The 70,645-nt window shown below is 34.1% G+C and overlaps 7 protein-coding genes and 1 long non-coding RNA gene across 23 annotated transcripts; 4 read left to right on the top strand and 4 right to left on the bottom strand.

The window, feature by feature from the left end:
• Nucleotides 1–10,809: 10,809 nt before the first annotated feature.
• Nucleotides 10,810–13,003, top strand: LOC112277925 (ran-binding protein 1 homolog c). The gene is made up of 4 exons (XM_024510783.3): nt 10,810–11,099; nt 11,753–11,904; nt 12,090–12,215; nt 12,486–13,003. Exons 1-4 carry the CDS (start codon nt 10,906–10,908, stop codon nt 12,662–12,664), a joined length of 651 nt encoding a protein of 216 aa, XP_024366551.1. The 5' UTR covers nt 10,810–10,905; the 3' UTR covers nt 12,665–13,003.
• Nucleotides 13,004–13,248: 245 nt separating this feature from the next.
• Nucleotides 13,249–20,819, bottom strand: LOC112277923 (filament-like plant protein 4). Of its 11 annotated transcripts, XM_024510776.3 has the most exons (13): nt 20,739–20,819; nt 20,153–20,398; nt 19,393–19,709; nt 17,919–18,085; nt 17,554–17,770; nt 17,105–17,421; nt 16,931–17,002; nt 16,574–16,790; nt 16,110–16,445; nt 15,509–15,969; nt 14,520–15,343; nt 14,295–14,391; nt 13,249–14,067 (listed from the first exon to the last, which is right to left on the bottom strand). In XM_024510776.3, exons 4-13 carry the CDS (start codon nt 18,039–18,041, stop codon nt 13,651–13,653), a joined length of 3,081 nt encoding a protein of 1,026 aa, XP_024366544.1. In that variant the 5' UTR covers nt 18,042–18,085; nt 19,393–19,709; nt 20,153–20,398; nt 20,739–20,819; the 3' UTR covers nt 13,249–13,650. The 11 variants fall into 11 exon arrangements, with proteins under 11 accessions (XP_024366544.1, XP_024366543.1, XP_073387708.1 ...); XM_024510775.3 differs by lacking the exons at nt 20,153–20,398; nt 20,739–20,819 and adding an exon at nt 19,801–20,146; XM_073531607.2 differs by lacking the exons at nt 20,153–20,398; nt 20,739–20,819 and having other exon boundaries at nt 14,316–14,391; nt 19,393–20,146.
• A 1,724-nt stretch (nt 20,820–22,543) lies between these two features.
• Nucleotides 22,544–23,789, bottom strand: LOC141045008 (uncharacterized). Its single transcript, XR_012216867.2, has 2 exons — nt 23,450–23,789; nt 22,544–22,989 (listed from the first exon to the last, which is right to left on the bottom strand). It is a non-coding gene; the product is annotated as an uncharacterized LOC141045008 (long non-coding RNA).
• An 820-nt stretch (nt 23,790–24,609) lies between these two features.
• On the top strand, nt 24,610–29,828 carry LOC112277825 (uncharacterized). 5 transcript variants are annotated; one of them, XM_024510587.3, is made up of 12 exons: nt 24,610–24,885; nt 25,370–25,486; nt 26,158–26,262; nt 26,590–26,706; nt 26,878–27,044; nt 27,456–27,617; nt 27,834–27,922; nt 28,188–28,306; nt 28,516–28,612; nt 28,717–28,847; nt 28,980–29,153; nt 29,397–29,828. In XM_024510587.3, exons 3-12 carry the CDS (start codon nt 26,260–26,262, stop codon nt 29,484–29,486), a joined length of 1,149 nt encoding a protein of 382 aa, XP_024366355.1. In that variant the 5' UTR covers nt 24,610–24,885; nt 25,370–25,486; nt 26,158–26,259; the 3' UTR covers nt 29,487–29,828. The 5 variants fall into 5 exon arrangements, with proteins under 5 accessions (XP_024366355.1, XP_024366354.1, XP_073387667.1 ...); XM_024510586.3 differs by having other exon boundaries at nt 24,610–24,962; XM_073531566.2 differs by having other exon boundaries at nt 24,610–25,281.
• A 1,744-nt stretch (nt 29,829–31,572) lies between these two features.
• Nucleotides 31,573–33,128, top strand: LOC112278069 (ATP-dependent Clp protease proteolytic subunit-related protein 4, chloroplastic). Its single transcript, XM_024511099.3, has 2 exons — nt 31,573–31,645; nt 31,845–33,128. The coding sequence occupies exon 2, from the start codon at nt 31,947–31,949 to the stop codon at nt 32,901–32,903; it is 957 nt and encodes a 318-aa protein (XP_024366867.1). The 5' UTR covers nt 31,573–31,645; nt 31,845–31,946; the 3' UTR covers nt 32,904–33,128.
• A 995-nt stretch (nt 33,129–34,123) lies between these two features.
• On the bottom strand, nt 34,124–39,057 carry LOC112278066 (cell division control protein 48 homolog A). Its single transcript, XM_024511095.3, has 8 exons — nt 38,847–39,057; nt 37,718–37,880; nt 37,321–37,549; nt 37,007–37,166; nt 35,884–36,784; nt 35,319–35,600; nt 34,805–35,164; nt 34,124–34,554 (listed from the first exon to the last, which is right to left on the bottom strand). Exons 1-8 carry the CDS (start codon nt 38,888–38,890, stop codon nt 34,252–34,254), a joined length of 2,442 nt encoding a protein of 813 aa, XP_024366863.1. The 5' UTR covers nt 38,891–39,057; the 3' UTR covers nt 34,124–34,251.
• Nucleotides 39,058–39,662: 605 nt separating this feature from the next.
• Nucleotides 39,663–42,799, bottom strand: LOC112278067 (U-box domain-containing protein 1). The gene is made up of 2 exons (XM_024511097.3): nt 41,177–42,799; nt 39,663–40,959 (listed from the first exon to the last, which is right to left on the bottom strand). Exons 1-2 carry the CDS (start codon nt 41,660–41,662, stop codon nt 40,474–40,476), a joined length of 972 nt encoding a protein of 323 aa, XP_024366865.1. The 5' UTR covers nt 41,663–42,799; the 3' UTR covers nt 39,663–40,473.
• A 5,854-nt stretch (nt 42,800–48,653) lies between these two features.
• On the top strand, nt 48,654–50,621 carry LOC112277720 (DNA polymerase II subunit B4). Of its 2 annotated transcripts, none has more exons than XM_024510369.3 (4): nt 48,654–48,799; nt 49,021–49,260; nt 49,676–49,794; nt 50,029–50,621. In XM_024510369.3, the coding sequence occupies exons 2-4, from the start codon at nt 49,067–49,069 to the stop codon at nt 50,199–50,201; spliced, it is 486 nt and encodes a 161-aa protein (XP_024366137.1). In that variant the 5' UTR covers nt 48,654–48,799; nt 49,021–49,066; the 3' UTR covers nt 50,202–50,621. The 2 variants fall into 2 exon arrangements, with proteins under 2 accessions (XP_024366137.1, XP_024366136.1); XM_024510368.3 differs by having other exon boundaries at nt 48,948–49,260.
• The last annotated feature ends 20,024 nt before the right edge of the window (nt 50,622–70,645 follow it).

The raw sequence follows: 70,645 nt of genomic DNA, 5'->3' as shown, positions 1-70,645 counted from the left end.
ATACTTTCTTGATTTTGTAAACTTCTATTGGATCTTCATCAAGAATTACTCTCAAGTTGTTGCTCCTCTCACTCGGTTGACATGCAAGGATAAGCTGGAATGGGGACCTCTAGCGGAGAAGGCATTTCAAGCCTTGAAGACCACATTTACTATGGCTCCAAATTTGGTACATCTAGACTTTACAAAGGCCTTTTATTTAGAAACTAATGCTTTGGATTTCGCTTTGGGAGGTGTACTTTCACAAATGGGAGAAGACTAGAAGCTCCATCTGGTTGCATTCTATTCTCGAAAGTTCTCTGCTGTTGAAATCAATTATGAAATCCACGATAAGAAACTTCTTGCTATAGTGGATTCTTTCCAAGAATGGCGTCACTTTCTTGAAGGAGCTGCACATCCGGTGACCATATACACTAATCACAAGAATTTGGAATATTTCATATCGGCTCGAGTTTTAAATCGATGTCAAGCTTGGTGGAGTATGTTGCTATCTAGATTCGATTTGGTTATTACTTATGGACTTGAAAAGCAACAACGACTATCCGATACCTTATCGAGGAGATCGTATCTTGTACCAAAGGTTGGAGAAGCAGCGTTTGATCAACAATGTACGACGTTATTGAAGCCAGAGTAATTTCAGCTTAACGCTACTATTGTGCCAATTGATGTTGACTTCCTCAATCAGGTACATGCCGTAACCATTGAAGATCCAATAGCCATTGATATCAAGTAGCGTACCAATGACGACAAGTTCAAGGTGGAGGGAGATCTTTTACACTTTGAGAAGCAGTTGTATTTTCCAAAAGGACTAGCACGACTCCGAGTTCTTCAATCTTGCCACGATTTTCCAACTGCGGGATACTTTGGATTCAACAAGACCTTGGAGCTTATTTCTCGAGATTTTTGGTGGTCCCAAATGTGGAAGGATGTGAAAGATTTTTTCCTCTCCTGTGACATTTGTTCAAGATCCAAGAATCCTCGGCATCGCCTTTATGGACTCCTACACCCATTACCGATTTCACGTCGACCATGGTTTTCAGTTTTTATAGACTTCATCACGGACCTGCCATCATCGAACTCATTTGATAGCATCTTTGTCATGGTAGATCGACTTATAAAGATGGCATATTTTGTCCCTTGCAAAAAGATATCATCTAGTGAAGTCAACGCAAGGCTCTTTCTCAATAATGTGTATCGATATCATGGACTACCAGATGATATCGTATCATATCAAGGAACCCAGTTCGTATCAAAGTTTTGGAGATCTCTCTTTGAGATACTGAAGGTGGATATCAAGCTTTCTTCGGCTTTTCATCCTCAAACTGACGGCCAAACGAAACGGGTGAATTAAGTCTTGGAACAATACTTACAATGCAACATCAACTATCAGCAAGACGATTGGACCGCATATCTGCCGCTAGCCGAGTTTGCATATAATAACACCCTCTATGTGTCGACTCAATACACACCATTCTTTTTCAACTATGGGTATCATCCGAAGCTTGATTTATTGAGTCCGTCAACAAATAATAATCCAGCAGCTAAAAGATTTGCAAAACAACTATCAGAGCTTCAAAATACGTTGAAGCTTCAATTACAATCTGCTCAAGAATCCTACAAGGCGTCTGCTGATAGATTTCGGAATCAAGTACCTACTTTCAAAATTGGAGATAAAGCATGGCTTCTTTGATGGAATATCAAGACCAAGCGATCATGTGATAAGTTGGACTATCGAAGATTGGGACCATTTATCATCTAGAAGCAAATCAATCCAGTGGCGTACTGTCTAGAATTATCGACTTCTATGAAGCTACATCCAGTCTTTCAAGTTTCTCTGTTGGAGCCTTATCGAGAGTCGTCTTTTTCTGGAAGAGTGCAATGTCTGCCACCTAGTATTGAGATCAAGAACCACGAGGAATACGAGGTTGAAAAGGTGCTAGATTCATGATGCAGATGGGATAAGTTGGAGTATCTTGTTCATTGGTGCGGCTATGATATTAATGAGCGAACGTGGTAACCAGCTGAAAATCTTGCCAATGCGCCACAAAAGGTACAAGAGTTTCATCAACAATATCCTCATAAATCTAAGCTAGTTCGACAATAGCTTCTTTCTCAAGCTTGCTCATCCAAGAATTTAAGAAAGGAGGAGAGCACTACCAAAACTCGTAGTTGATAAAGTAGCATTTTCTGAATAGCCTTCTGATATGGATAGCCTAGAGATAGATACTATGCCAGTCAGATTATCTCAACCGACTAGCTCACAAAATCGACCTTGAGATGAAGAATCGCCTATACCACGACGACCACGGAGGATACCAAGTAACCGATCACTGGTGATTATATTTGAATTCGAGCCTGCTTACGATAGTCAGCCAGAAGGCATGTTTGCAAGACAATTTCACAATGAAGATATGAAAGTTCATGCTTGGTCAGAAGTCGAAGGCATGGGCCTCTACCGTTGGCTTCAAGGACCAATGAACCACTTGCCTCATGAACAACAATTGAAGTTCATAGTAGACGTTATGCGACAGATCTTCATTTTCTTGCATTGGTACTGATTAACAATAATATTGTTTCTCAATGACCTCAAAGTTAAAGGAGGGGGTGATGTTAGGGACATAGTCCTTAGAACCTTCTAGAGACAAGTTTCTAGAACCTTCTAGAAGCAAATCTCTGGAACCTTCTAAAAGCTTCCTAGTTGGTAGAAGTTGCTTGAGAAGTTTCCTAAATAGGAGTATATATTGGAATCGAGTTTGAAGAGTTCTTCAGTCTCGACAACACATCTCTTGGAGCTCTAGTTCACCTCTTTGGTGTTGTTTTTGTATTCATCTGATTAATCTAGTTCTTGCCAGTTCTTCTTGAACTTCTTGTTAGATCTCGGGCCTATATTTCTGTGTCCGTGAGAGTTTATCGAGACTACACTCACCTCAGTTATCAGAGCTAGTTTCTTCTTATTTAGAGTGTAGATTACTCCTCTGCTTGAAGGTGTACTAGCGTTTTAGAGGTTGCGGATTACCCTCCTCTAAACTAATACTTCTTTTATTACAATATTGGAGTCTTATTCTTCTTGGAGAGAGTGGATTATCCCTTTTCTTGAAACTCTTAAGGCATTTTAAAGGTTGCGGAGTACCCTCCTCTAAACCAATATTGTCTTCTTGTAGAGTCATTTCTATCCTTCTCTTAGAATGGTTGGAGGCCAAGACATTAGTATGACGGAAAGTTCGAAGTCCAAGTTGGATGCTATCATGAATGCCCTCGCTACATTATCACAAAGAACTATAGAGATTGAAGAAGTCATGGCAAGGCTTCATAATGATGGAGCATCTAGGATGGCATAATCTAGGTTGCACCAGCCTCAAACTTTTGCACTTAGAGAAGCAACTTTGCCTCAAGTTCGACAAGCACCGCTAGTTCTACAACATAAGGAGCCTCGAGTTAGCCTTCGAGACAAGTTCTACAACATAAGGAGCCTCGAGTTAGTCTTCCAGACAAGTTCGATGGTACGCGTTTCAAGTTTCAAGGATTCGTCAACCAAATCAAGTTGATAACAGTTTTACAATCCGAACGCTATCCAACGGAGGAGTCACGTGTTAAGCTTGTTGGAACCTTACTTACAGGACAAGCTCTATCATGGTTTGCTCCTTTGTTTGAGAAACGATCGTCCATACTAAACAACTTTGAAATCTTTTTGGAGGCGTTTGTGGAAGCATTTGGTAAACACGAGAAGGTTCGATGGGCTACAACAAAGATCCGGTCACTACGATGTCGTGTTGTAGTTCGGCTACTATATGAAAATAATGTAATTATGTACTTAATATATAATTTTTTAAGTAACATGGTGAGAGCCATGTTAGTAGATTTTAGTTGGTTGTAGAATATAATTTGATTATTACTTTGAAAAGAGGTTGTTTAAAAAGATTACTATAGAATTTGTATAACTTTAATTTCCTTTTGATAGTGGTTTTTAAGATTGGTTTTGGTTGATAGTAACTTTTAAATATTTAGATTCACCTTTGTTAGACATTGGTGACATTTAAAAATTTATTTTGGTTCTTTTATTTGGTGTTTAGAGCATACATTATGTAAATCTTATAAGAAAAAGGATTGAAGAAGGATTTTGGTAGCAAAAGGAAGAATTAGGGCATCAATATAGATGAATGGAGATGAAAAATAAAAACCTCCATTCCTATTGGTCAAAAATCATGACCAATGGGCTTTGAGGAGGTTTCCCGAGGCCATATTAGGGATTAGGGTTAGGCCATTCGAACTTTGAAGGCTAGGGTCAGAAGGTTTAGGGTTTCGATTAAGGTTTTGGTGCAAGTTTTGTGTCATTTGGGATTTTTATGAAGAAGTTATAGGCGCTCAAAGTTAAGGTGTTAGTTTTGGACCTACTATCACTCTTTTGGGCATAACGCACGCATACGCATGGCAATTGAGGATCGGCGATTGCGACTGAAGAGAACACTTTTGCGGCTATACTTTTCATACACTGCTTACTAGATTCCAAGTTGGAATGAAGGAGTTATTGGATTTTGAAGTCAGCACATGCAATCTAAGGGTAGTAGGTAAACCGATTTACTAGTATTTGTCTCTTGAGCTATATCTTGAGCAATTTTGTGAGGTTTTGGCTCAAAATTTCAAGGAATGTGTAATTACATGTTAATAAACTTTGTGCATAAGTTTTATGACATTTGGAGTTCTGGTTTTTGAGATATAAGGAAAATAGTTTTCGAGTGCTTGTAAATTAGGGTTTGGAGTATCTGCTAGGGTTTCTTAGATGCCAGAAGATCGGGAGTGAATTTGCAGTTGGTTTTTTTCGTAGTACAAGTTAAGGGTAAATTCTACTTATTTTGTAAATTTGAAATAAACTGAATGGTTCGATCAATAGATATGATTTTCTAAAGTTCAGGGCGAGAAAATCCTCCACGAGAAAAATATGTTTTGAAGGGATTTTGTTATATTTGGAGTTTTATACAAAAATAAAGGAGTTTTGGAAGCCAAGAAAAGAATTATATAAAGGTTTAAGGTACACTCTCTACAGCTAGATATCCAGTGTATTCCCAGATAGCAAATCACGCCATACGACAACGACAAGGGATGCACTCTACATCAGTCTATGCATCAGATTTCAGGTAATTAGCATGCGACATCAATTGGGATGAAGAAGCGTTGATGAGTCAATTCTATTGGGATTTAAAGGACGATGTGAAGGATTTATTGTTAACTCTTCCTGATCCACAAACGCTCAATGAAGTTATTAGCCAAGCTGTGAAGTACGATAACCGCCTATTCCAACGTCGCCAAGACCAACGTTCAAGACAACATACGGTTTGCTACGCCCCAATTATGTCGGCAAGCAGTACGAATCCACATTCAAAGGTAGAAGACATGCAAATTGATGCGGTACGTGTCAAATCCCTTACGTATGGAAGAAGATCTATGCTTGTATTACGGTGAAGAAGGCCACAAAATTGGAAACTGTCCCAAGAAGCAAAATTGACGTATTATCAAGACTAGGGGTGCATTTATTCAGGAAAATGAGGATGCCCAGCCACAATAGGAACAGTGCGACTGGACAGTGAAATATCGCAACAAAAACCAGGTTCTTTTCTTTCCGCTCAACCTGTCCTTTGCTTTACAATCACTTTGTTTATTGGCCCTCAGAAATTGAGAACCTTAGCATTATTAGATTCAAGAGTATTGTCACGGACACAGGAATACAGGCTCGAGATCTAACAAGAAGTTCAAGAAGAACTGGCAAGAACTAGATTAATCAGATGAATACAAGAATAACACCAAAGAGGTGAGCTAGAGCTCCAAGAGATGTGTTGTCAAGACTGAAGAACTCTTCAGCCTCGATTCCAATATATACGCCTATTCAGGAAGCTTCTCAAGCAACTTCTACCAATTAAGAAGCTTCTTAAGCGACTTCCACCAACTAGGAAGCTTCTCAAGCAACTTCTACCAATTAAGAAGCTTCTCAAGCAACTTCTATCAACTAGGAAGCTTCTCAAGCGACTTCCACCAACTAAGAAGCTTCTCAAGCAACTTCCACCAACTAAGAAGCTTCTCAAGCAACTTCTATCAACTAGAAAGCTTCTCAAGTAACTTCCACCAACTAAGAAGCTTCTAAAGCAACTTCCACTAATTAGGAAGCTTCTAGAAGGTTCCAAAGACTTGCTTCTAGAAGGTTCTAGAAACTTGTCTCTAGAAGGTTCTAAGGACTATGTCCCTAACATCTTCTACTAACTAGAAAGCTTCTAGAAGATTCCAGAGACTTGTTTCTAAAAGGTTCTAAAAACTTGTCTGTAGAAGGTTTTAAGGACTATGTCCCTAACATGGGTGCGGTTTTTTCACAAATGGGAACAAATGACAAACTTCATCTAGTAGCCTTTCATTCAAAAAAATTCTCAGCAACAGAAATCAATTATGAGATCCACGACAAAGAACTTCTTGTAATTATGGATTCTTTTTAAAACTGGCATCATTATCTAAAAGGCGCTTCCAATCCTATCACCGTGTATATGAATCACAAGAACCTCGAGTATTTCATGTTAGCTCGCGTATTAAATCATTGTCAAGCTCGTTGGAGCATGTCTTTATTAAGATTTGAGTTCATCATCACTTATCAGTCAGTTAAACAACAAGGTTTGTCCAATGCCTTGTCTAAACGTTCTTATCTTACACCAAAAGAAGGAGATGCAGCTTTTGAGCAACAAAGAACGGTTTTCTTGAAGCCGGAGTAATTTCATCTTCGAATAATAAAATCAACATTGATTGTTGATTTAACTTTTTTCAAGCAAGTCCAGTTAAGTATGTCTTCAGACCCTCTTATTCATGATATCAAGAATAATTCTTCTAAATCTCATGATCCCTCTAAATTCGAGTTCAAGAACAACCTACTCTATTTCGTAGGATGCTTATATGTTCTAGAAGGAGAAGCAAGTTTACGTGTTCTTCAAGCTCATCACGACTTACCAACAGCAGGACATTTTGGATACAATAAGACTTTGGAACTGATATCCAGGGATTTTGGGTGGCCTGAAATGTGGAAGGCAGTCAAAGATTTTGTACAATTATGTGATGTTTACTCAAGATAAAAAACTCCTTGTCATTGACTTTTTGGACTTCTTCAACCATTATCCATTCTAAAACAACCATGGTCTTTTGTTTCTATGGACTTCATCACAGCTCTTCCAAGCTCAGGTTCTTATGACTCTATATTTGTGATAGTAGATTACTTCAACAAGATGGCATATTTTGTGCCATGTACAAAATCTATTACGGATGAAGAAACAACTAAGCTTGTTATTGACAATATCTATCTCTATCATGGATTATCAAAGGACATTATATCGGATAGGAGAACTCAGTTTGTGTCAAGATTTTGGAGAATCCTTTTTAAGATTTTAAAAGTAGATATAAAACTATCTTCAGCTTTTCTTCCTCAAACTGACAGACAGATAGAGCGCATAAACCAAGTCTTGGAATAATACTTAAGATGTACCATCAACTATCAATAAGATGATTGGACAATTCTTTTGCCATTGGCAGAATTTGCTTATAATAATATGGTGCATTCTTCTATGCAACAAACACATTTCTTTATCAATTATGGTTATCATCCACAACTTGACACATTTGATTTCTCAAAAGTTGATAATCTTGCGGTAGAAGATATGACAAATCGGTTATTAAAGTTACATGCAACAATGAAGGCACAATTAAAAGAAGCTCAAGAACGACAAAAGATAAATGGGGATGTATATAGGAAGGAACAACCACAATTCAACATGGGTGACAAGGTATGGTTACTCCATCGCAATATCAAGACTACTCATCCTTGTGATAAGTTGGACTATCGTAGGCTTAGATCTTTTCCTATTTCTGAACAAATCAATCTAGTTGCATGTCGATTACACCTATCCAAGTCAATGAAGGTCCATCTTGTATTCCACATGTCTCTTCTTGAATCATATAAGACAGTGGATATATGAAGAAGAAGACAAATTCCACCTCCTCCTATAGAAGTGGACAATAATGAAGAGTTTGAAGTAGAAGAAGTCTTAGATTCAAGGCGGCGCCAAAATAAATTGGAGTATTTTATCCATTGGCGTGGATGTGATATTAGAGAACGCACATAGGAGCCAGTAAAGAATCTTGTAAATGCAGCAAAGGCGGTGGAGGCTTTTCATCGATGACATCCATCAAAATCAAGATGAAAACATTTTTTATAAAAGAAACAAAATCTAGGCAAGATACCATTCTACTTTCAATCCTTGTTTGTAGCTTCTTTGTAGTTGTGACGCTCAAGAGATGAAAAACCAACAACCAGCGGATTTGACTCAAGAACCTTTGTTTGCTGACCTGCCTAACAAGATATTATGATTGTCACAACCTTCAAGATGACGCAATCGAGATAAAGATCTTCAAGAACGACATGTTCTTCCTCAAATGGATGGTGAGATAAAACGCGTTTGGTATCACAACCCTGGAAGGGACTCCCGATGTTTGGTGATTTTACTAGAAGTAGGAACAACTCCTGATGGTGTTCCAAATATTTTATTCGAAAGAAGTTTTGAAGGCCTCAACAATGATCAAATAACTAGGTGGTCTTCCTGCCCAAGTATGGGACATTACCAATGGTTGAGAGGCCCTATTAATCATCTTCGAAGAAAACAAAGGTCAAAGTATGTGACAAATATAGTTCGATGCATTATAGATTTCCTCAACATATGATGACCGCTCCTCGTAGAACTCATCCCTAGAAGGAGGGGTAATGTCACGGACATACTCATGTAAGCCAATAATTACATATATAAATAGGTAGAAGTAAATAAAAGTTAATAAAAATAAGTTAATTCTATAGTATTTGATATGGAAGCTTCCTAGAAGCTTAATAGATGCTACTTTGACTTTATAAGTGTCTTTAATTGAATTTTTGGATTAAAAACGTGGTCAATAAGTTCGCCATGTGCCACACATGTTGTTAGCTTGAAGACCAAGCTAACTATATGGCCCACACGTAGAAAAACTTGCCTTGTACGTCAAGGCATGTGTCCTACAAAGTCAACACATATTGGAGGTCGTATAGAACATCGCTATATAGTCCCTAGTTAGATAACATATATAGAGACAAGAGTGAAGCCTTCTTCAGTCTTGTCAACTCCTTTCTTACTTTCAATCTAGTTTCAAGGGTCTCTAGTTTTCTTGACTTTTGGCAATAGCCATTCCAATTTCTCTTTCAATATACATACTTGTTTATTTATATTTTGTTACCTTTGTTTGAGTGAAGGCTCACTTGACTGAATTACTTTTTCATCAAGTTCTTGTCCTTGACACCTCCAATACAAGTCCAACTTGTAGGACACATGTCTAATTTGCAAAGCAAGTTTCCTAAGCGTGTGCCATATGTCCAACTTGTACTACAAGTCGTCAATATGTCAACACGTGGCCTCCTTGTTGGCCAAGTTTTCAACCTATCAATCACCTATAGACATGTATAAAAGCAAAGCAGCATCTATAAAGCTTCTAGAATGCTTTCTACAAGATATTATCATATTTATCTACTTTGACTTACTTCTACCTATTCTTATTATTTAGATAATTATCATTGTAAATATGTATGTTTGTGACAAAAATCTACTCTATATTTTATGCTAAAAAAATGTGTTTTATATTTAACAAGAGACATTGCACAAGGATTTTATATGAAAAAAGTTTATTTTGTGTTATATGTGAAACAAAATATATTATACAATTTTTACAAAAAATAAAGAATAATAGAGTTATTAATAAAATTCTCTTATAAAATAAAAATATGAGATGAAATCGTCTTATTTACAAAATATTATTATTTTAATATATAAGAAAAAATATATTATTTATTTATTTAGTTAGTTAATTAATTAGGAAAATATTAAATAGACCCACGTTTCACTAAATCAACCCATCCATCATAACCATCATAAAAATAAAAATAAGAGTCCCTAAATTCATTTCTTCACTATTAGATCTGCAACCAATAAAAAATCAACCACATTCATCATAATTACCATATTCTTCATTAAGTGTAGGTCTAATAAACATTCTCTTAAATTTATTTACTTATTTATATAATATAAGTAGAAATCAAAACCACAAATTAAAGAATATTTATGCATGCAAATGAATATTCTTTTCTTTGTGTTTTGTAACTAAAACTGAATTATTTTATGGATTCACAAACGAAAATTCAAATACTTATATTAATAATATTCATATTTATAAAAGATAAATTTATTTAATAAAATTTTAATGAGAGAATATAAAGCTAATTCAACCAATATTTTATTAAGTTCAAATTAATATATAATAATAAGAACAAGATCATTGGGGAGTTCTTTTCTTTTTTTGTCTATTTTTACCATTTTATTATTAATTTTCTTATATATAATTTTTTTAAATTTAGAAAACACAACCACGTGTTCCGCCTCGACCTCCATAGATTCGCACTACAATCATCAAGTGATTAATTAGCACAAATTTTGGAGGAAAAGGACAAATTCTGCGGACGAACGAAACCAGCATTCGACGAACGAATTTCACAGTGACGGGTCCGTCGTTGTTCCCCAGTGCTACTGGGTGTTATCGTTCTCATGTTCCCGAACCTATCGAACCCGCTAAATCGCATTACATGTGGGAGCTTGGAGTAAATCCACATCGACCGAGAGTCCTCACAACCGACCATTGGTCGGGAATATTAGGTCAAACTCGAGGCAAGAGCTATGGCGGCTATTGACGTTACTTGTTTTTGTGATCGTTTCCTCGCCACCTCTCCTATTAAATTCTTCAACAAATTGCTTCTGTAGCTCCCGATTCACCTGCCTTGCATAGATCGTCGTCCACCCTCAACCAGATTGGTGCACAATGGCCGCAGACGACGAGAAGCAAGCACGGGAGGTGGAGGAGACAACCGGATCGGAAGCTCCTGCGGAAGGAGCTGATGAGCCTACCAAGGCTGGCGAGGAGGAGGACACAGGTGCTCAAATCGCGCCTATCGTAACATTACAGGAAGTTGCTGTTAGCACTGGCGAAGAGGATGAAGACGTGCTGATTGATATGTGAGTGTAGCTTTGTTTTCCGTTGTATTTTTTTCTATGAGGGACTGGAAGATGGGAAGCTAAGTTTTTGTGGTCTTTGCATGGGTTTGGTTTCCTTCAATGTGAATTGGGCAGGAGCGTGGCTGATCCTGTTCCTTCTGAATCTGTAGAATATCCTTTTAGGTTACCCGTCGATTAGTGGAGTCTTGGAGACTATCTCAGCAGTCCACCGAAATACTTGCTAGCCTCGGATCCTGTAACGCGTATATCTTGGACTGCTGAGATCCTATTCACCTCATTTAGTTCGCGGCTTTACTTTTCTAAATCTGACAGGACAATGTTTGCTTAGAGATACGATGAGCTCGTCGGCTCTAGTTTTTGGTGCTCTACAAGTCTTTGTAGTTACGTGCGTGTGCAGTGGAAGAGTTCTACGATGCCTCTTTCAACACACTGTGAATGCGTTTCAACCCCTAATATCGTTGCACGATCCAGTTGATCCGAATCCAAAACGTATCATTCCTTGGATAGAACACTCGTTCACTATTGATTTTTCAGATCGATTGCTGAGATTGAAATGTTACAATTCAGGGACTGTCCCCGATGAGTTTGACGCAGGGACTGCTCTCTGTAGTTCTTTGATCCTGATTGCACTGTCGTGTTTTTCTGCTCAATAGGAAAGCTAAGCTTTACCGATTTGACAAGGAAGGAACCCAGTGGAAAGAGCGGGGCGTTGGCCAAGTTAAGATATTAGAGCATAAGACTACCAGAAAGGTCCGATTGCTCATGCGACAAAATCGGACCCTGAAGATCTGTGCTAATCACATGGGTAAGTCTATAGACTATGAGTTATGAAGAATGGGGGAACCTTTCGCTCGGAATTCAAAGTAAGATGTGTCTAAGGACTTGGTGATTTTCATAGAGGTCTAAAATTGTCCGATTTCAGTCCACCTGAATCGTAATCTAATTCAGCGATCACATTGCTCGATCTGAAGTAAGAATCACAATGTGCAGTTACGGCAGCTACTCAACTGCAAGAGCACGCTGGTAGTGATAAGTCATGGATATGGCATGCGCGAGACTATTCAGACGGCGAGTTAAAGGAGGAGCTTTTCTGCATGCGATTTGGCAGTGTTGAAAGTAAGATTAAATCTTCGCCATGTGCTCCGATCCTTGCATTGCGCATAGCGAATTGCATCCTTTTTACAGTTTCCATTGCATCTGAGTACAACAATAGAACATTCTGTGATGATGAAAGACTGGTTCAATAAGTTTGTCCCGAAAGTTCTAATTCCAGTCAGATTTACTGGTGTACTTGACATCTAACATATCCTGAAAATTCATTCAAGTTGTCCGTTTGAGGTGATCCTTTCTCGGTTCGTTCTTCTGATTTCACGGTTCTGTCAACAGGCGCCCAAAAGTTTAAAGATGTTTATGAGGCTGCCCAGGAGAAGGTGTCTAGCAAGACAGAGGAGAAGGACGAGGAGGCTGATGCGACTGCAGACCTTTTACAAAATTTGAAAGTGGAACCAAAAACTGATAAGGTCGATGTTCCTGAGGAAACGAATACTGGAACCAAAGCAGCGTAGATTGGACAGTATGGGTGTGATCAACATGTGCTTGGGTCGTTGGAAGGTAGTTATACGTGGCACTAAACTGGTTTCGAGTGTTGATGTTTTTAAACCCTCGTCCAGGGTCGGAATTTGGAATGCTTCTCCTGAAGTGAAAAAAGTTAATCGTGTAAACCTTTATTAGTGTTAATAAGTACGCCAGTTGCTTTTGAAAACCTGTTCTACTTTTAGCAGCATGCATCGCCCTTCTTGTGTAAGTAGGGGAAATATGTTTCACAATTCCTGGAACGTGATTCGCCTGCATTGATGTATCATCTTTTATTGATACAGTTTGCAACAATTAGTCCGTTGAGTTCAGTTGTGTGTACCTTTTCGCATGAATGTAATGCTGTACATTAATTACAAGCAAGTGATCTTAATAATCTAAATGCTTTTATGTGCACCTGCGATAGTGTGATTGGCCATATTGAAAAGCTTTTTTTTAATTTGTAGTACGTCAGCCCACTTTTCTGAAGGAAACGTGCATGCGTTCTCGAGTTTCGCCTCGAGCCTCACTGCCCTTGATTGTAGCAACTTGTACAGCCTACTCAGCCTCTACCACGTCATTGAATATGTAAATAAATTTGGTGTGCGAAGGTTTTGTTACTACAATATTATCGACGTTTATCCATGGAAGGAACTGTCTACTAGTTAGGCCGATGCTGACATTTTCTCTTTCTCTACTGGTACTGAGATGTGCAGTGACAGATTGTCGTATTCTGGCATTTCAGCTCCACTTTGATGTGTACAAATCCTAGATATTCTACAATCACGTCAGCGTAAATAGAGTGCGCTACATGTGAATAGAATTCTATCTGCCACTTGTACATCACTGCGTGAAATTTGTTTTCACCCCACCCGTCCAAAGAACACAAAAGTCTGGTTGAGAATGATTGGCCCAGTTATGACCTCGGAGTTCACATACTCTGCCTTTGTGGTCCACAATGAGATGCCTGTAAATAGTTCTATGATGGTTCATCGGCACGACGAGTTGCTATTGGGTTTGATACAACCTTGCCATTACTGGCGAATACTTCAGGTAACTGGAGAGGACGAAAAGTACGAACACTTCGCTGCACGATTACTGGTAAATCAGGGGACGATGGTCCCACTAAACCCAATCGTCCTGGAGATGCAGGGACAGATGTGGGGCCATTACACACAACAGAGTTTGATTTTTGCGATGACTCTTGGTTACTAGATTGTGTTAGCCATTGCTGTAGCTCCAGTGATTCCGTCGTTCCCTTCTCAAAATCTGGGTAATGTCTGGAATTAGTTGTCAGTTTGAGTGATTCTGAGAACCCTAGTATCTTTAGATGCTTGCCCAAGGCAAGTATCGTGCGCTGACATTCAGCTGATGCACCTGCCGCCATCTCCCGTTCCTGTACAATATGCATTGTGGGATAAGTAGCGATGCATGAAAACCACTGACAGGCATGGAATTTTTCCTACTAGAATGTGAAAAAGCAGTGCACCTAAAAGAGTGTCCTTCACAATAGCAATCACTAACTATAGTTGATGAGGACGTTGCCCTTGGCAGAGACAACCTTGATCTAAGCTTTATGGAAGTAACAATTCACATTCAACCACATTGTACTCTCCAAGGTACCTGTCCAGCGCCTTTGCTTACATCATCCTCTTCCATCAGAGACTCTGTAGATCCCTCCCAAAGTGAACCTCCTGAATCTGCATTTCGTCCAACGCCTCTGCTCATGCATGGTAGGATATCAGTGCATCATACAAAAGGCTTTCTGAAAGATTTTGGAACAGAACACAGAAGAAGCTGTAACATTTATAGAAGAAAAGTTGAGATTAGGTTTCTCATATGAAGCACCTATGAATTTGTTGCAAATCCCGGAGCTTTGCAACGACGTCGTGGTGCCGGCGCCGCTCGTCATGCAACTCAACCTCCAGCTCTGCTAGTTTGACATGAAGTTCATTCATTTCAATATCTGCAGCACGGATGGTCTTTGCAAGGCCTGGATGAGAGAGAAAAATCTCCAGTAACTTTTCCTCGATCAGCTCATCTTCCTGCTTCTGCTGTTCCTGTTGCAGCCGTAATTCACAGATACGGACCTCAGCTGCTTTCAGCTCTTCCCTCAACGCGTCCACAATATCATTAGCTTCACGAAGGTGAGGCTTCACGTCTGATACGCGATGAATTGCTCTTGTTATTTCTCTAGACAGGAGCTCTACATCTTTCTCCCACTCAGGAGCCCGGTCCAGTTGCTCTTGCATTTGGATATCTTTAGTAGCTCGTTCCTGTATAATATTTGGAAGATAATCTTCTGGTTGGAATATTAGAGCATTGGCTGATTCTAGATTCCCATACACTGCTTCACGATCTTCTTGCAAATCTTGAACAGAATTAATATAATTCGATGTAACGCAAGGAAGGGTAGGTGAAAGCTCCGATACAAAGCTTGTAGAGTGGCTACAATTCTCTGAAAGCTCATTCGTAACCTGCGCTAGGTTGCTCAAGCAACTGTCTAACTTGAAGTTTGGCCAATGAACACACATTGCAATTGACACATTAGTGTTATCCTCAACTACTTCAGGAATAAAAGACTTAATTTCTACAGGTTGACCAAGGAGTTCAGTAGCTTGGAATACACTTTTCAATGCTGTCGCAAGCTCCAAATGAATTGGTGTGCTTACCTGCACGCATGCATCAGAAGATGGCAAATCAATTTGAGGCGTAGGAATATCAGAAATTATATAACTATGCAGGACGGCCAGCTTCATGACCATCATAGAATTTGTAGTGTACGCAACCCCGAAACTGTTACTGGTGCACAAGACCATGTGACATTCAAATTTTACCTTAGCTGACGGTGTGAGATGCACCTGAGCTTCCCTCAGACTATTTAGCAATCTGTCCAAACCGTCTTGCAATATTTTGGAAGACTCTGCGTTTTCTGCATTCCTGGTATTTGAAGAGAACTGGCCCTCGGCAGCTGTGAGCTTCGTGCTCGGTTTTTCGTTCACGACATTTGTCGAATCAAATTTTCTGTCATTTGCTGTCTTGGGATTTCTTAAGCCTAAGATTTGCTGTTGACATTTCGAGATATGTGGGTAGTTCAAGTAACCATTTTCATATAGGTTATCAGATCTTGGCTCAGATTGTAACCCATAAGGAGCCAAGCACTCCATTCCAAGGCCATTCATGAGCCCAAATGTCCGTGATCCGTTCTTGGACTTGGAAAGAGGCGTTCTAGACTTGGAAACAGGCATTGATGACATTGAGCACCCAGGGGATGATGCATCAATAAAATGTGTCATCTCTGGAGATGCAAATATCCACATCAGACCGGCGTTTTAATTTCTTTTGTTTCATGCAACTACAACAATAATTTGTAAATTTGATTGTGAAGTTTACGAACACACACAATAATAAAGTATCAAGTGTTGCGGATTTTAATACCTGCTCTTAATAAGTCCAGTTCATCCTCCACAACCGTTAACCGGCTTGCAGTTTTGGCGCACATGAGATGAGAAGCTTGTAGCTCTTTATTCCGTTTGGCTAAAGCCTCCTTTAAAATGCGAGTCTCCTCGTCTACGTGAGCAATTCGCTCCACAACAGCATTAATGCCATCTTTGGAATCCTGAGTTCCCTCATGAACCAATGCATGCCAAGGTAGGATGTCCAACCCTTCTCCTAGGCTTCGACGCAGAGGACAACGGCGAGGCCTTGGAGAGTCTTCCGGTTCTTTCCTTGAGAAACCCATCTCTTTGTTTATCTGATTTTTTGATGAGGAATCTGCAAACAGAAATTAATTTATAAAAGATTATCAATTGACGTCCTTTAGGATCCAAAACCGTACGACTGTATAGGTATGTGGGTAAATAATTGCCAGGAAAGTATAGGGCATATAATTGTGATCATACCCGGAAGATTCTTGTGGACCATCATGTGGAGCTGACTGCTCTCATCCTCTAGCTTGACATTGGTGTTGCCGCTGTCTGCTTGATGCGGGTACAGTATATCCGGATTTTTTCTTCCGTATTCAAGCTCGGCTGATCTGATCTCAAGCTCCTTCGTGATGGTTTGTATCTTGTACCTGAGATCCAAGTTTTCTTTCTCAACCCCTTCGAGCCGTACCTGCTACGCCAAGTCCGTTCACTAATGCAGTAAATCTTTCCATGGATTATGCGCCCACAAAAAGGATCGAGAGAATTTTGCCACCACTAACTAGAGAATTTTGCGGAGAGGCATACAAAGCGTAGCGAAGAATAAGCTCTTACTTGCAGGATTTTGTTGTAAGTCTCCGTGTGTGCTCTCATGTCATTGAGCTCTGCAATCATCCTCGAGGAATCCTGAAAATGGTTGTTATTTCATTTGAGAGCTGAACACATACTGAAAAATGAACGAAAAAGTTCTTTCATTTCTACAGCGAACGCTTCTACTGTAGGAGGTACCTTCAGGGCATGGTAGAGGACCTCATTCTCAGCTTGTGATTCAATCAATAAATTTCGGTTATCGGACAAGGATTTCGATACTTCTTCTAATTTGATCTCCAATTCAGTTCTTAAATTTTCGAACTCCTGAGCTTTCTCAAGAGTCGTCTCATGCAGATTCTTCTTATGCTCCTCACGTCCAACATGGAGTTGTTGCGTGAGATCCTTCAAGGTTGCATCAAGATACGAAGCACGATCCTCAGTAGCCAACCGTTGTTGTGTAGCTTTCTCAAGTTCTAACTTGTACTCGGCGGTTTCTTGTTCTGCTTTTTCCCAACCTGTAAAATATCATCTCATCTTGGGCTGAAATTTCAACATTCACCGTAGAGGAACAGGTCCACAAAAAGTAAGCAGACTGTACTCGAGCAACCGGCACTGAAGCAATGGTAATGCTGAAAAAAATGTAGTACCAATAATAGCCTCTTCAGCAACTTTGATGTGTAGCTTGATGAAGTGGTCTTTGGTGGTAATGTCTGCAAGTGCAGAGACGAGCTTCTCATTGACATCAGTGAGCTTCTCAGTCAAAACCTTTTTTTCCTCGGAGTATTTGAGTTCAGCTGCATGCAGAGCTTCAACAATTTGCTCGTCTCCTATTCGAATCTGATCCTGAAGTATTCTTGCCACATCCTGCCAACATCATAAGGGTAACAGTCCAGTAGCCTTGTTTTTAATTACGATGAAGAACAGAAGTACAGGTTCAGCGGATCGGAAATAACTGTGAGAAAATATAACAGGTACTAAATTTGGGAATAAAATCTTAATGTGCATAAGAGACCTGTTCGTCAAAGAGTTTCACAGGATTGGGTGACGATCCGCCCTCGGAGCTACCACTAATGCCGTTGTTTTTTAGGTTCTTCCACGGCCAGCGCCGGCGTCTCTCGAGCTCCTTCTCCATCATATGTCTCTAACAGTGGATTCAGCAAAAAATTCTATTCGCAAAACCTGAAAAACAAGCGAAAAAAATCAGGAACTTCACGTTTTGCTTCATTCGCAGTTCAAGTCTTCGAAATATCACTCTAAACCCTTGTGCTATATTACGAGCATTTGAGTATCCTCAAATTCTGAAAAATTGCGGGTGGACCAATGGAGTCATTTGTATCTTAATAAAGCCTTCTAATTGTTTAATCAATGCATGAGCAAGAAAATGATCATGCAACCCTTTGGCAACGAAGCCTTTGTTGCCTTGAAAAGTTAGCCACATGAATGCAAACGCACGTCTGCGCGAGTATGATGCCTGTCTTTAAGGATAGAAAGATTTTTTCTCAAGCAGTGACGGTCAAAGGTTGCTTGCGGCTCTACTCGAAGCGATCGGACGGCAGTCTACAGCTCATTTTCAGCTCCGTGGACTTCGTCTATCTGCGCCTGTTCTTGAAATGAATAGGACATTTTCAGAACACAAAGGTTTCACGGACACCGTAGAGCTGTCCAAGTGAATCCCTCTCATTGTTGTGATGGCTTCACCTCGAATACTAGCTACGGATGGTTACTTCTTGAGAAGAAGAGAGATACTCGCCACAACTCGACTCCCTGCTATCGTTCGTGTCCCCTGAGTTTCTTGCTTCGTCTCTGCGCTCTTGACGCTGCGGTGGCGCAGACTACAAAAAGCGAGGATGCTCAAAGTGTCACCATAGCCTATTTCTAGCGCCGTCCCTCAGTATCAACCTGAACTCGGACGAAATACTTGGACCAGTTTCCATCCTCAGGCCAATCCGAATCTCTTGCAAATGTATTGTGGCACCCAACGAGTGCATACCCAATTTTGACTGATTGTATACATTACACAACTGCATCATAACGTGTGTATCCATTCCTTCCTCTTCAACTCTTTCCAACACTTTGAAAACCCGGCAAAACTGACACTCCACCCTCGAACCAAGAGATCAAGGACCCCTTGCAGCCACCACTCCAAGGTGCAGCTTTTTCAAGAACAGGTGCTCAATAGAAGACCACATCCTCGCTGACCCCTCACACACTCTTCGTCGCACTAACAATTCCCTGCTACGAAAAGCTTCCACTTCAGCATCTGAGAAACTTTGTGCAACAGCCGTCACCCCAGAACAAAGGACGGCATCCCACATACAACCTCCCCTGAACAACGCCTTCCTGCAACAAAGAGAGACAAAACGCCCAAACAAACCGAACAGAACCAAAACAAAAAAATTTGCCAGATGACAGGATTCTGGATCCTGGAACGTAGGAAGACCGCAGCCACAGCATCAGTTAGAAACTCCTGAAGTGAGGATAGCTACCGTATCCTCCGAAACTCCCATTCCTTCGCTTTTTGTCGTCCATGTCCTTTTCAACCGATGTCAGACCTCCATGGCTCGACTTCCGAGAGATCTCTCTCCTCTTCCTGAACCATCACCCTCCCATCCTTGACTTCGGCCGGCACGGCACTAGCAGTGCTCGGTAATTACTCCCTCGTTCCAAACTCGACGGCTCTCTCCATCTCGCTCTTGATTACTTCCCGCTGGAACAGACTATGACAATCGGTCGTTGCGAACACAAAACCCTCCCAAGCGTCCTTCTATCAATCGATCAACGGTACTGACTGAACGCCGTGCCGCTGCCATCCATCCTCATCAACGATTCATTCAATTCAAAAAACAAAAAAAACAGAAACAAGAATTCCGATTCTTTCACATCGCCCCAAGTACCTTCACCTCTCCGTTTCGCCGTCACCATCACACCGTCAGCGAGGGAGCAAACAAACAATCATTCCTCAAGCTCCACGCATTATTCACTCCTCCATGGAATCAAGTATCCAATTGCCTGCTGCCTCCTTCCATCATTCGACACCAAATCCGTCACCGCAAATACTTGGACACGAGCTCCAATCTTCCCGCAACAGCACGCTCGGACTCAAATCTCGCAACCGACAGATGATGCGGAATGACGGAAAAAACAAATCAGGCAGGGTGTAAATGAGAGGAGTAACTGCGTTCACAAGAGGGTCCTCGCTAATCACTCACACTAATCACAGATACCGAGGGTGTGATTAGTGCTAACACGGAGATGGACATGCGGCGTTTATGAGGATCGACTCATGGTCGGTCAAAGTCGCCGGCGCTCCCTCGCCGAGTGTTTATGGCGGCTTCGATCTGTTTCGTAGTCGTTTTTTCTGGTTTGGTGCCGCCATCGCTGTCCCTCTCGCCTCTTTCAGCTGTGATTGAGTGAAGCATTTTGGTGGTGATTTCTTCAGAAAACTTGCGATGAATTTTTAGGCAACTTGGCATGGTTTGTCGAATTGGTTTTCTGTGGGAGATTTTCAATTGATTGATAATATGATCATTTACTTCTAATTTTTAATTTGTTCAAAAACAATGATGTGTTTTGTGTATGACATGTGTGGTTGCAATTTTTGGTCATGTGTTTCACTGTAGAAGGAACTCATGATCCTGTTGAATTAATATTTTAAATATCATGTTTTAATGAAAAAATAAATGCTAAATCATTTTTTTGGGTTATTTTACAAAAAATTCCATGATAAGGATATAGCTTGATAATTGAGTATAAATATCAATAATTTAATTTAAATAATTGATTAATGAATATGAAGTAAGATTTTGTGCTAGTAGATTAAGAGGGTCTTCACATGTAGAAGTCCATTATGAGAAACCATGGTCCAAAAATCTTGTGAAGATTTTATTTTGGTAAAAGAAAAGCTGTCTTTTGGAAGATTTCCTTTCTGGAGATAATACAAAGTGAGCAGACGTCATAACATAAGAAAAACCATTTTTTAATATAATTAAAATTATTTTATATATGACGCTTTAAATTTTAATTTTAAAAATTGTAAAAATCATCAAAAATAATTATTTTAAAAATAATATAAGTTCATTAAATAAAAAGTAGTTATATATGTGTATATATATATATATATATATATATATATAACTTTTTAATTGTTTTTATTTATTTAAAGACCACTTTTTAAGGGAGTCTAATTGTTGTCATGTTATATGAAAATCAACTTAGGAATGTACTAGGTAGTTGGCTTTAGAAGGATTTGATATTACTTTGAAGTTGGATTTACAATCTAAAAACAATGCATAAGATGTTTAGAAACTTAGCAATCTTGAACAACCTAAGTAAGCTTCCAATTGTGCTAAATATCCCTTATTAAGTTTAGAAAATACGCAAGTTAAAACTCTTTACCTTCTACTTACAATATTACTTTTTGTTTTATGCATATAAAAATATTTTGGTAATAATTTTGCATGAGTTAGTAATGACATAAAATAACTGTTTTTAAATAACATATTTATGAAATATTTATATTAAAACTTGCAATATAATTATACAGTAATCTTTTTTTTTTTTATCAAGAGCTTTGAACATAAATTTATTAATATATTTACGAAAAATAGAAATTTTAAATATATAATAAAAAATAGAATATTATAAAAATATTAATATTATAAATAGTTATTTTTCCTAGAATCTAAAAAATGAATACTTAACTTATTAAATTATTCTTTAAAGTTATATTAGTTGGTTATACTTTTATAGAAGAACGGTTTTTATAAAATGAAAACTATTTTTTAGTCAATATTTATTTAATACTGAATTTAAATATATATATATATATATATATATATATATATATATATATATATATATATATTTAAATGTATAGTAAATTATTGTATACTGAAGTCGAGAATAAAAAAATAATATTTTTATAAAATTTCTCAGTATGAAATCATAATTTTTGTGCTTTATATTTTTTTAGTAAATTTAGATACATGTTGTATATTTCTATATATATATATATATATATATATAATTTATGACACATGTATTATATTATGGATTTAAACTTTAGTCATAAATGATGGTACATATATTTAAACGCTTTTTTGATATATACATACATACATGTTTTACAAAATTCAAAATTTTCTTTTAAATATTTCAAAGATTAATTAAATTTTTATATAATATATTATTGAAATTGTGATTTATTTTTTATTTCAGAAATATAATTACCTTAATAGCACATTCATCCATAATTTGAAATCCTATTTGAATTTTCTTATGACAAAATTTTATGCTTGTTATATTTATAAATGAATATCCTACGGAAAATTTTGGTTTTTTTAACATATTCAACTATAAATGATGTATAGTCAAAATAACAGCGTTCTTGTTGAAAATAAAATTTTAGTGAACAAACTTTACAGTAAAATTGTTAGACATTCTATCACCTTCTTGGTAATTAATGACCGCATTTTGATGTTATGCTGATAATCAATCACACACGTTTTATTTATTAATCTTAAAAATTTAAACCATCTCTTATGATATCAAACAAAGTGTTAATAAATTTATGATTAGTTTTTTTTTTTCATTAATTTGATAGAATCTTGTTTGTAAAATTTAACAAAAGAATTAATATTTAAAATCCTCTCAAAATAATAAATTTTAAATTTTAAAAAAATCCAATTAACAAGTATATTCTAAAGTTTTTATTATTAAATTATAAAAAAATAAAAATTTCAGTGTGATTTCAGCCTTGGTTAGTACAAAGAGTAATAAACCTAACAAAACATGTGTATCGGATAATATATAAACTGAAATTAGTTCAAGTGCCATTTTAATAACGAAAATCAATATTTACATCAGGTTTATAAAATATTTAAATTCAATAGAATTTTATTGAAATAGAATAAAAACTATATTTTAAACTAACACTAAGATAAAACACAGAATTTTGCAATACTTCTTTTACATAAGAATTGAGTTTATGTTCAAAAGGATTATACTTACAAAGTGTGGTGCCAAAATACCAATAAAACATCATAAAATGTCACTTAATTAAAATCCCATGTGTATAAATTCACCTAATTTTAAATGCTCATTATTCAATTTATGAGCCGAAATAGAACATATAAGGTTTTATTTTATTTTATTTACACATAAAATCATAAGTGTGTAATATTAAAAAATATATAATGTCGAAAATAATGTGAATTTATACACATGGGATTTTAAATGCTCTACTTTACTTTACATTCATCACATTAATTTTATGTTCCATTAAGTAGGACCCATAACAGTCAGTAATGTAATAAAAACCTAAAAACTAATGCTACATTTTTTTTTAACTTTCCTGCAGTCAACAAGCTTCCAGAGACTTGAAGTCAGTCCTAACTATAGAGTTCGGTGAATGATTCTGTGTTGGGTTATCAACATGGTGATAGTAATTGAGCAGGACAATGTCAAAATTGTGCAGTTTGACCCATTGCAGAGGTCACATTTCTCTTTAGTATCTTGCTCTCAAAGATGATTAGGGAACAGCACCTATGTTTGATTTGTTTTCAATATAGTATGCAATAAGAATTATTTGTAGATATTTCTCTTTTCTTTTACCTGCAGCATGCGAACTCAAACTTGAATAAAGACTGAAAGCAAATAAAGTCTTTCATGGTTTGATTACATAGTTCTTGATGAAGATAAATGTTCTAAATTTAAGATTTTAAAGTTAAATAAATAAAATTCAATTCATTAGCTTAAACATAATTAGATTGCAGAATTGATTTGAATTCTGCAGTACAAAGGATTTCAGAAATTATGATTTTTTTAAAATACTATTTCAAAATCATATTACATATTAATGATTTCATGTGCGAATAAACTAGAATAAAACCTTATATGTTCTATTTCGGCTCATAATTTGAATTATTTTTAATCTAATTGAACTGTGATATTATTATCAGATTCTTTTATCATTTTCAGTTATTTTTATAATTATTTAAACATGCAAATTTGATTTAAGTTATTGCTATGTTGGTTTATTTTAAAATAAAATTGCTAGTAGCATTCAGTTAGCACTCATCTAATCATATTATACATATTTTGTAATGAAAAAAATATAATTGTGCTAAATACTTTTATGGCATTAAATGTAAAAGACCTTTGTACAATTTGTTGTGATTAGGTTTTTCTTTTTTCAAGATTTCTATGATTGAATTTAAATGATTTAATATATATATATACATATATATATATATATATATATATATATATGAAACTTATTCGTGTTGCACAGATGTATTTGAAAAATTATTAATGTATGAATCCATCAATAATGTTCTCATCTAAACCCTTGAGTTTCCCTTTCCTTCCAATAATGTTTTCCATTTTGTCCTTCTTTTTTATATACGTATTTGAAGTTTTTTTTAAAAAAACTTGGTAAAATCTTTTCACCTTAGACTTTTTCAAAGTAGGCATTTGGGTATTAAGACCTCATTAATAAATAAACTTGTGCGAAGGTTTCGTTAATAAAATCTTGAACAAGTTGGGAATCAAAGAGTCCAACCATGTGTCTCACTTGGACATGAGAATGAATGAAAAACATGAGCGGATGAACGAGGATTCAAACGGATAAAATGGATGGATGAAAATCACGCATCGAGAGAGCCGCGGACTGCTGCCTAAGGCGGCGTTAAAGCATCCAACTCCGTTTTATTTATTTTATTTATTTTTCGCTTCCGGAGCAATCTCCACAATTGTTGTTGGATCCACACCTTCGGTCAATTGATATATATAATCCCGTTCCTTTGTACTTGATCACCGCGCCATTCTTTTTGTTGTAAATTCTGTGCGTGATTCTTCATCAGAGTGATTGTGCAGTTAGTTAGGTCTCACCCTCCGGAACGACGCTAAGGAATTTCGTATGAAGCCATTTCAGCTGCCCGGGAAGTTTTTCTTGGCCGGATGTTTAGTCCATCTTCTTGGTAACGATAAGATCACCTCGAAAATCTTGGAAGGGAGGGAACTAATGTCTGAATTTCAAGCGGTTTTCTATGCCGATGTGCGTCATTCTGCAACTTTTATTTTCTCTGTTTCGTTCGTTTGAAGTGTATGCGTTTTTTGCATCACTGACAGCAGTGATCTATATGATCAACCTTCGTTTGAAGTTGTGGTGGCTTCGTGTAAGAGAGATAGTACTATTTTCTTTCATTATACGAGGTGCTCAGAGTTTTTAGTCCCGACTGAGTTACGTATTTGAGTTGTATCGTAACTGTTCCTTGGCACCAATCAGGATTTCAGCATTCCTCGAGTTCACATTTTAAGAAAGAAAAAATATTGTTATTGTGAATCAAACATTTTCCAGAGATCACTTTTCTGAGGTAGGTACATTGAGGGAAGGATGATTTGGTGATTATGTGATGATGGATTGATGTCACGGCGAAGACCTTGACTAATATCTGCTAGCAGGTTGATGATTGAATGGAAAAATTAAGAGTTGCACTAGCAGGACACCTGAAGGATCTACAGCCACATAAAGAACTAAGATGTTGGGACTAGACCATTATTGCGGGATAGCGTGATAGCGTAATACGACTCTCCCTGAATTTCTCTAATAATCTCTTTTAACAATTTATATCTATTTCTATTGGAATATATTTTATTCTACAATATAGAAGAATATAAGAGTTCCAGGTTGCTTTAGTTTAGTTGAATCTTGAATCTGAAAAATGGCAGCCATTGTCTACAATAATGATAAGTGGTGATTCTGATACACTTGCACAGTGATTACATGAAATTGGAATGAGAGGATTGGTGTTGAAGCCCTGAAACCTAACAATACAAATCGTGACTTCTGCATTACATTTAAAAATCGATTAAAATAAAATTAGCAGGGAACAGCCACAGCATTGAGTGTAGAGAATAAGTTACTGTCGTGACAAGCTGGCAGTAAATTGAACAGAACATATTTGTTTCATACTTTAACAGTAAATTTGTAGGTAAACACTACGTTCCGTAGAAAATCTTGAGTTTGATGTTGATCACAGTACTCTTATCGGTTCGTGATTACCAACATACAGATGCACACTATCTATACTACGTTGGGAGATACGAACCTTAAACGAGAGAGTGCGTAGTTGCATGGTTATAGTACCGATGTCATTTCTTTGAATTTTTTTGATAAGAAACTAGAGGCCAACTTCGATTCATCTAACTGATGAAATCTTCTGCTGTGTTTCTCATGTGCATGTCTACAGGCTCCTCCTAACAGCGGTTGGGATATCTGGATCAAATCGAGTACATAAACACTCGATCTCAGAACTACTCTAAGTGTTCGCTTGAAGTTGTTATTCATAGCAATGGTAAGGTCCTTGTTCATTTTCATAATTTTACATTTTCCATCATTCCATTTATAAAATTACCTAAAAAAAGTTAGATCAGTCTACAAGCTTTGCACAAATAGAGATGCAGCGTAAGAGGTGGTATTGGAATCACTCCTGCTAGAAATATCTAAGTTTTAGATCGAGCATGTTTAAAATCGCACATGCTATAAATTACACCTTCACCAGAATAAAAATGAAAAACGTTCCCTCATCAACGATCCAGTGGTATGCAACGTAGCAGTATAGAGTAAAACAGGCCCTTTTAACTCCAATAGTCAGACATGTTAATCAATTGATGTCAAGCAGGATATCAACAACGACGGGGCACGGTACGCGTTCATTTGTACATGGCATGACCCGATGACTGACATCACATGGAGATACCAGTTTATGTATCACACAAATGATCAATCTATTGAGATGGTAAGGCTTGAGTCAAATAAAATTTCAATCCACTCCTGTATAAGCGTATTACTCCATGCAAAAGACAGAGCAGCATGAAAATCATGTCATCTGAGAAGTATTGTGAACAAACCACGTACAATATTATTTTTAATGTTTTACGCGTCATGACAACACTGCGATGCTGTGCAGTACGACATTAAGAATCAGAAGACATTTCTGAAGCGGGTAGCATATCCTGCCATTACCCTCGAGCAGCTCTACATAGGCTCTACCATTTTGGTGTATACACGCCAGCTTCTCATCGAGGATTATGGTGATGAGTTCACACGAAAGCATTTACGTGGTTTGCAGGAGACGTACGTGTTCTCCACTAAATCCTGTCATGATTTTGTTACCACATAATATTGCACTCCGAGCGCTGAGGTGATCATTACCCGAGTGCTAGCGCCGCGAAAACAATTGAACAGTGTAACTATTGTGGAGATTCATACTCGACAAACACAGTAACTAGACGGTAGCTGACTTCACAAGTTGCAAGTAAACTTTCGATGCACATGCACGTGCAGAACTGGACGTTCATGGAATCCAACATTAGAATCTTCAATGCTCTTATGTACTTATTGAGTGGGAATCAGTATTTACGGGAGCAGGTATCAACATATTTTGAGACTGAGGGTACATACTAAACATATGCGTTGAAGCCTTTTTCAAAACAAATCTTTTTCTTTTGATAATGTTTTTGGTTGAACTGGATTTGCAATGAACAGGACGTGTGCCATGATAAAGCCAGACGCCATTTGCAACGCTGGAAAGATTCTGGAATGCATTACAAGAAATGGATTGCTTATAAAACACATGCGTATGTGTCAGCTGTCACGAAAGCAGGCTGAGGAGTTCTACAATGTTCACCAAGGAAAACCTTTCTATGAGTGAGACCCCATCCTTGTACCCAATATTATTTCTTGGCTTCAGCAAACCTTGAAACCTCCTGTGTTGCTTATAACCTCTCCTGCAACTGCGACTATTCTTTCACTCAGAAGGCAACTCAACCTGATATTCACATGGCAGAAATCGTCGCGAGTTGATCGCATTCACCGATCAATAGAACTCTACTGTGGTTTTGATTGGGTGAAATCTTTTGACAGATCTCTCATCCAGCTTATATCAAATGGGCCAGTGATAGCGATGGAGCTAGTTGGCGAGAATGCACTCTGCAGGTGGAGGTTACTACTTGGTGAGCCTTAAGTATGAATTTCACAATGTGTTGACTGTTATTTCTCATGATTTATGTTGGAAATGAGAGTGACACAGTACATGTGAAAATTTTAAAGAAACCAGCATCATATATAATCATGGCAAGTAACATCTTCAGCCACATACGTAAATTACGAGAAAAATAATATGGAAGTTAAAGAACACGTGCGTCGGGTTCACCAACAGTACCAAATTAATGCATCTTATTTCTTTTAATTGGATTGTTATGATTCTTAATAATACAGGCCCAACTAGTACAGAAGTGGCAAGAATAAAGGCGCCGAGTTCTATCCGTGCTCAATTTGGGACAGACACAACAATGAATGCGTGCCATGGGTCCGATTCACACGAGAACGCAAGAATTGTATGACTTCGTCTGTACTAAATTTTCTTTAGCACAGTAAACATTATCTGAGCTACAATTTTGTTTGCACATCGAATAGCCGAATTGAATCAGTCCCGTAATGACCGAAGTCCATGTTTGAATGTAGACATTGGAAATTGGTACTAGGCACAAATATCAAATGCCATTACGAGCATCAGAAAATGAAAATTATTATTCTCGTTTTGTAGGAAACACTTTTTTTCTTTAGGTGCTGGAATATGGGCATGTCCGCCCGCTTCAGAAATTGCACCCTGTGCATCATCAGGCCACATGCCGTCATGTCTGGTACGGCACTCGTATCTTTCTACCCTTCAAAGTAACACAAATTCTTATGGTACTCAACATGATCATCAAAAGCTAGGGAGTAATCGTAGATACCATTCACACAGGCTGTGCAGGAGCTATATTAGATCGAATACTGTGCCAGTTCGATGTGACGGCAATGGAATTAACTCAGTTTTCTCGGCACGCTGCGGCTGATTTCCTTGCGGTTTATCAAGGAATATGCCCCGACTTCTGTGTATTGCTTCTTACCTCTTAATCATTCTCTTCTTAGAATCTGTTTTTATCAAATTTGATATTGGATCCCAACTACGAAAAGGGCGATCATATTCTTAGAGCAAGATATACTAATTGTTTTACACATGTGCAGTCGATGACACACGAGTTGGCATCTGGTGACTTCATTATCTTGGAAATTGTTGACAAGGAAAATCCATGCTCCAATCCTGTAAATAAGTTCCGAGAATTCTGCGGCCCAGCCGACTCCTGCATTGCACGGGCGCTTAGGCCACGCTCCCTACGTGCAGAATTCGGCATCAATAAGGTGCTGAGAAGTTTAACCTACTCTAAATTTGTGAAAGTACTCATCTTCATAAATCGCACCACCACACAGACTGTTTTACTATTGCCGTAGGCAGAATCATGTTCAACCTAAAATGACTTCTTCCGAGGAAAACGCAATTCATCTATCACATGATGATGTGCGAGTTGTCATCTAAAATTTCATTATTAGAACTTCATGAGCTGCAATAGCACTCATCGAATAAGTCACCCCTCGCTATTTCAGGTGAAGAATGCTGTGCATTGCACCGATATTCCTGACGACGGAGAGCTGGAGGTGGGCTACATGTTCACGCACCAGTGGGAAGGGAGATAGAGACGATTTCATCCGATTGTGATAACTGTTCTCAGTGCTTGTGGTCTCCTGCCAGAGGACTGCTCCGATTGTGCTCGTGTCTTTTGGGCTTAGTAAGAGTTTGATTCTGAAGTGGTATTGGAGAACTTGTGCCTCCCCTGGATCAAGAAGAATTTACTGAGAGGATCACAATATTGAGAATATGAGCCTGTACACTTGAGTAAAAGTCGATGTAATTCCAAGCTGCGGTTTTGAGTCAGACATCCGGATTGTCACTGCTGTATTGTAATACAAGGACGTAGTTGAAACTGTCATAGCAATCTTGTCTATCTCCGTTAAATATACAAATTGGATTTGACAGTGCGCAGGGTCCCGTTGCAACAATCATGATCACAGTAGTTAAAAAATACGGGTATCATTTGTCTTACAACCCCACGAGGTATATATATATACATATGGTTCCTCACCTTTAAAATGGAAGGGGACAAATGATATCGGGGTTAGACAGAATGAACCCCAGACTGGGCTCAGGTCAGAAAGAATTTTTGAAAGGAGTGTTCATCCAAATGAAGAGGTTATTCATGTTTGAAATTTATTGTTTGTCTCTTTTGTTTTGACAAGCACAATTGAAGGCAATATGAGTGAGCTACCTTTCCAAAGAGTATAGTTAAAAACATTAAACATGATTTGAAAAAGAAGGTGATTGGGGACCTGGTGGGTGGTATTTATATGTAGATTGAGTTTAGAGATTTGTTATTCTTTGGGCAATTTCTGTTTATTAGAGATTTGTTATTGGGCAATTGCCCAATAATCATATAATCTTGCATTATGTCATGATTTTATTAAAAAAATATTCTTTAATATTTCAATTTTTTTAATAGATGACATAAGAGGCATGGTTTCACAATAAAAAAAAAGCACACTAACTACAAAATGACAATTATTAATTGTAGAAATTAATTTTAAAATTTGAATTAATATATAATCTTAAAGTAAATAATACAAAGAGTTATCCTTTACATATTAGTTATATAACAAATTTGTTATGTAATTCTAACATTTATTATTAATTTGTCACTATTATTTGTAAATTATGTAAAATAATAATAATAATAATAAGTTATTCCAATAAACACTTTAATGAATAGCATGAATGGAAACTTACATGCACAATACAATTATTTTAAGAAAAACAGCTTCTAATTGAAAATATATATATATATATATATATATATAAAACCAGCATGTTAAATATAAAATTAATAATGTTACAAGAACGTATTAATATAATTTTTTTACCGTAGTTTTATTTTTTAGAATAAAAATAAACTAATGTGGATTTTAGGAACATAATTAACAATTTTTTGTAAAGTAGATATTTTTAAATCATTATAGCAATTCAATTTAAAACATACCATTTCAAAGATAGATTTAAGAAGATTCATATGTATATTATTTTACATAAAATAAGGTTATTACAAATATATGTAGGATTTTAAAAATGAACTTATGATTTTTAAATTTATATTTTAATGCTTAAAAGACTTTGTAGTTATTTATTTACATGTCTTAGTATATTCCAAGAATGAACAAGATTTCAAACAACATGTACATTTGGTATAGTAAACATTACAAAATAAAATAAAAATCAGTAAATAAACAAAACTCCTCTATTAAAATGTACATAAGAAAGAAGGAAATTGAATGACATCAATGGTTTCTAATTTTTACAAATCAAGGCCAATTAGCTTAAACTTTGCAACCTTAGAATGTCAAATTGGAAGATCTATATAAACAAACCAAACAAAACTTCATTATTTAAAATTATCTTAAATAAAAAATGCATTTTCTACTAATTTAGGGTTGTATTGTGCAAATGCTCCTTTGTTCACTTGAACATTAGTTAATAGGACCTTATCCACATTAACAAGAAGGCCGTGTGTTCCCGTTTTCATGACTTTTACGTTTTCATGAATTTTACTTTTTTTTTCCTTCTTCTTTTGCCTTTTTTCCTACTGGACCTTTTGGGCTGCCCGGCGTCTGCCCACCAGAAACCTTCGGCCTTTGAATGGATAGCTTCTCGTTCAACGTCGCTGCTTTCGCAATCTCTCGAATTGTCGCATTCCAATTCCTCATCTCCAGGAGCTTGATTGCACTCGCTGCGCCATTTCCTGCATTCGGTAAGCTCGCACAATACCCACGAATTCAATGTCTCCGTTTAGTTTCGTTTCTACACCTCCAATTCGGTTTTGCAGGTAGTTTACTTTGATTTCGAACGTTGCGCTTATCTCGTAGCTGGGCGCCCTATCAAGAGGACAAAAAGAAGACAGCCGGATTGTGTAGTTTATGTATTGACGGATGACTTTATTGGTGCTGCAGAGGTTTGCGAAGGTTTGCAATTCGTTTCCGTGCTAGACTTTGGGATTAGGTTTTTGGACGGGAAGAGAGAAGGGAGAAGGGCCGATTGCCGCCGTGGAGATCATGGCGGCGGGGTGTTTAGTGCCAGCCGCAGCCGGTAGGAAAGCTGAGTTATGGCATTCTGCATCGTCGTCCTTGTCCCCAACGTCCATACGCAACAGCTGCTTTGTTTCCATGTCGAGGAAGGATACCGACATGGTGGTGCTAAGGGCAAGTAGGAAGATATCCACTCCTCAACATCTCCATAACGAGCTGACGCGGCCCTTTGTGGGTAGCAGCATGCAGAGCTCCTTAGCTGGGGAAGGAATGTTTTCAACCTGGAGATCATTGGAGAGAACACAGGGCCGTGGGCGCCGGGGCGTTGTTACCATGGTTATTCCATTTCAACGGGGAGATGCTCGGCAGCAGCCACCTCCAGATTTGCCTTCATATTTGTTTAAGAACCGTATTGTCTTCTTAGCAATGTCGCTCGTCCCAGCCGTCACCGAGCTCGTAATGGCTGAGTTGCTGTACTTGCAATACGATGACCCAGAGAAATCCATATACATGTATATCAACTCCACGGGTACCACCAAGGATGGTGAGAAGCTGGGATATGAAACCGAAGCGTTTGCCATATACGACACTATGCGCTATGTGAAACCTCCCATCTTCACGTTGTGTGTTGGTAATGCTTGGGGTGAAGCGGCTCTTTTGCTGGCGGCAGGCTCCAAAGGAAATCGTGCTTGTTTGCCTTCTGCAACAATCATGCTCAAGCAGCCAATTGCCCAATTCCGGGGTCAAGCGACTGATATTGATATTGCTCGGAAGGAAGTTCGTAACGTGAAGGAAGAGCTGGTTAAGTTGCTCTCAAGACACACAGGACAGTCTCCTGAGAAGATTACTGATGATATTAGGCGGCCAAAATACTTCAAACCGGACGAGGCTGTGGATTATGGCATCATTGACAAGGTTCTGTATGCTGAAGGAGACGAGAAGAGGAGTATAGCTTCGGACCTCAAGAAAGCTCAATTGATCTGATCAACCATATGACAGGTATCTATCCATTTGCAATTTAGACTTTTAGGTAGTTGGCACATTGAAGCTAGGACTAGTCTGGCCTCTTTCTGTAGATCTGTAGGAATTGTATCTTTAATGAGCTCCAACAGGAACATAATCGAGGCATGCAATGTGAAGAATGCTGATGTTAATGAGCACTTTGAGCTGTACATCGAATCTTAATGTAAAAGATACCTTAGCATTTCAGACTTTGTCGGTAAACGCAGGTGCTTTCTGTCTTCCGGCTTCATTGTAGATCCGTTATTGTAGATCTGTTAAACCCCCAGGCCATCAGATACATTTTCTTTCAATATTTAGGCTCTCGGAAATTGAAATTTGTCATGACCGATCAATTAGATCTTTTGATCCTACATTAGTTGTGACAATCTCGTTGGTTTCTCTGTCCATTGGATGATTTGTAATTGTTTGCTCTTTATCTAGAACCCTAGTTCAGCAGCAGATAAAGGCTGGCATCACATGTACCATATGAACTTCTTACTAAACAATTTAACCTCTTCATTGGTGAGGTTGAAGGTTAGAATTAACGAGGTTGATCGATTCTTTATTTTTCAGCTGTTAGGAAGCAGGAAAGCAATTTTTTCAATAGAAACCAAACTTGATGTGTGAATACATAGTTTTCATAAAACCTGACAACCCGCCTATCCTAACCGTTGACTTTAAAAAGTTCACATCTAGCGTTGTATGCTATCAGGATTCTAATGTGGAACGAAGGTCATTAGAAACTAAGTCTTGCCATCAGTAGTTTCGGTGTATCAAAACTAAAGAGTCATAAAACGGAGTTTCCGTGATTTTGAATACGATGGCCGTGCTTGAGCTTGAACATGTGGAAGCACTTGACATTCAGGTAATACCCATCCCTCTGGTGAAATACTACTGTTTATCTTAAGGGCCTACTTAGATTATAAGCGGATCGGGAAAGTTAGAGATCTCAGTACAGTAATGTGCATTGAGTAATGTAGGGGTGGACAACAACGGGTGCCTCAAATAATCGCTGGGCTTGCTACAATTCAATCTTTGAGCTTTCAGACACTGCCTGTTCGTGCTCCTGCCATTATTGTTGAATATACTCAATTTAGTAGCAATCCTAGTAGACACAGTACAAATAGGATTGTTCATACTATAATCCTTAATACAAATTGATTGGTTACAAATCTACACCATCAACAAAATTGATACCAAAATTTCAACACTTAAACAAGGTTAATAAATTTCTCATTCAGCATTGGGAAGGACACGAAGAAAATGTGGACAAAATTTGTACCAACAAGACCTACAAACCGACTGGAAAAACCATGAATTATTCGCAGGTCTAGCTGTACAAATCATCCTCATCTGCAGCATCAGTACCAAAGGCCGAAGGAGCTTCCGCGGCACTCGGTGCTCCAGCAGCAGCTGGGCGATCTGGAAATCGAAACTCTGATCCAAATCCACGCGACTGCTGAAGAGTCTGAGCAAATGCTTGGTATTTCCGGATGTCAGCATCACTCACACTACGACGAGCATATTTCATTGCTTCTTCGAAGTGAGATGCCTTGATCTGCGCTACTTCTTCTACCTCATCTTCTTCCATGGCTTCAGGATTCTCCGCTCTCCTCTTTTCCCTCTCAATGTCCTACAATGAGCCAAAACAGTGAACGTTAAATCTCAAGATGCCAAGTTTCAGCTTGTCCTGCTCTCAACTTCATTTACATGCTTTAGTACAGAAAAATGGAGAGTTTTGTGACGGACAAGTCTTGAGCTATAATCGTGCAAAAGTGACATACGATTGCCGTATGTAGAACACAAAAGTGAACACACGACCCGAAGTCATAAAAAAAAAAAAAAAAAAAAAAAAAAAACGTTGAGGGATAACAGAAACCAACCTTTTCGATGTTTTCACGAATGGCGTACTTGCAAGCGCGCTGGCAGATTTCAGTGATATCTGCCCCACTGAAACCTTGTGTGTACCTGGCCAGGGCTTCCAAATCCACCTCCTTGGCTAGAGGAGACTTCCTTAAAGCTGCCTGGAAAATCCTCAAGCGAGAGGCTTCATCTGGTAGGGGAATGTAAATGAGCTGATCCAAACGTCCAGGTCTGAGAAGTGCAGAGTCTATAATATCAGGTCTATTAGTTGCCCCAATGATGAACACCGTCTTTTTGGCGTTCATACCATCCATCTCTGTAAGCAGCTGGTTTAAGACACGATCCGCAGCACCACCAGCATCACCCTGACTGCTGCCACGCTGTACAAGCGTACACAGAAGACATATAGTCAGCGCTTGCATATTTGCTAGATATGTATAGCAATCAAATACTACACGTGATATTAACAGCATTACTGAGATTCTGTTCAGCAAAGTAATTGAGATCTGCAAAAATGTATCCTTGAAACGTTACCTGATTGGCGATCGAGTCAAGCTCATCGAAAAAGAGAACACAAGGAGCTGACTGACGAGCCTTGTCAAATACATCTCGCACATTCGCTTCACTCTCACCGAACCACATGGTCAACAGCTCGGGCCCCTTCACACTGATAAAATTGGCTTGACATTCATTGGCAATTGCCTTGGCGAGCAGCGTCTTTCCACACCCAGGCGGACCATAGAACAATACACCCTTAGACGGCGACATTCCAAACTTCTCAAACTTCTCAGGATGCTCAACTGGATATTGCACAGTCTGCCAATTCAAAACATAGTAAGAAGAACAGTTGAAGCCAGATACAACAGCAGATTCGTACAAATTACAAGCTCCGAAACGTGAAACTATATGAAATTTAGGAGTTATTTTCTCGATGATCAATGTATTGCCAACTCTCTGAAGAGAATTGCGCCATCGATTAATTCCATTAATGACGCCAACTTTAATGTACCCAAGAACAACTCGACATCATAACAATAGAGCGTCAACGTTCTCGATTGAAGATGAGTATCCATATAGTGGGTCAAGACATAAGAAGTACCTCTTGGAGCTCCCGCTTAACATTCTCCAGACCTCCAATGTCTTCCCAGGTAGTATTCGGTACCTCAACCACTGTCTCTCGAAGAGCAGATGGATTGCTAATACCAAGTGCGGTTTGGAAATGTTCATTCGTTACAGCCATAGAGTTTAGCACTTCCGCATCAATTGTATCATCTTCTAAATCTATCACATCCATCTTCTCACGAATACATTGCAGTGCTGCTTCTGTGCAGAGTGCCGCCAAATCAGCACCAACAAATCCATGAGTGTCGTGAGCGATTCTCTCCAAATCAACATCCTCAGCAAGCTTCATATTCTTAGTGTGAATACGAATAACTTCCAACCGACCAACTTCATCCGGGACCCCAATATCAATTTCACGATCAAACCGGCCGAAACGTCGAAGTGCAGGGTCAATACTGTTTGGGCGGTTGGTAGCTCCCATAACAATGACATGGGCACGGGATTTTAACCCATCCATGAGGGTTAATAACTGCGATACAATTCGCCTTTCCACCTCCCCTTGAGTCTTTTCTCTCTTGGGTGCAATGGAGTCAATCTCATCAATAAAAATAATGGATGGCGCATTTTTCTCCGCCTCCTCAAAAGCCTTCCTTAGATTACTCTCGCTCTCACCAGCCAGCTTGGACATGATTTCAGGGCCATTGATGAGGAAAAAGAATGCCCCAGTTTCATTGGCCACAGCTCTGGCAATCAACGTCTTTCCGGAACCAGGAGGACCAAATAAAAGAATACCCTTAGGCGGCTTAACACCAATGGACTTGAAAAGCTGCGGATGCCGCAAAGGTAACTCTACCAATTCACGGATCTGTGCCATCTGCTTGCGGACTCCACCCACGTCATCATACCCAACTTCATCTAATCTTTCCTCATCCTCACGCCTGAATTCCAAAAAACATAAGAATATAAATAAAATACAAAACCATCGTAAGTCTCTAGATTCGGTATCGATGAACTCATATGAAAAATTGCCAAGAAACTAAACCAATATCACATATTGCAGAAAATCAACAGTGCAAAAATAATCCTAACCTATAATTCCATGCAAATGCACATGATTTAAAACTGGCGGACTAAGGTTCAATTCTACAACGATTGCTAACCTCAAAGGCTCGCCTTCGCAAAAGATTTCTGTATCAGGAGCAACGATGCAGTACTCTGCAGGGTCTGTCTCAACAACTTTAAATTCCACACTCCTCATACCTCCTCGCACCAAGAATAAATCACCTTTGCGGACTGGTCTGTAAGCTTCCAAAAAGTAAGCTGCACCGAAAACACAAATTCTCCGTCAAAACCTGATGACCTAATTCAATTATGAGATTGCATGTAAAACAAAAGCAGCGGTTTCAAAAAATGTTGCAGACTAGATAGGAACGGCGTGCCAAAACAGATCAAGTTAAACCAAGTTGGTACTTACGCTTCAAGTAAGCATCGAATAGGTTTCCAGTCACACCCTCGATTGAGTCATCAAACGGCAGTACATGAATCCGTTTACCATATTTAACATCCGGACATTGGTGAACTGATACCACATCTCCAAGGCGCACCCGAAGATTGGCCCTTACCACCTTGTTCATGCGTATTTTATGCTCATCGCAGGTGTCATCTGATAAGACAATGCACACAGTATCTTTGCGTTTCTTACCCTGCAAAACACAAGGGGGAATGGATAAAATCAGATATACTAAAACACTGCACTCGAATCATTTGCCAACAATCTGAAAGGATACATTTGACTTCATACACTCGCATATTTTAACCGAGGATTAATGCTTGCAAGAGAACAATGAACAGGAAAAAACTGTGATATAAACCTTGATCAGCACGGTGTCCCCACGAAATAGCTGCAACTTTTCCATAGTCTCCATACTTAATGCTACCACCGAATTATCATCATTCACAGCCTCATCGACAACCAAACGGTTCGGAGCCTTCTTGCGCTCCAAAATAGCGGTGGAAAAGTCTTTCTTTGGCTTGCTGTATCGAAGAAACATGCAGAATGTTCAGTAAGTGAGAGAAAATATGGGCAGCCTCGGACTAGAACGTTACAAATTCATGTCAGATGATCGAGCTCCACCTATCACGTGCAAAACAATTCCAGCATCACTTCATCAATCATAACATCCAATCAGATATATACAGTCCCAAGTTGTTGTCTCAACGCACAAAAAAGAGACCATGATGGCGTGCTAAAAGATGGCAATTCAAACTGTAGTTCTTCCGTCATTTCAATCAAGAAAATAACCACAAAAAACAAAAAAAACAAAAAAACAAAAAAAAAAAAAACGTCTGAACGGACTTCTACCTATACTCTGAAACTAGTAGCTTCTCAGTTTTGAAGACCCCAGCAACATTAATAAGTAATAAAAACTAATACTATCAAGTTACCCACTAAATTTCATTGCTTGATACGCAGTGAAAAAAAATCTGAAATTAATACAGCATGTCACCTATAATAGGCGTCCCTACCCACAACGGACGCTACTCCAATTAGCACAAAGCTCTAGCTTCGCATTGCAAACAACACCCAATGACCATTACGCCACCGAGAGCAATCCGCTGATCTTGTAAGCAAGAACCAATCAAGATTCAATTTCGAATTTGCCCATCAATAACATAATCTAATGGGTGCGTTGAGGTGCATAATTAAACGACATCGTAGAGATGCAAGACGAGAGTCGGTCAGACAGGAAACCCTAGATTACTCCACAAACATCACAAAACCCCCTACCACGCTCCAAAAAGTACCCCAAATACAAATCAACCAACAAACCACGCTAGTCCCACATTTTACATCCCACCACATCGAATTCTGGCTGCGATTTCAGTTCTAGTTCGCAACCCGCTGTCAACACCCCACGAATCCATCACCAAAAGCCAAGCTCCGCACAACATATCACTCCTTGAACAGATATAATACTGCCCGGTGCGAGAGATCCTTACGGATCCGAGGATTTCCCAGCAGGTCCAGCCGCGGGAGTCGCCATGGCCGAATCTCACAACTTCAATTCGTTCTCCAGGGAAGATCGACCGTTTTCGATGTCGTTTTCCAAATTAAATAGAAGTTACTCCCCTCCCTCCGATCTACAAAATACTAGGCATCGACCCAGCCCAAACAGCGGTGCGCTGCGTTGCGAACACAATTGAAATGGGGGCAGCGGACGAACTCGGAGCCGAGACCTACTCCGACGCGAGATCTTCATACGAAGAGGATGGCGAAGAAAAGGCGAAAGGCAAGGAGCCCTCCAGAAGGTTCCTTTTACCTCATAGGACAACGATGAGTTTATTTTTGCCATCCTCGTAACTTTATCCATCCATATTCTTGTCGTGGATCAATTTGAGCCGCAGGATTCTCAATCTGCGTAAGCGATCTCGATGTGCGGTTGCGATTCGGATTCGTTAGGCGACGGAATCTAAATGTTTGATAATGAGGAGAGTGATGATGCCACTGGGCCTATCGTGTGTCGCCACGCGGAAGTATAGGAATATCTTTGTTTCTAAATATCGTGGGAAATTCAAAAAGTGTACACTGGGGTCATTACATCGTCACCGCATTAGCTTCCTGTTTTTTTGCAAAGTTGCTTTGACCCCACATGCGTCTTATTGTTGCCCAGTTAAGCTATTCTGGATGCACATTTGCTCAATATTTCGTGGATGATAGTCCAAGTCCTCATCCTCTAAAATTCAAACTTATTATTCCTATGCTTAATGGACACCGTTGGATTTGGATACAAACCATTCAATGAACAAACTGCCACCTTTACAATACACAACAAAGCATGCTTTATAGAAAAATGGGTCAATGATTTTTTGGGGACAAGCGCCGCTGTTTTTCCTCAAGAAGCTAGAAACACGACCTAGTAAAGGTGAGCTCGGAGAGCCTATTTAAGACTCTTTAAGACCAAGGAAAAGAGAGCCCTTACTGAAGGTTTCACTAATGCTGCATACAATGGGATGTCATGAAATGAAGTGACGCATTCATGGTGAGCGTGAAATACTTTCATGCTCGGTCTTTCCGGCTTTCTCAGTGTGGCTGGTTTAGGGTGGAAGGAAGCATATCGACAAGTTTACAGGTTTTCCGTTTCGGCATTGCAATTCCTGCTGGTACTGTTCCATGGCAGCACAGGCAGCGATGTAGAAGTCGTTTCGGTGTCTACTTGTGCCTGAGTGCAAGCTGGAAGCTTTAGAACCCTTCAGTTCGGATGTTAGCACAAGATTCTACTGATCTGCCATTGGGTTCACAACTGCGCCGACTGTGAATCTTGCAGTGGTCGTTCTCATGCCCAACTTGGCAGTGAAGAAAGGAGCTATGAGACCATCGCATCTGCGACTTGAAAAACTGGTGAATACCACCCCAGTGATTTTGATGCTGCAAGCGAACTGATGAATCGATTGTGAGGCCACTGTTGAGGAACTCAGTAGTGCAATTTTCAGCTTATAGGAGCATCTGTTCCTGGATCCGCATCGTTCCTTTGCCAACCACTGCCAAGCTCCAACGATAACCAACAGTAAAGCATTTTGTCGCCACATGCACTTTAAGTCCTTGATTTCTCAAATATTACCGCCGCACTCAGGATCTGGAGTCGAAGTTATTCAAGAATGATGAGCCACTTCGACTAGAACGCGATGACATAGAGTCACTTGAGTAATCCGAGACCACGAGCATACGCATGAGCTCGTTCGCCTTGCGTTTGGCGCGATCGGAGCCAATCACTGATAAGCTACACAACATGGAAACAATCTGGTGGTTGTAGAAAGCCACTCTTTCTAATATAATTTCGTTGCTACCCTTGTAGAGAGCCAGAAGCACTGATAATGCATTTTCCCGCGACCTTGGCGAACCTGCTCTTAGAATCTCAACCAGAATTGGAAGTGCGGAGGCTCCAACAATAGCAATGGCACCTTCTTCGCAGAGGGCGAGTATAGCGAGCACGGACAGCGAGTCGTCTACGAGACCGGAGCCCCTATCACGCACATATGACATCAGCACTTGCACTACTCCCTCCTCGACCAACCTAGGCTTGTTGGCGTCATGCAAGGACAAGTGAAACAGACCCTGTAAGCACACGAGAATGACAACAATTTTTAGAGTCACAAGTTCCAAGTAGCGAAGAGTCCAAACCCTGGCGCAGTTGCTGTTTTCGATAAAACCATTGCTAGTACCATCACCTCTCGGTTCTCAATGAGGATTGGATCGAATGCTTGATCGAGATATTGTTATTTACAAGAACATCACAGGTAAACTGCATAGTAGAAGTTAAGCAAGGATTCACCTTGATGGCGTCTTTTTTGCCACGATGCCTTGGAGCGTCGCGCAAAAGCGCCAGGAGGGCAACGATAGCCAAGGGATGTCTTCCCACTACGTCACGGTAATCTTCCACGATCAAGAGGCTGAAAAGAGTAGCAGCAGCGTTCTCCTTGGACGCTGCTGTGTGGCCCCAGCGGATAACATTCAATATGGCTTCCAAAGCATTCTGTGTCTGCGTGATGCGCACGCGAACCAGTGGGTTGATGGAGAGGTTTAGGAGAGTGGTGATGACGTTCTCTTGCAAGTCTGGATCAGAAGAGTGCAGGAGGGGCAACAAGGCCTCGATCCCCCCCGCTTCAGCAATTGGACCCCTACAACTCTCATCAACTTTCGCCATCATCCGTAAATCCTTCGCTGCCGCTTGACTCTCTTTCAAGCTCTCACTATTGAGCCTAGCCACAATCTCTGCCGCAACTTCGATATCCTCTTCCTCCCTTTCGGATTCTTCCATATCTTTGAGCCTCTTAAAGCCAGCCCTCCCCTTGCCTTAAATTGGTGTACAGAATACTAAAACAGACATCAATTCCTTCTGTCTGGTTCTTTCTCACGCCGTATCTAAGACCCAAATCTAATCAGTGGCGATGTCACAGTTTCCTTTGAATATGGATCAACTCCTTCACTACTGCTATAAACGGACTCGGAAGTTGTAGGTCACCAATATCGAAATTCTCTCAAAACCCCAACCACGATCTCACTTCTCAACATCAAAACTGGCTCTTCTTCTGCATTGATGCAGTATAAGCACCTTCCTTCCGTCCAAAACTGATAGTACAACCGACAACGAAAAAAAAAAAAAAAAAAAAAAAACCTAAACTATCATAAAATAATGAAGGGAGTGGAATAAAACATGACAAATTGCGAAAGTGGAAACTACGACGTCACGGGCGGCGTTCTAAACTAAAAGGTAGGTTAAAGAACAACCGAAATTCAAAACATAACGGCAAAACTGGCACGTTAGTGACCAGCTCCTCCCTCTCATGGATAACAGTAAAATAGTAAACATTGTCACTGTGAGGTCAACCGAGGAACTCCGACTTCCGTAAATGCAGAACTCAAGCTTCTCTTCTGTAAAACTATAATGGCTTACCCAAAATCCCGATACCAAATTCATGAGATGCCATCGCCACGTTTAGAAAAATGATGGTAAAGCCGCCTCACAATTTGCTACATGAAATTCCGGCCACGCTCAATGTCGTGATCAAGGGGTCCCCACTCAAGAAGATGCAATGCAATCTTACGCGTCAAGGAAAGCACAAAACAATATCGTTCAACATTTAATGCAAAAGCATATCGGGCGTGACAATCAGACTAGTTGCTCACAAGCCAGGATAACTTTCATTACTTTCTTTTCATCTGACGAAAAAATTTCTCCTTGACTTGAATTCCATCCTTCAACTAAAATATCTCACCCGACTCCCCCACCCTTGCAAACTAATAGAGGCTCGGAAGTAGCCATCCCGTCACAGCAAACGTGTCGCCGTCATCCAAAGCCTGCATCGACAGGTGTATATCTCGACTCGTTCATGTAAGACTTGGTCCTTCCTGGAACATCTCACCGACCCAATTGCGGTTGAGAATAAACCGACACGAAGATAATTTGTGAACAATCACGCACAAGTTAGCGTTTATTTCTTGCTATTGGTCAACCAGAAGCACAGTGTTTGGGGGTAAGACGAAACGCGGCGGCTCACATCAAAGAAGTCACACCTCGTTGTTGCGGTTGAAGAAAGCTAACAATTGCGCGGAAGGTGACTACGGTGCGTTGAACGCTCCAGCTCGAAGAGTCTTTGGCGATGGCTTCAGCTTCGACGCTCCCTCACGAATTCAAAAAGAAAAAAAGAAAAAAAAAAAAAAAAAAACGCATTACGCGTTGGTTTCTCCGACGATGAATGGTCGTCATGGATGAATGAATAGAGGCCGCTTTCACACTGCCCTTGGAATCCAGCTTGAAGCCTTGAGTGGTGGAGAAAAATTGTTTGGAGGATTTGAGAAATAAAGAAACTCAACTATATAGATATTAATTTTTAAATTAATTAATAAAAAATATATTAAGAAGTTAATTTATTGATTCCCTCACTTCCCTCTCCTTATGCATGAAGATTTCTAGAAGAGTTCTTTGAAGTAGGATACTATTATAGTATATGCCTTCTATATTCTTTACTTTTTGATTTGTGCTCATGTAATCTCTAGAAATAAGTTATTTTTATTCATTTTATGTTTTAATATTTATAATCGACAATTAGATTGCTATTCAAAATGATAAGAGGAATCAAAATTTTATAGCATTATCTTGATGCATATTTTATAAATATTTAATGGTTAATAGTAAAATCTGACATAGCTCTTAAATCCAAAAAATTGTGGTTTTTAATTTTAATTTAAACTCGAAATCAATTTTGAAACAATGACTTAATCAAATCTTTAATCTTCATTGAATTTCAAATTTAAAGTTTTTTTTTTCCCATATAATTCCAAGTACATAATGGCCATAAAATATTATGATTAAAAACTAAACCTTCATAATAGAAATAGTTCTATTGATTAAAGCTTTATTTTATTTATTTACATATTTATGATTTAAAAAAACTTTTTTTTATAAAATATAATAGTTAATAAAGAAATTTTAAATAAATAGATCTGGATAATTTATTATAATATAAAAATATTATAAAGATATTTTTATATATTTAATTCAATATAATTACCTATTTTATTAAGATTTGTATTATTTTATTTAATCATAATTATATGTAAAATTACAATTCATTAAAAAAATCATAGTTGTTTAATAGTAAGTAAATTGAATTAGAATAATTTTACTTTGTAAATTTTATATTACTAATATGTATTTTTAGATGTTATTTGTTATTGAAAATGATAATGATAAACTTGAGATTTTATTCAAGCTTAATTCTACGAACAATCTTGTTTACAATAATACAACAATAAACATAAATATTATTGTGACTTTAATTGCATTTATTATATCACAATAGATTAAAAACAAATATTTACATGGTTGTATTGATATTCAAATTATATACAACCATATAAATGTTTATAAAGCTTTTGAACACAACTTGTTTCCATGGATCATATAAAAGTATCAAATAAACAAAATTTACATTATTGATAACAATCAAAAAAATTACAAGTACCATTAAATTGGTTGTTATATGTTAGGAAACATAAAGTTGGAGAATAGTGTATTAGAAAAATAAAGAGGATAGAACAGCCAATAAAAGAGTACTAACATTCAAATTATTGGAGATCATGATAAGATAAGAAGATAAGAGAAAGATGAAGCATAGTTTTAAAAGAATATTAAATACTGGTATGAGGGTGAGTCTAAAGGGCATAGGCTCCACCTATATTTTCCTCTTACGTTTTTATTTTTTTAGTTTTAGTAAGGTTTTTATTTTTTTTATTTTTTATGAATCGAATAAAAAGTGATGATAAAAAGCATATGTTACTATTAAAGGAAATTATCACTTCTATGAAAAGACTATCAAGGGGCATTAACAATAGTTAAATACTTGGATTCATTCTTATCCATTTGTACACTTCAAATTTTTGAAAGAATAATCTCCATTCTATTTTATTACTTTGAGGTCTACAATTGACATTTAATATATAATTGGACAATATGTTTTTTGAAAGACTCTTATGTGAATCAATCACTTATTTGACTGGCAAAAAAATTAATTAATTTAGAAAAAAGTTAAAAAGTCTTATAAAATTAAAATTAATAAACATGTGAATTTCTTTTAAATAAAATAGAACAATTCTAAATATTACATATACTTAGAGAAAAATTAGTAAGATAAATAAAAGTTCAAAACTATAAGTAAATTTTAAAATTTTATAAAAAACAAAAATAGAATCATTAAACTTATATGTTAGGAGTTTACAAGACTGATTTTGAGTAAAATTGAATTTAATTTGTTTTTAAGAAAAATAGTACAAAGACTTTAACTAAACATGTTTTAAATTGTGTTATATTAAATAAAAAACATTTCTATTAGTAATTGTTATTTTTAAAATTTTTTATGCTCTCTCTCTCTCTCTCTCTCTCTCTCTCTCTCTCTCTCTATATATATATATATATATATACATAATGTTACTAATTTATTTATTTTTAATTCAAATAGTAATTTTAATTAATACTAATTTAATTTTAAAAATAGAGTAAAGAATATAAACATCAAAATACTTTATAAATATTAAGTTAAAAATAGGATATATGTACTTATATATATATATATATATATATATATATATATTCTTTAGAAATAATATATCAAAGTAAGTTATTGATACTATAAAATAAAAAATCAAATCTAAATGTAATTCAGAATAAAAAATAAAAAATAAAACAATACCTTATAAATTTGATATATGCATATATATATAAATTGAATTTTACAAATAGTTCTTAGAAAAAACCAAATAGTATAGAATGCAAGTAAGTAAATATACAGTTTTGGTTTGTAGAATATTTTAAATTTTTATGTAGAAATAAGTTTATTATTAAATTTTCCAACAATTTTTCGTTAAATTTTTCTTGAACCTTTTAATAATAAAGTACATCAAATTTTTATTCTATAAAAAATATAAAATATTTATATTTTTCTTTTTATTTAGTATCACAATGACTATTTAAAATATTATAATAAAAAATATTTTATCATTTTAAAATATATTTATATATAAATTAATAATTTTTTTATCAAAACAATGGATCTTGTAATATAATTGATAATGAATTCATGTTTTATACTTAATTTAAATTTATTAATAACATCTTTTTCTTCAATCCCTCTTTGCAATTTCAAAATATTGATTAAAATAACTGATTGGTAATTTGAACTGATTGATATATTTTAAATGCGCTATAAAAAATTACAAACTGAAAAACAAAGAAAAAATGTAAAACGACCTGATATTTACTAGATACAAAAAGTTTGCAAAGGATTCTAATGAAATAATCAATGTTTTTTTTTAAAAAAACTTCTTGTTGTAATGATTTTGTGTGTGGTTATATTTTAAATTGATTAATAATTATTTATTTAAAAATTATATATATATTTTTTATTATGAGAATGATATTTGATTATTACATTGTTATTTGAGGAAATTAGAATCAACAGAAAATTCGGAATAACCTTCTCAATCTTTGACAATGCTTCTCTATAGAATTTTCAACTCAAAGTCTTAATCATTACAAAGTATGCAAATTTAGGTTTTTTTGAAAAAAAAAAATGCTCACATCATGTTTTTCGAAAAAGAACTCAAATTTATTTTTTTGTTTTTGTTATTTTAATTTTTCATGTTCATCCTTTCATATATATATATATATATATATATATATTAAATCATGATATTAGGAGGGATTGTGTAGAAGCTGCTAAATATCTCAGTTGACTTTGTATATACATTTGGCTTATTTAGTCCCAATAAATTTTGTACTCAACAGTTAAATTATTACTAGCTTATTTTATTTATTTATTATAAAATTATGAAAATTTTATTTTTAAAAACGCATAATTAGTTAAATTTGAATAGTAGTTAACATTTCAAGACAGAATATCCAAGGTATGAAATTTTATCATGTTTTCTACAAAAATATCATTTCTTCATATATTCACAAAGCACTGAAACTGAAAATATATAAAATTGAGTTGAACATTTCATCTTTAAAAATTCGTAATATATATTCGATTTTTTTTCCCAAAAGTAATTTTGGACGGATGTTATTCATTTGCATAAGAATAAATCAGACAAGAAACTCTAATCACTTCATATAGATAATAGCATTAATAATAGTTTATTGATTCTTTTGAGTAACTCAAAACCACATCAGAGTTATTTGTTACATTTTCATTTTCTTTACCTTTTTAGTTTTATATTTGTCTACTAGCAAATAATTTCATGTGTTTTTTCTAATCTCAAATTAAATACAATAAACACTCATTTTAAGGTTTTGTAGGAGAAGGTCAATTGACAAGCTACTTGACATTGTAAATTTTCAATATGTAAGTGATGGTTTGGTTTTAATGTTACAATTTGATTTTAAAATAAACTATTTACTTATTTATTAATATCATAATAAAGTTTTTTTCAAATTAATTTTTTAGTGAATAATTTACATACAAGTCATCAATAAATCAATGTATAAAAAGTCTTAATTTTTAAAAAAAATATAGTATTCTTTTTAAATACTTCAGTTATAGTATAGTATGAGAAGCATTTAAAAATATATATATATATATATATATATATTTATATACACCCTTAATTTTTAAAATGGTTTTTTTAAAATTTGAGTAAGTTTTAATATCATATGTATCCTTCTTTCTGTTCATTATACTGTAGATGTTATAATGTAATAATGTATCAGTGCAGATGTTATAGATACAAACACTATCAATTTTATTCTAGTTGGTATTATTTTGGGAAAAAAATCTTAGATAATCGTTTATTAATCAGCTGGATCATCAATAACATCTAAAACATACCGATTTACTTTTGAATGTGATAATCAGCACGAATATATTTTAGTTCATTTTTCATGTGAGTTTGGTTTGATCAGAATTATTAATCTGATAATTTAAGAAAAGAGTGAAAATTCTCTTTTATCTGCAAAAAAATAAAATAAAAGAAAAGAAAAGGAAGGAAAGAAAGAAAACTTTTGTTTTTTTTTTTGTTAATTCCTTGAATGAATGTTGTTGTTGTTTTTAAAGTTTGAAATGAAGCCCTAACCAAGCCCGTTAAATTTACTGACCATGGAATCAAAACGTTAGTTTTGATTATATATATATATATGTATATATATAGATATTACTAAATATCACATGTAAATGTACAATTTTTAAAATTTCATATTCAAATATATAATTTCTACATATTAAATTCATACCCACTAAATTTTTTATTAAGGTATACCATAAGATTCTCTTCAGTTGAGAGAAACTTTAAACTATGACTCAAACAAATAAACCACAACTCACAAGCAAAATAAAAGGGAAAGTTTAGAATGTGATTTCCTCTAAGATTTTCACAAAAAAAAGAAAAAGAAAAAGAAAAAGAAAGTTGTTTGGTGACTATATTAGATCTTCCATAAAATACATTTTTGCGCATTTCTATTAAAAATTACAAAGATTTGAAGTGACTTTACTTGTTAGAATGGATAAAGAAAAGTGCCAAATGTTTGGAAGAACAGCAAATCTTAAAAAGATACATTGTAATCACTTCAGAGCGGTGGATACACCCATCAGAAGTTGATAATCGTCACGTGGGATGCATACCCGCCATCCTGATGTACCCGGGATGTTCTGATACCTGTTGTTGAGGACTGGGGGACCCTTGTATCAGCAACACCAGAGCGAAGTGTGCGCACTGCTTTCAAGCTTTCCCGCACTCGCTTGGCTTGCCTTTTCCTCTTTGCTAGTAAATTTTTCAATTTGTTGTGTCCTGGCGCTAGATTTCTGCTTCAGCGAAGCCGGTGCTTACTCGTGAAGGATTTGCGAAGTCGTGAAGGTTTCAAAGGAATAGGATTTTTCCAGTCTTGCTCTCCGAAAGCTCCAAAGTGTGTAGTCTGTTTTCGTTTGTTGTGATCGTTTTTTTTTCTTTTTCTTTTGCAACTTCGTGTTTAATCTTGCTCTGGATGGGTTTTTGCGGTCGGCTTTAGGGATATTTTGAGCTTAAGGTTTTGTTTTTTGTGACTGGAATTGCAGAACTGAATGCTTGGAATTACAGATTCTTTCAAAGTTTTTGAAGAGTTTGGGAATCTTGATTCGGTTTGTTTAGGTTTGGTCGGGGACTAGGGACCAGGGTTGTAGATTTTTTCTGGGCGATGGGGGGAGGAGGGGCCGCGCAGGGGGAGGGCGAGGATTTGCCGCAGGCAAATGTGAAGCGCGTCGTGAAGACGAAGCTGCAGGAGCTTGCGTTGGGGCATTATGGTGAGGAGCGGGATGTGTCTGTGAACAAGGATGCGCTCCTCGCGTTCTCCGAAAGCGCCAAAATTTTCATCCATTTCCTTTCCGCGACGTGAGTGCATCAATGTTTTCGCATTTCCCTCCCTTTGTCTGTGTTTGTCCATTTTAGAATTATGTTAGACTTCAGCAATTTTTCATGACTGGTATGAACTACATTGTTCAGCTCCACTGCCTCCTTTTCCGAGAAAAATTCGTACTCACAGATTTCTCAAGGGATTTGTGAGTGTTTTGAGTATTTAGAAAATTCAAGCTTTGAAGAGTAGCTTGTACGCGGTCACCTTCTCTGTCGTCCATTTCCCTCTCTTTCAACGCTCATGTAGAGGCTTCCGTTCCCTGTTCTTTTGTATTTTTTTTTCTCGCTGGAGCGTATTGTGCTGAACTGCATCAAGAGACTTTCTATCAAGTGGCATGGAACGGAACTATGCAGTAATCAAATTGAACTGTTCATAATTTTATGTCCCGTGCAGAGCGAATGAAATATGTCGAGAATCAAAGCGGCAAACTGTCAATGCTGATGACGTGCTCAAGGCGGTAGAGGAATTGGATTTTCCAGAATTTTCTGAGCCTTTGATGCGCTGTCTTGCAGGTTGGTCTTCTTTTATTACTCCTTCCGTTATGTTTGAGTGCGATATCAAGAACTTTGTAAATACTTAGAATTGGCATGGATTTCTTTCGGACTGTGTAAGTTGCTGTAGCGGTTGGCAGACAAAGCTATTTCATGCTTACGTGTCAAGCTGAAAATTCGCATTTTTTCTAGAATTAGTTTTACAGACTTGTACTGTTAAGTTTTTTCTGCGCTAAGATTAGCTACTCATTGCAGCATTTCGAAAGGACCAAGAAGCTAAGAAACAAGACAAACGTAAGAGTTCTGGTGCATCCACGCCCAGGAAACGAAAGTCCGACGGAAATTTTGTTGACGATAACCCTGCTGCAAACGAAGACTACGAAGATGGAGTGGCAATGGCTGACGATGATGACACAACAGACAACTAATCATCCTCATATCCTGCGTATGTGATTTACTAAGGATGCTCATGCAGTTTGACACCATCGACTTAAGACGAGGAGCAAGGAGGACTCTGGAAGTCTGTCTCCAGCTTCTTATTCGAGTTGCAACACGCTGCCTCATAATTGGCTGTCCAATTGGTGCTTGTGATAGATCTGCATCTGCGTGCATCCAATGTTGTTGGTTATTTTGGAACTTTGTCGAGTGGGAAGGGGCATTGCTGAGGTGTGACCGCTCATTCACGAAGCAAGTGGAGAATGAAGCACTGTCCCAGCTTCATATGCTTGTTGACGCCAAGAGGAGCAGAATGTGCACCTTCTGAGCAGAGTTAAGAGTCAAGGCAGTTGGTTGCCTGTGTATAGTCTGTTTGTACGAAAAGAGGGGCTTGATTCCATAACTTTTTTTTATGTTGTGACTCGTGTGGTTTGCGCTTCTCTAATTTTCTCATGTAACAAGAAATGTTTCCAAGTTTTTCATGTACTCTCTGAGAGGGTATTCAGCTTAACGTTTCTGGTCTTCTTCGGCTATGCCTTCACGTATGCATAACCTTGTACGGCTTCGGCGCTGTAATAAATCATCCACACACTGAGCCGTGCGACATGGGATTTGAAGAAAGTTTGAATGTGCACCAACGTCAAGACTTGATTCCGCTGTGACCCCGACCTCTTTGCAAGCTCTGCACCTGGTTGGGACTCTTGCCACTGATGGATGTGAACCTCTAAATCCATCCTTCATCATGTTGTCTCTCTGATTACATACGAGCATTGAATACCGACCTTCCACGTTCCAATTTAATTGTCAGAATAGGATCATTGACTACTGCCGTTCAATAACTTCAAGTTGTTCAGAGATTAATCAACCAGCGCTCTTGTGCTCATTACTTAGTTGCTCGGCATTGGCCTTTACTTGGCTTAGAGATTATGAGTACCAATCTTTGTTTGTTCAAAGTTCCGGCTATTTTGCTATGAATATTTACCATTCGTTTTAAAAATATATCAAGGGCAAAAGTTAACCAAGGAGTTTTTCCAATTTCAATCAATTACAAGTTTTGAGAGTTAAGGCATCACATTTTCTCTTTTAATCATGAAGACTTTCTTTAAAGAATCAACATTTTCTCCTCTAAGCATGAAGACTTCTTCAAATAATCAACTTCTTTACTTGTAATTTTGTATAATCAAATGTAGCAAGTTTGGAATAAAAAAGGTATTAAATATATATATATATATATATATATATATATATATTGTCTAGATTAGCACCAAGATTTCAAAGAGATGTTATGTTCCAATTACCTATGAACATGTCTAAAGTCAAATTTGCATCTACAAAGCTTCTAATAAATTTTCCAACAAAATATTAACATTTCAATCTACTTTTTACTTATTATTATTTAATTTTACTCCATTTCTATTTATTCAAGTAAATATCCTAGTAACTATGGATGTCTATGATAACATTATATGAACATATTAGTATGGATCAACATTTGGTGTGATTTTAAATTGTATTTTTAAAAATTTTTGGATTTAGAAACTTATAAAGAATATTATGTTTGCCTATTAAGGTTAAATTTAGATAGTATAGTATATCATTGATTAAATATTTTTGCCTTTTTATATCTTTTCTTTGGGTTTATATTTATCTTTACAATTATTTTTTGTAATTTGTGCTTTTTTAGTGCCTCTATCATAAAGCATTGGTTTCTAATAGTGTACAAAATATCTTCATCATTTGAATATTATATGATGTTTCATTGCTCAAGTTGATGTTTGAGATTTAACGGTGAAGTATTAAGCTTATACTTATAATAAAGAATTTATAAAGTTATAGATTTAAGATTAGAGTATTTTAGTTTTTATTCTATATTAATAAGCATTATATTTTTAAAATAATAAAAAAATCTAGATAATATGTTTTAAGGTATGATTTAGGATTTAAGATATAATATGTTCTTTATGATTTTTGAGCTTAGTTGTATGTAAATAGAAAAACCAAATTGTAAAGAATTTATACAATATTTAAGTAAGAAATTATCTACTTCTATATAGATGTTGTAAAAAGGGTTAAAATTAATTAATACTTATTGTCATTTTCTGAAAGGCTTAATGGTATTGTATTGCAAAAATTATGTATAAATAAAGATATTCAACTTATATATTATTTCATGAAATGAATAAAAGATATTCAAGAAGAGGGAGAGGAGGAAGAGGGAGAAGGGAAGAGTAGAATAGACACTTGTTTTTGTAAAAGATGGACCACATGTTCTAAAAGACAGACATGGAGATGTATAAATGTATCCAACAAAATGGTTGGGTATGAAAAAGTGTAGATGTATCCAATAAAATAGTTATGCATAAAGATCACAATAAAGATTATTTTTATTTTGAATAAAACTAAGAGCTATTATTATTATTCTTATTATTATTATTATTATTATTATTATTTTAAAATAAATTTATCTTTAATTAGATTAAATTATCTAAATAATATTAAGTTTTTTTAAATTAATTTAATAAAAGAAAAGAATTCAAATTTATCATGGAATAATTAAAGCTAAACTTATGTAAAATTTTAGAAAAGAGGCATAATTCAATAAGTAACTAACTGAATCTAAGTTGTTGTAATTGAAAGTATGATTCTATTTTTTTAATTTCTAAAAAAAATCATAAAATTCAAAATCATATACAAATCCTTGAATATTTCTATACCACAAGATATCCACCTCAAAAACATGAAAAAAGAAACATGTAGCTTGATGGATGTACTTCTACCTCATAGATAAAATTAAGTAGATGCACTTTTTGTCCGTGGATGGAAAAAAAGTGATAAATACAAAATAAATAAAAAATTTAAAAATCAAGTTTTTATAATGTAAAGAGGTTAAATTTTTTATTTTTTGTTCAAATTTTATATTTGGCAAAAACTCAACTCTCTTTCACATAGTAAGTTACTTGCTTAAATGATACTCCAAAAAGTGATCTAATAAGGTGTCCTACAAGTTTAATTTCAAATACAAATTCTTGCAAGGAAAAACTTTAATACTCTCTTAAAAAATACGAAGTTCTCTACAAACAAACATATTTGTGATTTTTAAAACTTCATAGGTATCAAAGTGGTATAAATATAGTTTCTTTAAGTAAATCCTATTTGAATTTAAGCCAAAAAATAATACTTACTTCACTACAACTCCATGGTACAATTTCAGAAAATTCCTTATTCCATTGCATCTCACTAATTATTATCAAGGATAATAAAAGTGCCTTCAAAAAAGAAATGAGTTGCATGATGTCTCTTGCATTGGCATACTTTTAACGAAGCTTATTGCTTGACCCCTGAACAACAACCTACTTATTTAATCAACCATTAGATCCAAATCAACATAAAGAATCAACTTGAACAAAATTAAATGACAAATAATAATAAAAAAGAGTCCAAAAGCACAAAATACGTATCTAAAGAGATGTCTTGTCTAATAGAAATATCAAAATAGGACCTTAGGCTTTGCAATTAAAGTATAAGTAGAAATAGTACATCCTTCTTTGCTTGAGTTGATGTTGTCAAATTCAACTCCATTGAATGGCAAAGTGACATTTTGTATAAAAAAACTATCAATACCAAAAAATGTGGCTTCTTTGAAAGCACATTGAAAGTTAGAATGTATAATATCCATCCAAAACTACAGCTTCTCAAAAGTATTAAAAACATCAATAATTTTTGTAATTATTTCTTTTTAAATTTTTTATTTAATAAAAATAGAATAAAATCAATACACTTTAGATAAACATCAATGCATGGAAAAAAAAACTCTCTTACACAAATAACATAGTTGACACACACCTTGTAGCATGTCTTGGTGCAAAACTAAAGTATTGATAGAAAAATTTGCTTCATTAGAACATCCTTCAAATTAAAAAATGTCTAAATTTTTTGTGCATGAATCTATATAATAAGCCAAAATAACTTGATTTGTGATATAATGGTTTCAAAAAAGAGATATGTCAATATATATATATATATATATATATATATATATTATTTTATATATATATTATTTTTTTAGTTCAAACATTATTCACAAGTGGTAGAAATTCAATCTTCTTGACATTATTAACACATTAATCTTGTGCTATTTCAAGCGTTTCGGCATTAATTGAATGCAACTTAACATGTGTAAGTTTGAAAAGATCCTCTTGAGCTAATTTGGAGGCTATATATATTAATTTTCTTTCTACAATTGTTGAATTTTTAACAGATCTATTAGAATGCTTTTTAAATTTGAGAGATTTATACAACAAAAGTAAAAATATGGGCATAGAAGCATATATTGTAATTGCCACTATAATTTCAATTTGTAAATTTTATGCACTAATAATAAAAAATAGTATAAAATCTAAAATATTATTTACAAAATACATTAGATATTAGGACAACAGCTATAAAGCTTGAGGAGGATCCAATCTAAGTGGATTGCAAAGATTGAGATAGGAACTAAACCTGAAATAAAGTCATCAAATATGCACAGTCATATAGGACAACAAAATATTTGACAAGTTCTAAAATCCTTCACAGTCTAATGTCTAGCCAATTTAAAAAATTCTCTCTTCTCAAAGAGGCCATACTCAGTAAAAAAATAAACATCCATATATATTTTTTTAATTTAATTTAATTCAAAAATATGTAATTAAAAAAAATGTGAGTGCAAACATAACAAAGTAAGAACTAATAGAGGAGGTCTTTTGTGTATCATGTAGAATCCACCTTCATAGATGTATACAAAATTCCTTGATGTATGCCTTTCCTATTGTTTTACTATAAAACACCTTGTAAAATGCCCTATAGAATGCCTTGATGAACTATAAAACTTTATTAAGTAAATATAAAAAATTATAAAAGATTCAATTTGCCAATTACTTATTTGTGGCAATTGAAATTATTGCTATATAATTCTTGGTCTTTAAATTTATTACAAAGGCCTATATTTCTTAAAATTAATATAAGATTGATAAAGTTAAAAAAGAAAATTCAAATTCTTTGCAAGAAAGATAAGATAATTTAAAACATCTTTAAAAACAAAGAAGATTCTCATTGTCTTAGATGATGTGAGAAGTAAAAGGTAATTTAATGAACTATTAAATATTAATAAGTTTAAAGATGATAAAAATAATAAATTAATTATAATTATTTGTACTTAGAGGTCTTTAGAACAACATGTAGTAATGCATAAAAGAGTATATTTAAAAATCTTTGATAGAATTTAATCTATAGAATTATTTTCTATGTATGCTTTTGCAACCAATTAACTTTTTTTATTATATTTAAAAAATATGGCTAAAAATATCATTAATATTTTTAGTTGACTCCCATTGAATTTAAAAGTCATGTATAATTACCTAACAAGATACTAATGATTGAAAGAATAAATAATATTGAGAATTTTTCCATACATGATCAATTGCATAATATGAGCAATATGCTTGCTAAGACAATATTTAGAGGATCTTGATATTGAGATTTATATTTAGCTACATTAAATAATTAGGATCAAGTAGTAAGTATTAAATTATTACCTATTGAATCTTATACTTTAAAATTTTTATATTGATAATTTTTTTTAAAAAAATATATTATTTAATAATAAATATATATATTTATTTTTTTATAATATAAAATTTATTTAAGAACCATGTTTTAAAAATTTGGAGAAATAATTAGATTAACAAAAACATTTGGAAGAAAATATTATAAACTATACAAATCTTTATTTGTTAATTGATTACTTTTGTAAGGATATCAAATTTCTTTTAACTTTTTAAAGACAAAATCCTGAAATTTTATGTTTGATTACATAATTTTAAAATAAAGGTCATACAATTAAAATTCGAAAAGATACTATCAATTAGTTTTAGAAAATTACAAAAAATAAGGCTTTTAATTAAATGCAAGTTATTTCTCTTAAAATTTTAAATTTTAAAAATCTTCTCTAACTAATACATTCAAATTATTACCATTAGTAGATTTATATCTTATAAATTGTAATAACTTAAATTAAAAATTAATTTTTATAGCATGATATTTTTGGTTGATTTTTATTTTATAAATTATCTATTATTAAGAGAATTAATTAAAATATAAAAAATCCAATTGCTTTAAAAGAATTAATGATTATCAAGTGTATTAGCTTAAATTTATTTTAATGGAATTTGAAACTTAATACTTGTAGAGAATCTAAACATGCATGAAGGTAAGATATTAGAAGAGTTTTTAAGTAGATTATAAAATTTGGTTGTTTTAAAAGAATTAGATTATATAGAATTTAAAATATCAAAGAAGTTTCTAAAAAAGTTTAAAAGCTTTGTATGTTTGAAGAAAATAAAGCTATTTGAATTTGAGACTTTAGAAGAATTTACAAGTAGATGAGAGAATTCGGTTTCATTTGAAAAATTGAACTTCTTAAATTATAGAAAATTAAAGAATTTGTCAAAAAGATTTAGAAGCTTGCTATTCCTAAAAACATTTTTCATGTGGAAGTGTGAAGCTTTTGAAGAGTTTTTAAATAGAAAAGATAATTTAATTGTATTAGAAGGATTTTACTCTAAAAAGTAGGAAAAATAAAAGATGTTATTAGAAGAATTTAAAAACTTAACATGTTTGAAGAAAATAAAGATGTAGAAATATGAGACTTTAGAAGAATTTTCAAATAGATTAGAAAATGGAAAAATATCATATATTTCCCTAAAATTTCTCAAAATATCAAAAATATTCTTCAAAGTTTGATAATATCACATGTATCCTTGTTTTTTTTTATTAATTACAAAAATACCCTTTAGGCTAATAACCTAGCTTATTCTTATTTTTTTAGTTTGAATTAGGGCCTAAAACATTACTTTTTTGTACCAACCTCATATTGGATAAAATTTTGTGCATACAAGTTTAAAAATTTGGATGAAATACTTGAGATTATAGACTTCATTTTTAAAACTTCCTTTATCACTTCTACCACTTTTTGTTTTAGCAAGAAACAATCTTAGTTTGTTCAAACTGCTCAAAACTACTATTGTAAATATAAAATCAAGTAAAATTCTTTGTTCCAAATACACATTTGAATATTTCAAATATTCATTAATAATAACATCTTTGATTTTATCATATTGATGTTCTCTAATAATTATATCTTTTTCCAACTTAAATTGGTGCGTGCCTATTCCAATATCCAATTCCAAATTCATATCCACATCCAAGGAATTATCATGTTTTGAGGAATTTGCAATGATGATATGTCAGGGACATACATAAATATTTTAATAAATAGTTATATGATCAAGTAGTAATAGGTAAAACTATATAAAAGTAGGTTAATTTCATAAGACCTTTTAGAAAAGCTTCCTAGAAGCTTCATAGATGCTCTTTGATTTTTCTTGTATTTGTAGTTGATTGGTAGGTTAGAAACTTGGTCAATAAGTTAACCATATATTACTACCTTGTAGAATAAGCTAATTATGTAGTGCACATGTAAAAAATTTACCTTCTAAGTTAAGATAGGTGTCTTGCAAAATCAATACATTTTAGAGGACCTATAGGACATCGTCACGTAGTTCTTAGTTAAGAATAAATATGGAGGCAAGACTGAAGCCTTCTTCACTATTGTCAATGCCTTTCTAGTTGTTAGTCTTGTTTCAAGACTTTTTAGTCTTCTTGTTTTTTGCAATAGCCATTCTAGTTCAATATTATATCATCTTTGAGTGACTTTTTAGTTTCTTTTAGTGATACACAAGTATATTAAGGATTTTCTTTCTTGAGATTCATATCCTTGATAGTTTAATAAGAATACTAATATACTATTTTTATCTTATTTAAAAAGTGAGTGAATTATCTCACTTCTATTTTTGTATTTTGAAGGATACAAACTATCCACCTTTAAACAAAAAATCTTATTTTTTAATATTAATTTTTTTTCTTAAAGAAAGTAGATTATCTATCTTTACAAATTTTTTTATTAGAGGTTGTAGATTACCCTCTTCTAATTTAACTTTTTGAATTTGTTTGAATTGTCTATGAAAGGTAAGATTATAAATGCTATTCACAGTAAAAATAAGAATAGATTTGCAACTATTGCAGATCTTTATGAACTTGACAACACTCTAAGAGTGAAAATTTCACGTATTTCTAACATGAATCATGGAGGTACTATGCCTATGCCTATGGAAGAAGTTCAAAGTCTACGGCAAGAAGTTGTATAGTTGAATGAAGCAGGTAGATCTACTTCACAACCAAATCTAGAGAGTTTTGCTTCTATAAGTATGATGGGAACAAGGATTAGTATGCTCCAGAAGTTTGATAGAACAAGATCAAAATTTCAAGGATTTTTGCAACAAATCAAGTCCTATCTAAGGTTGTATCCGTTCTAATATCCCGATGGATTTACTCAAGTTGGATTCATAGATGCACTTCTATCAAAAAGTGCTCTGTCTTGATTTGTATCTTTGATGAAAAAAGATTTTCGATTCCTTGATGATTTGAATTTATTCCTAGAAGTGTTTACTACTACATTCAAAAAAAGTGATCGAGAAAGAGTAGCAGAAATTAAGCTCTTATCTTTACTACAAGATTCACAGTCAACCACTATATATGCTACTGAATTCCAAAATCTCGCTTGCAACGTGAACTGGAATGACAAAGTCCTTATCAATAAATTTTGATATGGATTGAAGGATAATATCAAAGACTTGTTATTGATAATGCCAATGATAGAATCTATAGAATAATTTATTCTTCAAGTCATTGCATGTGATAATTGATTATTTAAAAGATGTCAAGAACAAAGATATGGCTGGAGAGGAAGAAATCAAATAATGACAATAGCTCTTAAGTTTTTAAAAACTTATTTATCAAAGTGAGAATTAATACAAATTAATACAGTATATTTTAAATCTCTCATAGTACAAGAAAAGAATCCACAATGTAAAAAGGACTTATGCTTATATTATGAAGAAGCTAAATATATTACTTAATATTATCCAAAGAAAAAATTCAAATTACAAAATGAGAAGCATGATTCCCAAAAAAGACAATGTGTCAAAAAACAAGTTGTTTTAGCTACAATAAGGATCATGCAGCTACAATCATGTGTAATATCTAGCAAAGGTCCTATTCTCTTTTTTGATCTCTCACCTTGGGTTACAATAGAAGTTTGTTATGGACCAAAAAATCACAAAGTCTTAGCCTTGTTAGATTTAGAAACTTCAAATTGTTGTATAGATGAAGACTTTGTCAAAAAATAAGATATATCCTTAGTTTAAAAAAATCAAACATATGCATATAGAAGTAATAGATGGACGTTCATTATCTATTGGAGATGTTACACATCAAAACTATTATTGTAGAAGTAGCAATTAGTGGTCACAATATTTTAGTAATATTTAATGTGATTAAATCTCTTTTTTTTCTAATTATTTTAGAATTATCATAGTTAGAAAGATATAATCCTTATATAGATTGGATTTCTTGTAATCTTGATTTATTCCATAGTTTAGCTCAAGGTCTTGCTAGGCAAGTAGAAATCTATAAGTTTAATATATCTAAACCATTATTAGTAGGTACAAAAGATTTTATGTATGTTGTAAATGAAGGGCCATCTTTTACTATTTATAACATATCCATTGTTGATGGTGAAAAGATATCAAGTGGTATTCCTAGCCAATATCAAGATTTTTAAGACGTTTTTGAAAAGAAGAATGTAGATATTCTTTTTGAGCATCATCTTTATGATTGTACCATCGATCTTTAAGAAAGAACTCAACCACCATTTAGACCAATCTATAGCCTATCATAAAATAAATTGATTGCATTCAAAGAGTACATTAGTGAGAACTTGGCTAAGAACTTTATACGCCATTCTAAATCTCCAAATGGAACTCTTATCTTATTTGTGAAGAAAAAAGATGGATCTCTGTAAACGTGTGTGGATTATCGAGGACTTAACAAGATCACCATAAAAAACAAGTAACCGCAACCTTTAATTTTAAGACTTGTTGATCAAGTAAATCTAGCAAAGAAAAAGAAAAAAAAAAAAAAAAAAAAAAGATCTTTGAAGAGTATATAACTTAGTCCATATCAAAGAAAGAGATGAATGGAAGACTGCTTTTCAAACTAGGTATGGATATTTTGAATATAATATCATGCCTTTTGAACTAACGAGTGTACTAATTACTTTTCAATATTTAATAAATGATATCTTTTGTGAATTTTTTGATAATTTTGTTGTCTATTATTTAAACAACATTTTAATCTATTCTAAGAACATAGAAGAGCATGAAGTTTATATTTGTCATGTATTACTAAAATTAAGAGATATAGGATTATATACAAAGATAAAAAAGTATATATTTCACACTATTCAAGTTGTCTTTTTGGAATATATCATTCTAATGAAGGCCTTATGATGGATCCAAAGAAGATCCAAACTATCATAGATTGGAAGATCCTAAGAACAATAAGAAATGTGTTATGCTTTTTGGACTTTGCCAATTATTACCAAAACTTATCAAGAACTATTTTCAAGTTGTAACTCCACTTATGTATTTGACTTGTAAAGACAAACTTGAATAGAATAAAGAAGTCATAGCATTGTTTGTTGCTTTAAAGAAGGAACTTATTTATGCACCAACTTTGATTGCATCGACTATTTTGAAGCATTCTAAATGGAAAAAAATACATCAAACTTTGCTTTAGATGCAATATTATTACAAATAGGAACAAATGACAAATTCCATCTAATAGCTTTTCATTCCAAGAAATTTTCAAAAACCAAGATTAACTATGAGATCCACAAGAAAGAACTTCTTGTAATTGTGTATTCATTTCAAGAATAGCATCATTATTTAGAAGGTGCTTTAAGTCCAGTCACAATATATATAAATTACAAGAACCTCGAGTATTTCATGTTGGCATGTGTTTGGAATCATCACCAAGGCTATTGGAGCATGTTATTATCAAGATTTGATTTTATGATTACATATCGACTTGAAAAACAATAAGATTTATCAGATGCTCTTTTTAGATGCTTTTATCTCACACCAAAAAAATGAAATGTATCTTTTGATTAACAAAGAACAATCTTTTTGAATCCAAAGTATTTTCATCTTTGAGCAATGAAATCAACATTAACTGTTTGATTTGACCTTTGTCAAACAAATTCAATCAAGTATATCCTCTTATCCTCTTGTTCATGATATCAAGAATCTTTCTTGTAAGTTTCATAATATTTCAAAGTTTGAGTTCAAGAACAACCTACTTTATTTCAAATCGCACATATATGTTTCAAAAAGAGAAGCGTGTTTATATGTTCTTCAAATACATCAAGACTTTTAATAGGAAGATATTTTGAATACAATAAGATTTTAGAGCTTGTATTTAGATATTTTTAGTGGCCACAAATGTGGAAAGTAGTAAAAGACTTTGTCTAGTCATGTAACATTTATTCAAGATCAAAAACTCGTTGTCATCGACCTTATGGACTTCTCCAATCATTTCTTATACTTGAACAACCATGGTCTTCTATTTCTATAGATTATATTATAGATCTTTCTAGTTCAAGTTCATATGATTTTATATTCTTAATTTTAGATTCTTTCACCAAAATGGCATATTTTATATCATATATAACATCTATTTCAGGTGAAGAAACAACTAAGCTTTTATTGACAATATCTATCACTATTATGCATTGCCAAAGGATATTTTATTGGATAAGGGGACTCAATTTGTATCAAGATTTTGGAGAATCCTATTCAAGATTTTAAAGGTGGATATGAAGCTCTCCTCGTCTTTTCATCTTCAAATTGATGGACAAATGGAACGGGTGAATCAAGTTCTAGAGTAGTATTTGAAGTGTACCATCAAGATGATTGAACAACTCTTTTGCCATTGGTAGATTTTGCATACAATAATTTGATACATTCTTCTATTCAATAAACATCTTTTCTTGCCAATTATAGTTATCATATATAACTTGATACTTTTGACTTTTCAAAAGTTGATAATTATGAGCCAAAATATTTTACAAATTATTTTTCAAAGCTATATGTAATAATCAAGACACAATTAAAAGAAGCTCAAGAATGACAAAAGACTAATATAGATGCCTATTATAAGTAATAAATATAATTCAATATAGGTGACAAGATATGATTATTTTGTTGTAATATCAAGACTACTCGTCCTTGTAATAAGTTAGAATATTGTAAGTTGAAACCTTTTCCTATTTGTAAACAAATCAATCTTATTACTTATTGATTATATCTACTGGAGTCTATGAAGATCCATCATATATTTCACGTGTTCTTTTTTGAATTTTATAAGACAATGAATATCTTGAAAAGAAGACAAATGCTATCTCATCTTATAGAAGTGATTAATAATCAAGAGTTTGAGGTGGAAGAAGTTTTAGACTTAAGTCGGTGCCAAAATAGATTGAAATATCTTATTCATTGGTATGGATATGATATTAGTGAATGCACATGGAAGCTATTGAAGAATCTTATAAATGTAGTAAAGAGAGACAAGCCTTTCATCAATGACATCCATCAAAATGAAGATGAAAAATAACAAATATTTGTTATAAAAGAAACAAGATCAAAGAAAGATAACACTCTATTTTTTATCCTTCTTTGTAGCTTGTGTGTAGTCAAGGAGATGAAGAACTAACAATCAACAGATTCAACTCAAGAGCTTTCATTTGTGGAGTTACCAAATGAGACATTTTAATTGTCACAACCTTCAAGATGAATAAATCGAGATGAAGATTCTGAAGAATGACATGTTTTTCTTCGAATAGATGGCAAGATACAACATGTTTGGTATTACAATCTTAGAAGATATTCTCAATGTTTGGTGATTTTATTAGAGGTAGGAATAACATGACGGTGTTTCAAATATTTTATTTGGATGAAATTATGAAGGTTGCAACAATGACCAAATAACAAGATAGTCTTCTTGCTTTGGTATGAGATACTTTTGATGGCTGACATGGCCTATCAACCATCTTCAAAGAGAACAAAGGTCGAAGTATGTGGCAAATATAATTTGTCACATCTTAGATTTTCTTAAGATATGAAGATCGTTTATCATGAAACTTATCTCTAAAAAGGGAGTAATGTCACAGATATACATAGGTATTCTAATAAATATTTGTATGATTAGGTAGTAATAGATAAAAATAGATAAAAGTAAGTTAATTTCATAAGATCTTTTAGAAAAGCTTCGTAGAAGCTTCATAGATGTTCCTTGACTTTACATATATTTATAGTTAATTAGTAGGTTAGAAACTTAATAAACAAATTAATCATATATTATTAGCTTATAAAACAAGCTAACTATGTGGTGTATATGTAGAAAACTTGCTTTACAAGTTAAGATACGTATCTTGTAAAGTCAACATATTTTTGAGGTTCTATAAGATATTACCATGTAGCTCCTAGTTAAGAGTATATACGGAGGTAAGAGTGAAGCCTTCTTCACTCTCGTCAATGCCTTTTTAGCCGTTAGTCTTGCTTCAAGTCTTTTTAGTTTTCTTAATTTTGGCAATTGCTTTTCTACTTCAATAATATATCATCTTTGAGTAACTTTCTAATTCTTTTTACTGATACAAGAGTGTATTGAGGATTTTCTTTCTTCATGATTCATGTCCTTGATATTATAGACAATGCCTACCATCTTAGAGTCTTTATTTTGCTTGCAATTAATAAATTTTTTCTTACAAAAAACCTAACTATTTCCAAGTGTTGCATCTTGGGATGAAATCCATACTCCTTACATGCAAAGAATGTAGTTTGTAATCTACGAGACTTCTTTATGTCTCCTACTCAATGATGTCCAAAAATTATCCTTGGAAGCCACTTCTTACCTCTATCTCAACTCAAGCCCTAGTTTAAAATTAAAAAATAGGAGTATATGCAATATTATCAAAATTTGAGGAATATTTTAGATATTTCAAGAAAATTGACAGGCATGTGTAATATTTGTCCTTAGAAAATTTGGTTGCATTGAAAGAATTGAATTTCTTAATAAGAAAAAAATTAAAGAAGTTGTTGAGAGGATTTAAAAACTTGTTATAATTAAAAAAAAACTTATTCATATTGAAATGTGAGACTTTGGAAGAATTTCTAAGTAGAATAAAGAATTTGGTTGTTTTGAAAGAAATGAGTTTTTTAAAGTCTAGAAAATCATATAAGTATTTAATATTAAAAAATTAATATTTTTAAAATATTAAAAATTAAAAAAGTTGCCAAATAGATTTTGAAATTAGACGTGTTGGAAGATATTATACATATGAAAATATAAGGCTTTAGAAGAGTTTCTAAATAAGATTAGAGAATTTGGTTGCAATGAAAGAATTAAATTTTACATAGTGTAATTAAAATATATATATATATATATATATATATATATATGAATTATTTATTATATTAATATATTTTAAGAAGTTAAACATGTAAAAATGAAAGACTTGAGATATGTTTTAGTTGGATTGAAAAATGAAGTTGGATTAAAAGAATTGAGATTTTACAAAAGCAAGAAATTAAAAAAGATGGATAAAATATTTGAAAGTTTAACATAGATGAAATAACTAAATATGTCCAATAGAAGATTTTGAAGGAATTGTGGATAAAATAAAAAAAATAATTGTATAAGAAGAATTAGATTTTTTAAAATATAGAAATTTGAAGAATTTACCAAAATGATTTAGAATCTTGATAAATTTAAAGAAACTAAACATTTTAAAATATGAGAATTTAGAAGAGCTTTTAAGTAGATTAAAAAATTTAATTAAGTTCAAAGAATTATACTTCTATAAGTAAAAAATATTAAAGAAGTTATTATAAGGGTTTAGAAATTTGACATATTTGAAGAAAATAATCAAATTAGGAATTAAATATTTGTAATTATATAGATGTGGTTAATTTTTTGAAATCTTTATGTTTCAAATAAAAATTGATATAATTCTTTATTTTTAAGATCAAAAATTATAATAGTATAAATCTACACTTGTAATATATAAGTTTTTAATTTGAATAATATTGCAAATTTGATTTGAGCTTTAAGATTTTAACTTTCAACCTATTATATAGAAGTGTTTTTATTTTAGAGTTATAAAATCCAAACATATATTTAAATTGAGAAATAAGTATATGGACATGTGAATAAAAAATATTTAATAAACTTGATTTTTTAAGGTCAATATATATAGGAGCCGAGACTGAGGGGATCCTTAGTCTCGACAACACACCTCTTGGAGTTCTAGCTCACTTCACTAGTGTTGTTCTTATACTCATCTGATTAATTTAGTTCTTGTCAATTCTTCTTGAGCTTCTTGTTTAGATTTCCACTCAGTATTCTAAATTCGTCATAACTATCAATGATCATAGAAAAGTCAAATGCTACCCTACAAATACTTCACAATTTTCTCTACTCGGAGCTCCATGCTAGCCAAAAATGACTATTACTATACAACAGTGCTTCAATGGACAAGAAACAGTTTTGCTTGACACTTTGCTTGTTATTAATTGCTTGATCAACAACAATAATATCAAATTTTCTTGATGTTAATGAAAAATATTCTTGATGCTTGATAAAGCAGCGACGTCAAAAAAAACCAGTAACAAATTGTCATGATAACTATCATGCCAAATACAAGCTTGATATTTTATTACCTAAAACAAGCACAATGTTGCTTGCAGCACGTCATCCGCATGAAGCAAAAATAATCTAGCTAAGCTGTCATGATATAATATGACTATATAATAAAAATATAATCAAAATTAAATTTCTAATTAATTTCTAGTTATCTTGATTCAATAATAATTCAAGATATCTAAACAAGGCTTTTGTAAAAGCCTCTTAGATTATTTTCTTATCTTAATAGTTCATAGGTTGAAGATTAATTAGTAATTTTATCTTTTAACAGTAGAGACTTTTTTTACTATCTTAGAAAGTCCATAAATTAATAAAATCAAATTAGAAGAGGTAAATAATTAGTATAGTTGATATTAGGATTAAGTTGAAGGTAGGATTGGACTAAAAAATCCTTTGAATAAGTTATGTTGATACACGGGAGTCAACCATTTTTGAGACAAGGTCGAAATCAGACCTTTGGTCACTAAAATGATTGCCTAGGATAAAATTTGAGGCATTCAAACATCAAAGGCTAGGGCTGATAGGTTCAAGTTTTTGATTATGGTTTTGGTAAAAATTTTGAATCATTTGGATTTTTATGAAGGAAATATAGGCACTTAAAGTTGAGGTATTGATTTGTACCTATTGTCATTCTTTTGGATATAATACATGCATATAGAAAGCAACAGAGGATTGGTGATTAGAATTGAAAAGAACACTTTTTTGGATATACTTTACATATATTTTTTGATAAATTTTAAGTCAGAATAAAAGAGATGTTGGAAGTTGAACTCAGTGCTTGGAATCTAAGGAGTAGTAAGTGGCTCAAATTGCTAGTGGTTTTGTTTTGACCTGTATCTTGTGTGATTTGATAAGATTTTAGTTAAAAATTTCTAAAAATATATATTTTTATGTTATTAAACTTTATACATAAGTTTTTTGGCATTTTAATTTTGAATTAGTGAGATATATTGAAATTAGTATATGGATGTCTATAAAGGTGATATGTACCAAACTTGCTACTAAATAGATAATATTTGGAGTTTGGTAAGGAATTTATAATTAATTTTTTGTATAGTAGAAGTTAAAATTATTATCTTTCTATTTAAAAATTTTGAGCTCAATCCAATAGTTGAATTGGAAAAAATTGAGTATTGAAGTTCCATAATTTTGAAAGAGGTATTGTTACTAATTATTGGTTATTATTGTTAGTTATTGGTTACTGTTACTACTATTAGTTATTGTTACTAGTTATTGATTATTATTACTACTATTAGTTATTATTATAGATTATTGGTTACTATTACTAATTATTGATTATTGTTACTACTATTGATTATTGTTACTGTTATTGGTTATTGATTACTATTACTACTATTGGTTACTGTTACTGCTACTGGTTATTGTTACCAAAGCCAATTATTGCTATTGATTATTGTTACCAAAGCCAATTATTGCTATTGATTATTGTTACCAAAGCCAATTATTGCTATTAATTATTGTTACCAAAGCCAATTACTATTAGTGTTGCTGATTACTGCTACTGCTGTTGGTTATTGTTACTACTACAATTATTATATTCATTGAGTTTCCATAATTTTTTACTACTATAGATAAATTCGTTGTTCAATAAGAAGCTATTAAACCAAAAATAAGTTCTCCACAGCTAGATACCTAGTGTATTTCAAGATAGAAAAATATATATTATGACAATGCATGTAGATAAGAGAGATACTTCAAAATCCTTTGAGCTCTCTTACTACATCACAGATAACACAACACCTCTATGGAATGAATAATATAACAAAAAAAAAACTTAATCCGTACTACTATGTCTACATATCTAGTGATAATCAAACAATTCCTTAAATCGAGCTAGAGAAGGTTGATTTCACCACTATCATTGTCGTGCATAAGAATACAAGAATATTGACTACCAATACTCAAAAAAAAAAACCAACCATTGATGCCATCAACTCCACAGCAAATTAGTCTTGTAATGGCAAGTCTAGTAAACGAAAAGGAAAAAACAATGCAACAAGTGTTGTTTTTGAATAAAGCCAGGGTGCTGCACCACAACACCTTTAATTTCAAGCTCCTAGAGTTTATGAAAATCAGATTTTGGGCTCACACAACCAGAGGCATATTCCACCAATGGCAATCAAAAAAAAAAAAAAAAAGAAAAAAAAAAGAGAGATAAGGATCTGGGTGTCCAAATTCCTATCAACAAAGAAGCTACTGCCGCTTATGGATAGCCTCTTGCCTTCTTCATCATCTTTTATATTTTTATATATTTTTTTAAATTTTTTATTTTATTTTATTTTTCTTGTATTTTTATTTTTATTTTTATGTTTTCCTTTTGTCCTTCATTTCTTCTTCTATCCTTTTTTTCTTCTTCCATCTTGATTTCTTTCCCTTCTTCTCTTTCTTTTTCTTTCTTTCTTCTCTATTCTTCTTTATACTTTTGATCTTTTATTTTTATTTTTTTATATGACCTACATACCTATATGTATATATATATTTTAAGAAATATTAATAATATATACATATTTTAAGAAATAATAATAATAATATATATATTTTAAGAAATATTATTAATGTATATATATATATTTTAAGAAATATTAATAATATATATATATTTTAAGAAATATTAATAATATATATATATTTTAAGAAATATTAATAATATATATATATTTTAAGAAATATTAATAATATATATATATTTTAAGAAATATTAATAATATATATATATTTTAAGAAATATTAATAATATATATATATATTTTAAGAAATATTAATAATATATATATATTTTAAGAAATATTAATAATATATATATATATTTTAAGAAATATTAATAATATATATATATATATATTAAGAAATATTAATAATATATATATATATATATTAAGAAATATTAATAATATATATATATATATATATATATTAAGAAATATTAATAATATATATATATATATATATTAAGAAATATTAATAATATATATATATTAAGAAATATTAATATATATATATATATATATATATATATATATATTTCGATATCAAGACTATTTCCTTTGATCCTTCATCTAATATTAGCTAACTAAAAACATATATTTTTTTATGATTTTCTTATTAAATTCTATCCTAGGTTGCGTGTTTGCTATTGGCAATCTATATTTTATTTTATTTTATTTTTGCATAGGATTCATTACCTCTAATGAGAAAAAGATATAATATTCTAATAGAACTAAAAACCATATAAAAAATAGTTCTTATCTTCTTGATGAATCAAGATCCCTATTTTCTTGATAATAATCAAATTTGACTAAGTTATTTAATTAGATCCTTATTCATTTATGTAAATAGAAAGTATAATGTCTTTCCTTCTATAAGATGAATTATTCACACTTTGTACTCCTTATATCTATTCCTAAATATTTTTGTTGGAAATAGTTCACTATTTAGTGTTACTAATTATAAGGAGTTGTTATTAAATACTTCTTTAATATAATAAGGCTCTAACCAAAGAGCATCAAATTTTCCAGGAAAATCCATTCTCCTAGCATCTTATAATAATACTAGCATCTCTAGCTATAAAACCCTCTTCTTCTATTTTTTTATCAAAAGAGATGTTTTTCCTCCTTTGAATTGCTTCTATATGTTGAGTCGTGGTACTTTGAATTTTATTAAGGCCTTCCAATTTTTCTAATCTATTCTTTAAGGATTCTTGGATGCTTAATCTATTCTCTATTACTATCCTTAGAAAATTGATCTCAAATTCTATAGATAGTATAGCTTCTACTCTATATACTAAGGAGAATGGAATGGCCTTGGTTGTGATCTTGTAGGTTGTATGATAAGCCCATAAGATTATTGATAATTTTGTATGCCAATCCTTCTTTGAATCTTATACTGTTTTTTTTAGGATATTTATTAAGGTTTGATTCAATCTTTTTGTATGACCATTAGTTTGTAGATGGTAAAAAGTAATCATATAATGATTTATATTAAACCTATTAATCACCTCTTCTATTACAGTGTTCAAAAAGTATATTCTTTAATCAATAATAAAAATTTTAGGCAACCAATTTGAGTATTAATTTACTCATATATAAAATTAGCTATATAGATAGTATCATTAGTTTTAACAACTCTTGCTTCAGTTCATTTGGTTAAATATACTATAGCTATTACAATGTTTTTCATCCCTCTTGAAGAATTGAGATGAACTTTTGTTATATTATCAATTCCCTATTTTTCAAAAAGAACCAAAGGCAAGGATATGTGAAAAAGAATTACCCTTTGTAAATTATTTTTTGCATAACATTGGCAAGAATCACATCTTTTAGCATAATTACGCACATATTAAAATATAATAGGCCAATAATATCCAGCTTTCATTGCCTTTTGAGCCATTAATCTATCCAAGAAGTGTCTTCTACATGCACTATTATGGCATGCCATTAATATGGTTGGTACTTCAGCAACCACTACACATTGTCTGAGTAGACCATCTATTCTTCAACAATATAGTTGTTTTTCTATAATAAAAAAATAAGTATTATTAATTCTAAACTTATATCATTCATATTTGGACAATTCTTTTGAAAATTGATTAGAATTTAATATTTTTGCAATGTAGTTGTATTAAGTAGGATAGATAAAAATGTTAAAAAGAGATTCATCTACCAAGTTGTTCTCAATGGGAGTATAGCTTGATTCTTTTTTTAACCTTAAAAGATGATCAGCT

This window comes from Physcomitrium patens, chromosome 26, assembly GCF_059467195.1.
Source record: "Physcomitrium patens ecotype Gransden chromosome 26, ASM5946719v1, whole genome shotgun sequence".
In the NCBI taxonomy this organism is placed as follows: Eukaryota; Viridiplantae; Streptophyta; class Bryopsida; order Funariales; family Funariaceae; genus Physcomitrium; species Physcomitrium patens.
Note: the sequence above shows the minus strand (reverse complement) of the source record. Positions and strands in the feature narration are given on the sequence as shown.

What these genes read in the sequence shown, in the direction of transcription:
- LOC112277925 (XM_024510783.3), top strand. Translation starts at nt 10,906, where the DNA reads ATGGCCGCAGACGACGAGAAGCAAGCACGGGAGGTGGAGGAGACAACC. An exon ending in GATCTGTGCTAATCACATGG is followed by an intron (nt 11,905 to 12,089) that starts GTAAGTCTATAG and finishes CACAATGTGCAG; the next exon opens with TTACGGCAGCTACTCAACTG. An exon ending in GCGATTTGGCAGTGTTGAAA is followed by an intron (nt 12,216 to 12,485) that starts GTAAGATTAAAT and finishes TTCTGTCAACAG; the next exon opens with GCGCCCAAAAGTTTAAAGAT.
- LOC112278067 (XM_024511097.3), bottom strand. Translation starts at nt 41,662, where the DNA reads ATGGAAGAATCCGAAAGGGAGGAAGAGGATATCGAAGTTGCGGCAGAG. An exon ending in GCAAAAAAGACGCCATCAAG is followed by an intron (nt 40,960 to 41,176) that starts GTGAATCCTTGC and finishes GTGTGCTTACAG; the next exon opens with GGTCTGTTTCACTTGTCCTT.
- LOC112277720 (XM_024510369.3), top strand. Translation starts at nt 49,067, where the DNA reads ATGGGGGGAGGAGGGGCCGCGCAGGGGGAGGGCGAGGATTTGCCGCAG. An exon ending in ATCCATTTCCTTTCCGCGAC is followed by an intron (nt 49,261 to 49,675) that starts GTGAGTGCATCA and finishes TGTCCCGTGCAG; the next exon opens with AGCGAATGAAATATGTCGAG. An exon ending in TTTGATGCGCTGTCTTGCAG is followed by an intron (nt 49,795 to 50,028) that starts GTTGGTCTTCTT and finishes TACTCATTGCAG; the next exon opens with CATTTCGAAAGGACCAAGAA.
- LOC112277825 (XM_024510587.3), top strand. An exon ending in TTACGTGGTTTGCAGGAGAC is followed by an intron (nt 27,045 to 27,455) that starts GTACGTGTTCTC and finishes TGCAATGAACAG; the next exon opens with GACGTGTGCCATGATAAAGC. An exon ending in CAAGGAAAACCTTTCTATGA is followed by an intron (nt 27,618 to 27,833) that starts GTGAGACCCCAT and finishes ATCTTTTGACAG; the next exon opens with ATCTCTCATCCAGCTTATAT.
- LOC112278069 (XM_024511099.3), top strand. Translation starts at nt 31,947, where the DNA reads ATGGCGGCGGGGTGTTTAGTGCCAGCCGCAGCCGGTAGGAAAGCTGAG.
- LOC112278066 (XM_024511095.3), bottom strand. Translation starts at nt 38,890, where the DNA reads ATGGCGACTCCCGCGGCTGGACCTGCTGGGAAATCCTCGGATCC. An exon ending in TGCGAAGGCGAGCCTTTGAG is followed by an intron (nt 36,785 to 37,006) that starts GTTAGCAATCGT and finishes TTTGGAATTCAG; the next exon opens with GCGTGAGGATGAGGAAAGAT. An exon ending in TTAAGCGGGAGCTCCAAGAG is followed by an intron (nt 35,601 to 35,883) that starts GTACTTCTTATG and finishes TTGAATTGGCAG; the next exon opens with ACTGTGCAATATCCAGTTGA.
- LOC112277923 (XM_024510776.3), bottom strand. Translation starts at nt 18,041, where the DNA reads ATGATGGAGAAGGAGCTCGAGAGACGCCGGCGCTGGCCGTGGAAGAAC. An exon ending in TGCTGAAGAGGCTATTATTG is followed by an intron (nt 17,422 to 17,553) that starts GTACTACATTTT and finishes GATATTTTACAG; the next exon opens with GTTGGGAAAAAGCAGAACAA. An exon ending in TAAGCAAAGGCGCTGGACAG is followed by an intron (nt 14,068 to 14,294) that starts GTACCTTGGAGA and finishes CATATTGTACAG; the next exon opens with GAACGGGAGATGGCGGCAGG.